At 40.0% G+C, this 72,089-nt stretch overlaps 1 protein-coding gene and 1 long non-coding RNA gene across 2 annotated transcripts; one reads left to right on the top strand and one right to left on the bottom strand.

The window, feature by feature from the left end:
• Nucleotides 1-21,692: 21,692 nt before the first annotated feature.
• On the bottom strand, nt 21,693-61,492 carry LOC114262166 (uncharacterized). The gene is made up of 6 exons (XR_014350242.1): nt 61,136-61,492; nt 59,750-60,419; nt 59,540-59,647; nt 22,700-22,776; nt 21,900-22,177; nt 21,693-21,806 (listed from the first exon to the last, which is right to left on the bottom strand). It is a non-coding gene; the product is annotated as an uncharacterized LOC114262166 (long non-coding RNA).
• Nucleotides 42,556-44,449, top strand: LOC145806755 (uncharacterized). The gene has a single exon (XM_082904548.1). It carries the CDS (start codon nt 42,572-42,574, stop codon nt 44,447-44,449), a length of 1,878 nt encoding a protein of 625 aa, XP_082760674.1. The 5' UTR covers nt 42,556-42,571.
• Nucleotides 61,493-72,089: the final 10,597 nt, after the last annotated feature.

Genomic DNA, 72,089 nt, shown 5'->3' with positions numbered 1-72,089 from the left:
AAGGGGTTGAGTCTCGAGGCTGAGAGCGATCCTAGGCTGCACAATCTCAGGAGCGATTCCACACAGGTCTTCGCAGGACCGCGCAAAACATTTTGTTTTTGAAAGTTTTTAAGAAAGTGACAAATCACTCGTGCTGAAGATAGTGTGAAACTAGTCTGGATCAAGCCAGGGTCCTTCTCAGTACTCACGCTAACAAGCATGATTCCATTCATTAAGGGCTTAGCACGCATCTCTTTCTCTCAAATGATCAAAGTTTTGCAAAACCCGAGGAATTCCTTCCTCTTCGTTTTCACTGCAGTGTTCAAAAAGTTTTGAAAAACTTAGGTCAATGCAATGATTCTGGGGCACAAGAGAGCAGGTGGAATGCACTGCTATTTCATTCAAACTTTCTGGCACAATTGGCGCACGGCCGAGGCAAACACAGAAGCGCAAAAATTACTGCTGTTTCATTCAAATCTGTTGGTACAACTGGCTTCCTGGCAGAAACAGACTCAAAACAAAACGAAAAGACAAACATAAAACAAAATGGTGACGCCCGAGGTAACATCCCCCGGAATCACCCGACTTCTATACAACAGGACTGACTCGGTACAACAAGACAGACCCAAAACAAAAGAGATTGACTCAAAACAAAAAGACAGACTCAAAACAAAACAACAAGACTGACCCAATACCCAAGTCAGAAACTGGCATTCGCAAATGCTCAGAATAGTGCCTGTCCTTTCCACATCTGGAGTAAATCGAGTTCCACCCGCAGCTGGTTCATCCCTCGATCACATCACATTATCCTCCCCATAAGTTCACTGATCAAGTGCTGATGGACTTTGCTGGACTGGCGCGAGGATGACCCCGTTGTCAAACAGATCTTGTACATCATGGCGCAGACGAAAGCAACTGTCGGTGTCATGACCGGTTTGTTGATGGTAGGCGCAGTACTTAGTCTGATCATGTTTTGCAGGGATAGGATCGGGTAGGGGCCGTTGTTCCAACGGTTTCAGATGCCCTTTTCGGATTAAGGCCTCTAGAGCTTTTGACAAAGGCATATAAAGCGGGGTGAAAACCCTCTTGAATCGAGGTGGGTACTTGGTTCCTTGTGAGCTACTTCCGGACGCACCGGTGAATGGGGTAGCTGTTTTTGATACGGTGGTAGCCACCATGCCCACATCAGAAGATCTTGCAGCTGCATCACCACTGGTAGTCGCATTCGAACTGCGGGAAAACACCCTCCTGGGCTGCTCCTTCTCCTGGTCAAAAAGGCCCTGCTTCATAGCGTCCTCGATTTGTACCCCCATATCGTGTAAATCTGAGAAAGTGGGAAAGGGGATTACAATCATTCTCTGCATTAGCTTGGGCTGGAGATTGCGCACAATCATCCGAATTTCATCTTTGTCCGTAGGCCTCAGGGTCATCATTGAGGCCTTCGCCCTCCACCGGGTTACGAATTCTGAGAAGTTCTCCTTGGGTTCTTGCCTTGTCGTTTCAAGATCACGAGTTGTAATCTCGATCTGAGTGTTGTACGAGTATTGCGCGACAAAGGCCTCAGCCATTTCATCCCAATTCTTCTTCACTTCATCCTCTAACTTTGCATACCAGTTGGCGGCCACACCCGACAGGGTTCGGCCGAATAGTGAAAGCTTCTGTGGTCGCGTTAGGCCCATTGGCCGCAAGATGTCTAAGAACAGTCGGAGATGGACCATGGGGTCCCCGGATCCGTCAAAGCGGTCAATTTGAGGCATTTTGAACCTATCGGGCAATGTTATGGCCACGTCGGTATATCCATCTCCGATATCCGGGATAGCCTTGACCCCCTGGGACTTCTTGAAAAGTTTCTCAAGTTTGCTCAATTTCAGAGCTGTATGATCAACCTCGAACTCAAAGGGAGAGCTCGGTAGATTGGTAGGTGCTTTGGATAGTTGAGGTAAAATTGGGGGCGGAGCCGGCCCGCCTGGAATGTCCGTATCATCCTGGACATTCGGCGTCTCCCCAAGTGCTGGAGCTCCTGTTGGGGGAGGAACTTGTTGTGAAGTGGACGCGTCGCTTTGCTGTTGCAGCTTGATGATGAGCTCGGCCTGCTGAGCCATGATCGCAGCCTGCTGTTTGGCAAATTCCTCCTGACGGGCAGCATCCTGCAGCATGAGTTTCATACTTTCTTGCATCTGGCGCATCATTGCCTCCATCCCTGACGTGTTCTGCTGATCCATCTGACTGACTGGTATCTATCCCTGCAGTAGAAACTGAGACCTCAGCCTGACTGTTCACTGGTGGGGTGGATAAGGGCCACTGATCTGGTAACTGCTGAACTGGTGATTTGTGCCCGACTAGCCCTTTTACCCTGTCTCTGACAAAGGAACACTGATTGCCCTTGAACTGAATCTCTGACCTGACAAAGTCTATCAGCACAAGTTCGATGAACCTCAGGGGATATCGGAGCCTTCTGAAGCTATGGTTCCAAGACTACCTTGCAAAAGAGAAAACAGACAACACCTCAGCCTGATTCTATCTGAACAGATATGAGCATAGTTGAATGAGTATGCCCTCTACTGAATTCTGCCCCAAAATTCGGCCTCAAAATCTGAGTCTGATACCCACAGGTAAAGCTGACTCCCAAATACTGATAGTAATGCCCGCAGGCCTGATGCCCAAACTCATACACTGATACATGCATTCCTGTAGAGACGCACTCTAAAGCACATAACAGATAAGTGAGAGCCAAAACACCCCTATGTTGGGGTAGGGTTTCCCTGTCCTATTTTGTCAGGAGCTAGGGTTTCACTACGCACGCAGCGGTTTCAAACAACCTATAAACGGGTAAGCAACCTGTCCTAGTTTGGAATGGTCACTATGGATCCGAATATGCACTAGGTCGAATGGTTAAAAGGGGTGCCCCGGTAAAACCGGGGTTTGTGTTCCCATACTGGCAGAGCCCACAACCGGTCAGCCTTATGGTCATGCCTTGACAAGACAAGCCTCCGGCAAACCGTTCAGGAATAGCAGATGGCAAACACGGTGTCCTAGGCGCACCAATGCAAATGCAATGCAAAGAAACACACAAGTGTAGTCAAAAACAGATATCATGAGTTCGAGTCAAGTTCTCTAAATCCCCAGCAGAGTCGCCAGAAACTGTAGACGTCCCCGAACGCCCCGGGAGGAACGAGCTCCCGTTCTGTTCATCTTGGGGGCACTACAGCTCGGACTCGACTTGTAGTCACGGTTCTAAGTCTGAACCAAAGAGTCCAAATTCGGCAAATCGTTTTGAGAAAACAAATTTTTGAAAGAAGTGCCAAACATGGACTGCTTTGCCAGATACAGAGTCGCCACCTAAATATTTTATTTTGGGAAATTTAGGAAACCCTGACTCGGTGCCGGAAGGCCACGTGTCCGTCATCACCAAAGTTGCCTCGGCTCGGGAACTTGGGTACGATTGGGGAAGGTCACTTCGTGAGCACCCCCGCTCGCCCGGTCATAGACCGGCCTCTACTAACCATGACATCTATTTTTGAAAACATTGTATGTTCTTATTCCGGTTATTAGCCTAGGTTACTAGGTGATGCGCACAGCATACAAGTATAGACTGGATCGCCTGAATTGGAACAAAACATTTCATGTTCGCTTTTTGAAAATGGTTTGCTACCCGCAGGTAGGCTTGACACATTTGATGATTTATTCCAATTTAAGTAACCCAACCTTCACCCACAAGCATTCAGGCAGTTATATCATATAAGCAATTAGCCTCATGGTAAGCATGCTATTCATGGCATTCGCTCACACGCATGAAAGGATGCTAAAACATAAAACTCACCGAGTACTCCAAACCAAAACAGAAACTCATTAGAAATCATGCATGAATCCTAAGTATACAGAAATGCCTAATGCAACACATGCAAAAATGCAAACTATAGCAGGCTCGGCTATTCTAAACATGCCATATGGAATGCTACAGCTAACGTGTATTCAATTTGGATTTGAAATACAAATGCAGTTAGTATGATGCGCCGAGCCCGGTGCATGCAAAACAGATGAATGAATGCAAACATGCTATCATACTGTATGCTAATTGAAATATGCCCTAATCTAACCATCATAAGCGGATAAATAAAAGGGAGAAAGACGTGGGGTTGGAAGACATACAACATACACACGCACACTTATTACAGTTGTGCCCTCGCGCAGAGGGTCCGAATAAATAGTACAGTTCCGAATAAAAGAATATTACAGTCCAAATATTACAGTCCAAATAATATACAAATTCCTAATTAATTAATCAAATTAACTAAGAAAGCTGTAAAACTGGCGTGCAAGCCAGGGACTGCCTTGCTTCTGATGAATGATGTATGTTTGGGCTGCCTCGCGCGGAAATCCACCGGGATGCCCTAATTAGCCTCTGTTTAGCAGTTATTCTTGGAAAGCGTGCCGAGCTCCGAAAAGTTGCTGATTCTTTATTTTGCTGCAACAGAGAGCAGGAAAGGGGCATAGCAATGTATTTTCACAAATATATGCATGCCTCGATCCTCGTGCCACCAATCACGCATACCGAGGCATGATGGCCGAGGAGTCGAATTGCACAATTCAATGTAGGATGAATGCACATGAAAACACAACAAAACCTAACTCCATCATGGATGATCCGGAGTGTCGGCGACTGGGGAATTGAGACACATTCCGTCATACGGAGTACGAAATGCACCTCGTTTCCCGTGCCCGGGCTAACTCCTATCCCGAACACGATGCAATATGCATGATATGCATGAATGCAACTAAGATACAGCCTAGTATGCACAATGCTATGAAAATGAGATGTCTCGAAATGCGTGCACATGGGCACTCAAACTGAGGAAATGCATAAATGCGATCTAAGATACAACCTAGTATGCACTATGCTGTGAAAATGAGATGCCTCGAAATGCGTGCACACGGGCACGCAAACCGAGGAAATGACACACGCAATGCAAATGACATGGAAATATGATATGGGCTTACACTAACATGAGAGAGCCTCAGCCACACTCACATAAGAGGCCGATGGATGAAAATGAAGTGCCTCGAAATGCGTGCACACGGGCACGCAAACCGAGACAATGGCATATGCAATGCAATGGCTAAAATGGCATATAGAATGCAACATGGAATTATACCAACATGAGAGAGCCTCAGCCACACTCACATAAGAGGCTGATGGATGAAAATGAAATGCCTCGAAATGCGTGCACACGGGCACGCAAACCGAGGTAATGGCATATGCAATGCAATAGCATGAAAAATGACATGCAAACATGCTAATGGAATTTCAGCACTGAAATGTGGGGGAAAACAGCCCCGAAATGAGGCGAAAGTACACCCGATGCATGGAATCTCTCCCGAAATGCAAAATTAGGCACATAGAATGAACTACAGCTATACAAAGCATGAATAATTGGTACATGGAATGAAAAGACAGAAGCAAGGCAGCCCCAAGATAAGCATTTTTACAGTTCAAAGCATGGCCAAACAGCAAACATAAATAGGGCAAAACTAGCATGCAAAAATGGCCCTAAACATGAGGTTATGAAGCAACTCACGGCTGCTAATTCTGAACAGGTTAGGGCCCTTCAACAACATTAAAGAGGGGCCCAAAATAAGCCACTTTACAGAACTGTAAAAACCCAAAAAAAACAATCATAGACAAGGCTAAGTTCTTATGCAAGAAAAAAGGGCCAAAAGGTGGCCAAAGAGGCAAGTGGTATATGCAATGCCCAAACTGAAAAATTTCCTTCTACAACATTGAAGAGGGACCAAAAATAAGCACATTTACAGAACTGTAAAAACCCAAAAACAGTATACAAACATGCTAGAAATGCAATGCAAAATGAGGCTCAAAAGGAGGCTCTAACACAAAGTGTGCAAAATATTCAACAAACAGCCAAAGACCCTTAATAAAACATATAGAATGGGCCAAAATAATACTATTTTCAGAACTGTAAAAAGGCCAAAAACAGAAGCATGATAGGCTGCCAAAGCATGCAAGAATGGGGACCAAAAGAGGGATATAACATGAAGTGTATAAAATATACCTCAAACAGTGATGAGCCCTTCTTCAATGTTGAAGAGGGGCTCAAAATAAGCCTATTTTTAGTTCTGTAAAACGCCCAAAAATGGAAGCATAATGGGTTTCCAAAGCATGCAAGAAAATTGACATACAAGGGGATATTGAAGCAAGTGCAATATGGGGGCCTCAAACAGGGTTGAGTCCTTAATGAAACAAGAAAATGAGCTTAAAAGAAGGCCACTTTCAGTTTTGGTCGGAGCTCAAATCAGCAAGCATGTATGGCTTAGAGATGGTGCAAAAATGAGCTAGAAAAGAGGGCAATTGGACTTACCTTTGAAGACCAACACTTTTGTTGCTTCTTGGACCAGATTTGGTGACTCTAAGCTGCTGGAATCCCCTCCTTTGCTGCTGGAATGGAGTGGTGATGGTAGAGCTTGAAGATGATGAAGAAATGGAGCCCAAAACTTGAAGGAAATGGGGTGATATGTATCTATCTCCTCCAAGCAACTCTTGTAACCCCTTTTCTAGAGTTGGGAGGCCAGCAATATGCAAGAGAGGGAGAGAAGACTCTAGGCAAAAGTGGAGCCAAAATCAAGCTCCTTGTTCCCCCACAAAATATCCCCCGTATATAGATATTTTTTGGGGGAAACAGCTGTACAGCTGTAAAGTGGAAGGAGAGAGGAACATGGTCGGCCAGGTAATTTTGCTGCAGGTGGCCGGACGGCCACCTCCCCTAGCCGGCCGGCCAAGGGTCAAAAAGGCCAAGAACAATTAATGGCCGGCCACCACAAAAAGGTGGCCTCCCAGGTCTCCTTATCACAACCCTGTGGTTCGAATTTGGAAACTGCAAAATAGGAGAGAGAACAAGCCATTTTCAAGAGGGGTTCAAAAGGGTCAATTGGAATTAGTGGCCGACCATGAAATTTTAGGGTCCTCCCATGTGTGTACAACACAAATATGTGGTTGAAAGTTCAAGAAAGTGGCCCCAAGGTGTTCAACATTGGCTCGGAAGGAGGGGTTCAAAAGGGCAATTGGAATTAGTGGCCGGCCATGGACTTTTAGGGTCCTCCCATGTGTGTACAACACAAATATGTGGCTTGGTTTGAAGAAAGTGGCCCCAAGGTGTTCAACATTGGCTCGGAAGCGAGAAAAACGGGTGTCGGAGGGCGAAAATGGAATATAACTGGTTGCCAAGATAATTGCTGGCCTCCCACCCTCCAGTGACCTTCCTAGTGATAAAACAGAGGCACCTGCCAAAAATGAACGAAAACCGATGCAAAACGAATGCCCGGGGGCCAAAACACGCAGTTCGGGGTCCCGAAAATGGGTTGCTAAGCACCGAAAGTGGCGTTCGGCCACGAAGTGGGTTTCTCTGACCCCAGTGTCCCTCCAAAGGGAGCAAAAAGGAAGTATGCCAAAAATCAGAGCAAATGGAGATGGTTAAGCGGTCCCGAACCGAGGCACACGGCCAACGGTCCTGAAAAACCGGAAACCGGGCTCCGAAATGGGCAAAATGGCCTACGACCATAAAATATAGCCTACGGCCACTGAGAGATGGTCTACAGGACCTCTCCCTCCCCTTAGGAAAAGAAACAGAGAAAATCGAGTCTGGTTCGCAAACCGAGGCAAGGCACAGAAGAGGGTTCGGAAGTCCGGAGGCGGGGCTCACGGCCGCGACTCTGAAACTTCTGAATGAGCACATTATGCAATATCACCAAGCGCTCAACTGGTGACGTCTAAGTCTTAAGGTCGGTCAAAAATGGGGTGTCTACAATCCCTCCCTCAAGTTTAGAAGAGAAGATGAGCAAAACAAGGTTAAAACTCCAAAGTTGTCAAAACCAACTTCTACTTGGATCAAAACGAAGCTCTAGACAAGATTTACACTTAATCTCAAAGAACCATGGTGAAAAGATCACTCTAGGCGAGTAGATCTAGAGATCTAGGTGCGAAAATTCAAGTTTTAGAGAGAGAAGAGAGAAATCACGGTTTGAGAGGAAAAAAGAAGGAAAAGTAATGAGAGGAAAATGGTTTGGGTCTATTTATAGTAGTAGATAATTGCCCTAAAGTTAAATAAAAAGGACAAGTCAAAAACCCCCAAGAAATAGGGCCCAAACCAACCCAAAAAGCTGAAAATTATACGCAGGTGTCGACCCTTCAGATAGAAAAGCAAAGACTGCAATAGGCAAGGTGTCGACCCTTCCCAGACTGGTGTCGACACCAAAAAACAGCAAGCAACTTCCAGATTTAGCAACACACAAGGGTCGACCCTTCCAGACTGGTGTCGATCCTTGAGGCCAAAGACAAAAGGAAGGTGTCGACACCACCAAGACCGATGTCGATCCCAGAACAAGATTTTTAAGTTACCAAGCAACTTTTCAACGTAAACAAGCGTGAACGAACAATCCCAACAAGTTTAAATTGATTTGTACTCCTCCAAAACTAAGATACAACAACACTAAAATTCTCAAAATAAAATAAGGGATTCAAATGCACTTCCCAAAAGCTTTGAAGGGCACAAGTGCTTTAGAGATCGTGGATCTGTTTTCTATAAATATGTGGTTCTATCAGATTTTAGGGTTACAGCTTCTAGATCTTGTTTTTGGGTATTAGGGTTTTCATTTGGAGCGTCTTTGCTTGTTTCCTTTGGTATCTGTGAGAGTTTAATCATGAATTGAGTAGATTATATAAAGGGTTTGTTTAGTTTGGTTTATTAAAAAAATAGAGAGTTGTTCTTCAGTAGATTCCATGGAATTTAGGCCTGAAGTTTTGGTGAATTCTGGAGTAGCTCATCGTCATGGATTCGACGACGTTGTGGATTCAACGTTGGGCAAGACAATTCCAAGGTAAAGACGGGGTTAGAAGAGGCACATAGGGGTCAGTTTGATTCGGGCGTGATTCGCTAGGTAATTGAGAGTACACTTGTGTAATTCATTTTGTCTTCTTAGTGGATTGTTTTATGGTTTTGGCCCATGGTTTTTTTTATCACAATTGGAGGCGCTCCAATTGTGGTTTTCTCACGTTAAAATCCTTATGTTGATTTGTCTTGATTATTTGATTGAGATTGTTATTTACTGCTTAAAATTGATACATAATCACAAATCAATATCTAAGAAATTTCTAGATTTTTCAAGAGTACACAATTTTTTTTTTAATTTTTGAAAGAAATTCTTTTTATGAGTATTTTACATAGGATCACACACACAATGATAAAAAATTTCATCAGCTATTAGTAAATTTATTTGTAATTAACTTTCAATTGTTCAAATTTTCTACGCATGAAATATTAAAACTCAAAGTCTATTTTTTATTTTAAAAATAAATTCTCATGCATCTCATAGTTACCTATTAATATTTTACTATTGGTAAAGAATTAGGACTATGGTTTTTGTTTTTAAATAAATTTTTGTCTATTAATCTTATAATTGTGAGTTGAGGAGGGTGATTTAAACCCTAAAATATAATCACAAGATTATTCCAATTGCAAGATTAAGAATTTAAATCAGTCTTAAACCATTTTTGAGAATTTTTCTTTCTTTCTTTTTTTTTTTTTTGATTTATTCGTATAAAAAAGAAGAGAGGTAATGCTACTTAAATAAACCAATTATTTTTTATTTTTTAGCAAAAAATCCTAGCATTGAGGTAGTTTTAATTATGAATTATTCTGAAAGTAAGGCTGATAAATTTTTAAATTAAAAGATGTACGTCTCATTATAATATTCAGTTTATTGTGCGCATAAAATTTTATTATAGATATATACCTCTCAATGAGACCAACAAATTTAATAGATCTCACCAAATATGAAAAATTATATACGATTAAGTGATCAGATTATGTGTACTTAATACTTTCTATGCTATTTGTTTATAAATTATTGATTTTGAGTTTGATTTGTGCGTGTAACCTTGTGTTTTGAACTATAAGAGCATTTTCACATGAATTTTGTAGTAATGTATTTATGTATGTAATCATTTTCAATCAATTAAGTGCAATATGATAACGTTATTAGATTCTTATTTATTTACCAAAAAAAAAAAAAAATTTATGAACATATATATTAAAAAATATATATTTGGTGAGTTGCAAAGGAGGTGGTCAGAAGTGGCCTATTAGGGTTGGTGGCCAAAGTATTGTTGGAGGTAGGCAATTGGACTTGAGTCCGGATCTTCTGCCGTGGTCTCCTGCGGCGGTCCCCTGCGGTGCCCCAAAACGACGTCGTTTTGGGACAAGTTTTCACAAAAAAAAAAAAAAGAAAAAAAGAAAAAAAAAGTGGAGGCCAGAACCAGAGGAAGAACCAAATCTAAGAGGATGAACACCTCTGGATATTATCATGTAATCTCCAAAAAGTGCGATTCAAACACCCATTCAAACAACCAAATCTAAGGGTGTGTTTGATTAGACGGACTGGAAAAGGAGGGATTAGAATCCATCGGACTTGAGTCCTGGGACTGTGAATCCCCCGGACTATTTGGTCGGATTGGATATGTATCATGTGTTTGTTTTTTCATGGGATTAGATGTCTGGATAGGACTATTTTCAGTGAATCTAACGTTTGGTTGGACGGACTGGATAGGATAAATGAACAAAAGACTATTTTACCCTTTTTCAATTGTTTACTAAGTAATAGCAATATTAAACATATCTTTAATATTTTAATTATTTTTAATTAAATAAATTCATTTTTTTTAAAATAAATAAATAAATAAAATATCAATAAAATTTGTTTTAAATCATTATTGTATAACAAATCATTATTTTTTTTACATGTAAAACTTTACTGTGTTTGTTTATTTACACAATTAAATAAATTTATTTTTTTACACAATTAAATAAATAAATAACCACTAAATTTGATTTAATAAAATACTGTATAACCTGTATAAAAAATTTATATTATTTTTTTAATTAAAATTTTAAATAAATTTTAAATAAAACACATATTAAAATTTAAATAATGAAATTAAATAAATTATAAACAAAATTTTAAAATAAAACATCAATAAAATATCTGTAAAAAATTATTTTAAAAATTTAAATAAATAAAACATCAATAAAAAGTTAAATAAAATTATTTTATTTTTAAATTGAGAAATTTAAATTTTATTGAATTTTATTAAATATAATACATAATTAAATAGTAGAGGGTCAAAATGGTCATTTTCGCATCTAATCCCAACAGTGAATAGTCCCCCACATTCTATCCCACCCCCCTCCCTAGGACACAATAGTCCCCCATATGGGGGACATGGAGTCCGGCCGGACTCCATGTCCGTCGGACTAAAAAAAAATCAAACGGCGGATAAGGAACACTATTTGGATTGTAATCCAAATAGTGGATAGTCCCCCCCTCCAATCCCCCCAATCAAACACGCCCTAAGAGGAAGAACACCTCTGTTTTTTTCTCTCTCTCTCTCTCTCTTCCTTTTCCTTTTGAACCTGTTTTCTTCTCTCATTTGAAAAGGCCAAGTGTAAAACAGAACAAAACCAACCCACCCTTCAAACCCAATCATCTATATATATATATATATACACACACGTATGTATACATATGTATATGTATAGGATCATTTTGACCAAGTGTAAAACAGAACAAAACAAACCCACCCTTCAAACCCAATCATCTATATATATCTATCTATACTATTATAAAGTGAACACCTCTTATGGTGTCCTGAAGCTTTACTCTCCTTTTTTATTTTTTTAAAAAAAGTTAAACAAAGAGATGGGAAGGTTTGAACCCATGACCATGGGTTTAAGTATGAGGACTCATACCACTTAAGCTAAGTACACATTATAATATTAATTTCATTATTATTTTCTTTTATTTCTATTTATTTAAGAACACATTATAATATTAATTTTAATTTTATTTTCTTTTATTTCTATTTATTTAAATTGCACGCGCATCGCGCGTGAGCGCCGCTAGTATATATATATGCACACACGTATGTATACATATGTATATATATAGGATCATTTTTGTTTTTTTTTGTTTTCCCCTGACCTCTCAAAGGTTTGTGAGCTCTCATGAGCAAAATATAAAACAAACCCAGTAACAAAAACTAAAACAAATTAAGAAAAATTAAACCAAAACCTCACTAAATTGAACAAAATCAAAGAGAACCCATGAAAAACAGAGTTATTTGAAGGGCGGAGAGAATCTTATAGCACTAGACATTTGTTCATGTATATTGTTGTATGTGTGTGTATATATATATACTCTTCGATTTTTGAAGAACAATAGTGAATTTCTGCAGATCATCAACATCAACAAAAAAAAAAAAAAAAAAAATTCTGCAGATCCAGATCATCAACATCAACAAAAAAAAAAATTTTTTTGTTCATCAACAAGGTTTGCCCTTCATCTTCAGTTTTGAACATCATCATCACCTTCAACATCATCATCATCTTCATCAACAATCAAATCCAGATCTACTGGAAAGGGCGACCGATCACCGACATCACCGACCCCGATCACCAAATCGAAGATGAAGAGAGAGAAGATCAAGAGAGATTTTTGTGATTTCAGACCCCAAGAGCCCTAAGGCGGCACCTTAGTCACTCGATCTTCAACATCATGACTTTCTCTCTCGCCATACATCGAATCGGCACCGTCGTTCTTGTCTTCTTTCTTCGTCCCCTTCTCTTCTCTGGTTCTGTTTTGTTTTTTTTTCGTTTTTTTTTGAAATTTTGCCCCAAAACGACGTCGTTTTGGGGCATGGCAAGAAAGTATGGCAGAGGATCCGGACTCATTGGACTTGGTCGGCAGTGGTTAATAGCAGTGATGGATGCTGAGGGAAGAGAGAGTAAAAAATTATTTTGAAAATAAGTGAAAATATAATTTTTAAAAATTTAAAGTTTTAATTTTCAAAAACTTATTTCAATTTTTTTAATATTTAAAATTAATATGTTGAAATAAATAAAAAAATAAAAAAATACTTACTATTTTTATATAATTTTATCTTTTGTCAAAAATAATTTTAAAAAATGTTAAAGTATATTTTTGATATTTATTTTTATCAAACTAGTTTTCAAATCTAAAAAAAAAATTCTGAATATTTTTTTCTAAAATACAAATCAAACGAGGCCAAAAAATTTTGAAATCAATTTCACTTTTTTAAAAATAAAAACAATATATCAAATAACTTGTTAATTTTCAAAATAAATAAAAATAAAAAATTTACCCAAATCATTGTCAGTTTCTTTTTTCTTTTTTTTTTTTGGCACGTGTGTGTAGGGACAATGTTTTAAAAATCAGACTGGTGAGCAAACCGAAAAAAAAATTGGGTGGACAGGTGGTTGAACCGGAATCAAACCGTTAGGTAATAAATATATTACAATTATATTTAAATAAAAATATAAGTAATAAAATTATAAATTAAAAAAAAATTAAATTATCGTAAGTATTTCTCCTAATATTTTTTTATTAAAAAATATAATAAAATATTTTAAAACATTATTAATTTTAATTTTAGAAGAGTAAATCAAATATTTAATATTCACTCCATATGATTTTAATTCAAATAATTTGATTGAAAGAAAAGCAAAATTTTTGAAAGGATATCAAAATTTCAAATCTCCCTCCAATAAATTTGATTAAATCCCATGTGAATTTCTTGAGTCTTTTTGGGAAAAAAAAATTTCTTATAAATATGTAGAGATTTTCACAATAATTTTAAACTCTTAATATGATTCCTTAAAAAAGAGACCTTTATAAGAGAGTTTCCAATTAAAATTTTCTTATATAATATATATATATATATAAAATAAGAAAGAAAGAAAAAAAAATATAAAAAAAAAATATATAGAAAATATTAAAAAAAAGTTCAAAATTTTCAAACTCATTGACCAAGTGAACCGTTTCCAATTTGGCGGTTCAACCGCCAGTTTTCCCAATTCTCTCTAAATAGGCTGATTTTTAATTTCGAACGGTTTAGAAAATTTATCCGAATCGAAATCCCGACTGATTGATGATTCAACCGGTCAAACCAGTCGGTCCGGTCCGGTTTTCAAAACCATGTGTAGGGGTAAAACTGGCAAATTGATCCCATACCAAAGACGGCCCACAACATCAACTTCTAGAAGCCTTTATTAAATAGGTAAGCCCAATAGTTTTGGACAAAGCTTGAGGGCTCTCACAACTTGAATCCTATTATTAACAGATATAAATTATGCAAAATAAACATAAAACCTACATTATTTCCTCACAATTAGATTAAATCATATTACAATGTTATTATATAACTCAGACTAATTCTCTTATTATGTCCTACGTAAAATTTTAAAAAATATATAAATTTTTTATTTTCAATACATTAATTTTGAACCAAAAACAATTTTCTATTTTTTTTAATTAATATTAAATTTGGATAATCCGAGCCTAATCCGAATTATCTAAAATAACTTTGGACTCATGCTAGGGCAAACAAATTCAAGCTAGAGATCAATCTTCTGGAGATTCCCTTAGGTATAAAACCAAGTTTGGACATACTTCTAGCCCAACCTAATTGGCTCGAATTGCAATCCTTTTTCCACACATAAAGAGTGCACACGACTTTCACTTGCATCATGGCTTAAGAGAATGTAAATCAAAACACAAAACATGCAGCGGAATAAAATCATCAGATCATACCTTTTGATGATAGAACCTCGTGGATAAATCACGTGCTTCCAGAATCAGATCAATCAATCCCAGCAGTGGGGTGATATTACAATGGTGAATATCACCCACACAAACCACAGTGCAACTGACTTGATCGTTGTTTCTTGGGGGAGAGTCAGTATATGGGTAGAAAACAGACTCAACGTTGTTTCTCTTGGATTACCCATAACCATATAACAAATATTTAATATATTATAATATCTATCCATATCAGTTAAGATACAGATAATATCTAATATATATTATATCTATCTATATCAGTTCAAACAGATAACGTCTGTTTCAAGAGTGGTTATCCTAAATAGGTTTGATTTCAAAATCAAAACCTATTTGGATAAGGATTCAAAATCAAATTTAATGGTCATGCCACATGGGCGCCCATTACTAACATCTCCCACTCGCACATGAGTTGGCATGACACTGCCACATCTCTATCTCAATCTCCCCAAAAACGAACAATCTCATACTAGCCACTGCACCGTGCGACTGCTGAGAACACCTGCATGTGGGAGCTCTATACTAGAAACTCAAAATGAGCCAGCATAGAGACATCAACCCAAAAAGAAAAGAAATAGTGTCTCATATACCCCAGACCCATCTAATTACACCGGTCCAAAAAACATCTCTAATCCCTCAAAAAGAGCATGTTTGACCCTCTCAATTCTTGCAATATATTCACACTCAATTCGCCTCTCATACAGAGCGATGTGAGTTGCCGGCAGTGAATATACAACAGTGGTGTAATACTAGATGATCTTCCCTTTGCACTCATGCCATTTAGTTTAGGATTGACCGCTTTCCCAGTGATGTCCCTTAAGGCCGAATCATGCATGACCGCAGGCAACATACCAAAGTAGCAGAACATCAACCCCTTACCTTATGACATAGTCAAAAGTCACAAAAGGGTACATAAATGAAAGTCATATCAATAATGACTCGTAAGACTCACACGGTGAGGAAGCAGGGATCCATTCTCTCACCTCATTACTCGGTCGCTAAGCACATATAGTATGAATATATGTTACGGTGGAGTAACTCTTCCATAAAGAGTGACGTCATACTCGATACACCGTACAGATATTAGTCTAGTCGCTTTCTAGCGCCTAACCCGAATTCTCTATTTGCTCGCCTTCTAGGCGTCAAATGAGATCTCGAATCTGGCTAATCATAACAGGCACAACATGGAAAGTGGGTACTAACATCCATGTTTGGTCCTTAACACGACCTCATCTTGGTTATAACCAAGGCGACATACATAGTGGATGATTTAAGCCTCTCTTGGCTCCGAATAAAAATAAACCACCAGTCTCATCCTTGTTCGCTCCCAAGCGCCAAGGGCGATTGCTCGTGTGAGTGAGCCAATCTTGCCTGCTGACATCATCATTTGCTAATCATTATGACACAAACCATAATAGTGTCAACATCCCATCATCTCAAAATAAGTGATCGATTTAAAAAAAATTGACCACAGCTTGCGCAATTATAGATTCCAAACATAAGCCTTATCAGCACCTCTTGCGATAAGTATATACAACGGAATCCACCATGTGCGCCTCACATGAAATGATTTAAGATCACTACCTCTTGCGCAATAACCTCTCTAAAGATATTTTTGGTGACCAATTTGCGTTCATTCTTAATGCGCCCAACTAGCGCAGATGCGCCCAACTAGCGCATTGAATTTTACAAGGAGCAAATTAATATGCTTCTAATAAAGCATTTTATCCACAGTCTAATGAGCAAGGTCAATGTCTGAACAACTCAGTTAACCATTTATCAAAGATAACACTTATCATGCCGAATACGCCCACATAGCGTACTTTAGGCTCCCACAACAAAGAAAAGATCAAGGAATATAGGTCATCTGTTTCTCCCAAAGACAATCTGAGGATTCACTCAATAGCTAAGGCTCTGGCTTTTACCGATAGGTAAGTCAATGGGTTTGCAATTTTGCATCTAGAATCGTTCTAGGATATTCCTTATGTAAGTCATCGAAGACAAACCGAGAATTTTCCTAAAACAATCCCTAAGGATCGTACATCCGAGCATATGAATTACATCACCCATGTCCATCATATCTAAAATGGAGGACTGCCCACCCTAGGTGGCGACAACCTTATAAATTCCTGGCTCATAACGACTAAGTAAGGAAAAACTTCTTTTGGACCATTGATCATGCCTCAGTGGTCTTCATCGATCATCGTTGCCCTATCATGGCTTGACGAAATCTAAGAACCACTGTTTGGATAACTGCTTTAGGCTGTAAAAGATTTATTGGAACCAGCAACCTTTTTTGCGCTCCTAACTTTTCACTATAAAAGCAGAAGGTAAATCCTTACGGATCTACTTATCCAATTCTCTAATGAGAAATCAGGTCACAATGTCCACAAATCAATGTTCCGAACTTATGTCAATTATAGCCTAAGTCAAAATAACCTCACTCCCCAGGAGGAAGTCTTCTCATGGTCTACACTTTCCTCAATGGTGCGACCATTCGGTATCTAGCGAGCCTTATGCCTCAACAATGACTATCCAAATTACGCATAACTTTATAACAGTTTTGCGTCATAATGGAAAGTCAACCAAATTATAAAAATGGTTAATCCTCAAAGACTTTGTCTTAAACTGCGCAACATTGATCCACTTTCTAAAAACAGGAGACTAGAGCCTTTGGCATTATCCTAGGCTCTTTATCATCTTGCGGAGCAATCATGAATGTTTCCCTCTCAATCACCCAGTGATGACGTGTAAAATTTTCACATTTGCTACCACGCAACTAAGAATGTAGAGTATTCTGTTCTAATGGAGTAATCCATTAGTAGACACATCGCTCCCACTGTCCCTAGGATATTGGAAATTTCTTTCCATTCTCAACTAGGCTACATAGAGCGCTATGCTTGGAATTCTCCATCTTATAGAGTTCCGAAAACTCTATTCACGTCACCTTTACTAATAAAACTTTATGTGACTTAGTTACACTACCACAAAGCTGCTTACCTATATGCACATGACCCGGAGGGTTTGCATGACCGCATACAATAATGCGCCACACGACCCTTTGTGTTTACAAGACAGCATACAATAATGCGCTATAGAACCCTAGGTCTTAACTTCGCAATCTTATGAGAAGTAGAATAAAGATAAGCTGCTTAATGGTTACAGATCGCCCATAGATGGCTCTCTGCTAACCCATTACTCAAAATGGAGTGTAAAAACTGATATGGAGGGCACTTAGTTAGGGATATAGGCAACAAACTAGTGCAATTCCCAATTGGGAAACATTTTGCGCCATTATCTACCTAACATTAACAATATTTAATTCCTTATCTCTACTACACCAGTGTGTTGTTGAGTACTAGGAATAATCAATGTTCTAAGCATCCATCTCTCTTCACAGAGTTTTTCTGAAAAATAACTCAAATAGATACTCGCCACCTTGGTCAAAACTAAAAGCACAAAAAACTCTTATCTAATTGATCTCGACCTCATATGTGCAATGTCAAAAATCATCTCAAAACTTTTGACGTATGGGAGATCAAATAGTCTTGACTCAGATGCGTATCGTAATCTATAAATGTGTCGAGATTGAGGCTTAGCTATCATACCCTCACACATATCTAGTCACAAAATATCATAGTGGACTAAATGCGCCAAAACAAATGACCTTCTGCGGCTTTCCTACTTACTTGTGCGCACCCATTGCGAACAAAGTTACACATTCACATGAGAGCAGGATGTCATAAGCGAGTGGGCCCGAGAAGGCCTACTCAAACCATCGTGTCATCATCTCATTAATGTGATTAAGTATAATAAGCCACTGGTTCATGACCAATGTCATAAACTAATTCCAATCATCTTAATGTGTGAGTTCTCGAAGACAAGTTTTAAAGGTTTAGGCCCAACTAGGTAATGACTCACGACTAAGTCATATTCACTAGATCATAAAAAGGATGTCATGGAGATATCAACTGCGCCTAAGTCGCAAATTTAACTAGTAAGTGCTAATTCCCTGCATCTTCAAGTCAATTTTATTCTCCATACACTTTAATACATCTAGTTGAAAGATGACGATACTCCTGTTGCCATCTCTATTTCTCGCTTCATAGTTACTTGCAATTAATTCTACTATCCACAAGAATGAGAGAATAAGCTATCAACTATGATAGCTCCTGAAGTAACTTAAGCGCGAATTAGGCTAAAGAGTCTAATTCAACACAATGCTCTTACAAGCGATGCGTTAAATTCTTAGAGTCATAACAACCTTGTCAGCCTTAACCTTTTCATTACTATGCTGCAACGTTTGCGCTTAGTGGTAAATGTTATTCAAAACGTTAGCCTAGTAAAGGAATCACACAAAGAAGCACCTCATCCATGTTTCACACTCAAGTGTGGAAACAGTAAGTGTCCACACTTAGACAAGTTGGCAATGCTAATAGATTTTGCAGCCACTAAGCGCTAATCTTTTCACTCAGTGTTAATAGATTTTGCAGCTTCTAAGCGCTAATCTTTTAACTTCACGTGATATTTCAACGCACACTATTATAGTGCATGAAATTTCGCTCAATCCACTCCCAATAATTGGATAGAGAGCAAAACACTGCTCGTACTGGCTACTCGTCTTACACTTAATGACTAATTTATTTAAGCTCGCATTTCTTGGATGACGTGACTCTTGAATGTTATTTCATCCAATGATGTAACATTATTTACAAGTCAAATTACAAAGTCAATCCTCGCAGCTCATTAGTCAAGATCATATACAGATCTATTGAGGGCTTACTAATTTCATAACTCCAAAACTCGCCAACCAAAACTATGTAGCGTGCCGCTAACTATAGCGCACACATTAGTTTTTATTGTGCCAAACAAGGCAACAAAAACACGGCGACTTTGAGTCATGTTTCCTTACTTTGGCTCAATTAAGGTTTGACCTAAAGTCTCCAAGACTTTTGCTCATCTAAAGAATGGGATTAGTGTGTTCACATTTGAACATCTCTACTAAGTCTAGGTCAACCAAATTAACTTCCATAAACTAAATCAATTTAGAGAGAAATTCGCATTGGGATTAATTTGATTAGCATAATATAATTTTGCCGCAAAAATCTAAATTAAATAGTGACAATATTACACAAGTCGCAAGATCGAAAATCCGCTATGCTCGTAATCATCTCTTGCGCCACAAGTGACAATTATCCAAAATTTAGTTTAATTTATGCGCAAAATATTGGTTTTCGGGAGTTAATCTACAAAGATTTCTCTCAACCGAATAACCTCCCACTGACTATGGCATATACAAAGCATGATAAATTCCATACAATAGCATTTTAATGTAAATCTACAAATAACTCATGCTATATCTATTTAATAATGGAATTCTAATAAATAAATAAATAATCATGCTCTTCTAATTACAACATATTACAAACCCAAAAAAAATATGCTGTATTCAATATTTAAATTATGCCATAACAGAAAGTACATCATCCTGAAATTTTCTGGTATTTTCTGGAATTTTAAATAACTAATTAAACACACATAAAATTAGAAATAAAAAATCCAGAAACTAGTAAACAGAAACAATATTCAGATTAAAATGTACATTGTTCTGAAATCTTCTGAATTTTTTTTGAAATATTCTGGAATTTTAAATGACTAATAAATACACATAAAATTAGAAATAAAAAATCCAGAAACTGATAAAATGAGACAATATTACCAGTAGATATTAAAACATTTCAGAAGTCCACAATAAAAATTTCAACCCCATAAAATTATTTATGCAATACCAGCATCATTTTAAAGCATAAAAAATGAATTATTAACACAGAAAAAATATTTTTTATTTTCGTAAAATTTTCAAAATTTTATAGAATGTAGAAAAATTAATTCTGAGTCTAAGGGTACCAACCATGCTTAAAACAAAGCTATAACGAATAAATTATGGCCCATTAACGCAATTCAGAATTAAAAAACAAACAAACAAAGCCTTAGAGCCAAGCCAGCGCGGAAAAACGGCTCGGCTCGGCTCGGCGCCGCTCAGCGCAAGTCGGCTCAAGGATCGGCTCGGCGCGCGGCTCAGCCTCGGCTCGGCGCGCGGCTCCAGCACGCGGCGCGCGTGCGGGCGCGGACGGCGCGCGTGCGTGGACAGCACCGCCGACGCGCGCGTGATGGCGCGTGCAGGCGCGTCAGCATGGCATCCGGCGCGTGTAGGCGCGTGGGAGCGCGTGGGCGCGCGTGGCTTCGGCGTGGTGGCGCGTGAATGCCACGCGCCGCCTTCCAGGGTACTGACAGTTCCGATTTTTGTACTGCCGGACTCCTTTTTCCAAAATAAAATCATTTATGCTCTTAAAAATGACATTAATGATCATAAAAATAAAATATTTTGGATCTCCACATCTTTTATAAATATACACATGATAAAAGAAAGCACGAAAATATCCATCATTGGCTCTGATACCAATGTAAATCAAAACACAAAACATGCAGCGGAATAAAATCATCAGATCATACCTTTTGATGATAGAACCTCGTGGATAAATCACGTGCTTCCAGAATCAGATCAATCAATCCCAGCAGTGGGGTGATATTACAATGGTGAATATCACCCACACAAACCGCAGTGCAACTGACTTGATCGTTGTTTCTTGGGGGAGAGTCAGTATATGGGTAGAAAACAGACTCAACGTTGTTTCTCTTGGATTACCCATAACCATATAACAAATATTTAATATATTATAATATCTATCCATATCAGTTAAGATACAGATAATATCTAATATATATTATATCTATCTATATCAGTTCAAACTGATAACGTCTGTTTCAAGAGTGGTTATCCTAAATAGGTTTGATTTCAAAATCAAAACCTATTTGGATAAGGATTCAAAATCAAATTTAATGGTCATGCCACATGGGCTCCCATTACTAACAAGTAGGTAAACAGTCATATAACTTACCAAACAATGTCACATAAAAAACCTTCAACAAACTATGCAGGTTCTGATAAATATATATATATATATATTGAGAAAACCAGACCACTTCTGAGATCTTTGACAAACTGCAGGAATTTCGTTCTCATTCTTCATTGCACCACTCCCAGCAACCATGTTATGTGGAATAACCTATATATGTATATAATATTAAAATAACATCACATAGGCTAATACTTTTCAGAAACATAAAAAAGCAAAAGCAAAATCAATTAAGAAACCAACCTAGTGGTGCAATTTATGACAACTAGAACCAGTAGTAATCATCCTTCTTCAGCTCTTTGTACAATGGAGCAGCAGTACTGGTATTGGGTTTCTTAGACGAGGCACAAGTTTTAATGCCATCCTCTTGTTCATTGTATGAGCGGTTGGTCCGGCGCCGCGGAAGTGGCGCATTGTCAGCCCTCATTCTTAGATATGTTGTTGGCCTTTTCGGTTCATGGTGTCTTCTTTTCTAGGAAGAGGAGGGCTTAGATGCAGCTGGTCTAGCAGAATTCCCACGCCTGCTGGGCATGGAGATGGAAGTGCAAAATGAACTACCAATACGTGTCATGAGACATTATATCTATATTATTATATAAAGCACACAACTCAGAAGGTTTTGAAGGTTTGTAACCCCTTTTTTCTCAAAAATACTTGTATAGTTAACTGCATCAGAAAATACTAACAGTTAATCAGTCATCAAATTCAACCCACCATCTCATTAATCAAATCACCAAAAAATACATTTAAAATTGCAAACACATCGCATTTTCACCTACTGCTAGGGCCATATAATGGCAGCAATAGTATGCAGAAAATTAGAATATGTGTCACGGGTCATTATACACTGTTATAATTTTGGAGGTTTTTAAGTTAAAATACCATGTTAAATCATCAATTATTCAATGGCATGAAGATAGTCAGCTACAAGAAGCAGAATAAAAAGTGTGAAACATTAAATTGGGCTAAATCTGTTCAACGCTTAGTACTCAAGATAGACAGGAAAACCAACCAGATAGGTATAACAATGTAGTTCATCTAACCTTGGTGCTTCACCACTTCGATGGAGCTGAACAGGTTCAAAGCATCTTAAAGTTCTGTCCATCTCTTCATTAGCAATCTGCAAAAGAAAAGTTTTTGACACTAATTATTTTGATGATCAGCCTGCAAATTTATCACTGTTACTTCATAAAAAGAAAAAATCGAAAGAAAAGAAAAAACATGTTTATCCTTCATAATAGTAAAGAGACCTTCCTAATTAATTTAGGTTGCTAAAGCAATGCATTATTATCATAAATATTGAGTTAGCAAAAAGGAAAAACACTTTACTAACTTCGCTCTCACAACTAGCAGGCATTTCAACTAGTTCACTTTCAACGCCAAAGCCTTCATTTGATGCAGTGCTAGATATGGAAGTATATTCTGTTCATCAAAGAATAGATTGAAATTAAAAAATTATAGTATATTGAAGTTACTTAAAGAAATATAATAATAACATTTGATAATTTATGTAAATAATTAATGGCATACATCTTACAAGTTTCAGATTTAATTAAGTAATAATCTTGCAAGTACGGTGGCTATTCATGCCAATTAGATTTACAAGTGTGAATAGCAATTTTGCTGGTATGTTGCGCTAGTCATTATGACAACGACAACGACAACAGCAACAATAGCAATGACAGTTGATTCAAAGCATTGAACGTTAGAACAAAATTTATTTTTGTTTCCCATATTTACAAGTAAACAAAGTTCAAAACATAGTTCATATAAAGGAAACATAAGCAGAAAATTGTTCCAAGAGTCAGATTAGGAATGGGTTCAATACATGGATAATGAGACACCATTGCTGGCTAAGCACAAAGAGGCTTCAAATTAAGCATTTAAAGCAACCGGTTCGCATAGCATATTGTCATCATTGGTGTTAAGGTGGTCTGAAACATTTTTCTGTTTAGTTGAGAAATGGAAATGATAATTTGCATTTGTATTAAGGCCATATATATCCTTCATTTGTTCGAATTCGTGCCCATATCAGGCAACAACAATAGGAAATAACTTACAATGTTCAATTCTTTTCAAAACAGCAATTTTAGCACTTGAATCTATGTAATCATAAACAAACTTTAATGTATTATCACATTTATCAACTACTAGTGACAATACTTACATTTTTTTGTGAGGTTGTACAACAAATATCAGATTTTTCTATACCAGGATTAACGGGGTGACTATTAACAATGGCAAGAAGAATCTGGAAAATAGTTGATACCAAAAACATTTTTACACTGGTTGTCTCTAAAAACAAACAAACACACATAACCATAACAGACACAATAATTTGAAGATTTTATGATATTGGATTTTTTCCCCATTTTTCCTTCTTTGTTTCCCTTTTTCAGTATCTTGTGCGAAGTAAGAAATGACGGCTTTGATATATACATACATACATACATACATATATATATAAGTGGAAACACTTACCAATGACATTTTAGCATGCTTATGGCCACTGAATTGGTGGATATTGTTTCTCCACCGAATATGCACATCTAGGTTTTGCAAGTTTAGTCGCGAGAAAAGGATTTCAGATAAGTCCATATGGAAACTTACACAGTGAATGTATTGCTTGGGTACTATCAGTTCAGAGTCAAAACTCAAGTAATACACAACAAAAAAAGAAATCATGCAACCGCCACCAATCCTCATCATTTAGTAGAGCCCTAATGAAGTCCTAACCCTACTTCAGAGCTCCTAAAAATAATGGTTAAAATTAGGACGTTTTTACAGAAATATTCACTATACAAACCTTTTAGAAGCATAAGTCTAAAGTCATAATGGTTTTAGAGCTTTATTGCATGCTCTCTCTCCACAATGCTTAACTTCTAAAGGTAAAACCTTACAAAAAGAGCTAAGCTTTAGTTATACCGATAGGATTCTCTTTTAACAAAACAATAATGATTCATCCCACTAAAAATATCACCACTAATAGCACTAATGCATTAAAAAAGTAAAAAAAAATAAAAAAAAATACAACTCCAAGACCAAAACATCACATCATTAATGGCGGGACCCACTACCACATAATTAGTGGGAGCACTAATTAGTGCTCCCAAGCATTTTTCTTAACAAAATTGTATTAGAAATTAGAAGCAGCATACATGACATGAATGTTGGAAAAAAAATGGTTTTATATAGGCATATTTTTTAACCCATTTTGGGTGAACCCCAAACGTCTTTTGGGGTGGGTTCGAAGAGGTGATGTGTTCCTTGCCGCGTGGCAAGTCACACGGTGAAGACGGAACGTTAAAACCATTTATGAGTGAATGGAAAGTTAACGTCGTTTTAGGGTCTAACATTAATTTTTTAGACAAAATTCTTTTGAATTTTTTCAATAAAAATTAGTGTGAGAATTTAATTTAAATATAAATTTAAATATAAATTTTAGTTTCCTGAATGTTTCCTAAAGTTTGTAATTTAAATTTAAATTTTGGTTTCCTAAAAATTTTTTACCTTTTCCTTTATTAGATTAAACTATTTAAATAGTTTAATAAACATATTCAAATTGTTTGAATTTGTTCCACAAACAGCTTCTTAGTTTAAACTATTCAAATAGTTTATATTCCATCAGTTTTAAATCTTTGTCCAAACGGTTATTTTGTTTTATTTGTATAAATAAAAAAAATATATATATATATATATATATATTGTTAAGCAAAGGTCCGTAACTGTTTGGAGTGTTAACAGGTGCAACCTGTTCGGGCTAAGTGCAGTGCCTATATATACCCTTGATTTCCAGCAGTTCTACAATCCGAAGATTAGTGAGAATTGGTTCCTTTTTGTTTGTCCAGATTTTATCTTACATTTTGATCTTCATTCTAGTTTAGGAAAAATTTAAAGAGAGTATTAGAACACAAGGTTTGGTTCGCCGAACAAATTTATTTGAAGTGCTTCTATAAATTTGTGAAGATCATTGTATCCTGGGAGATAGACGCCATTCAACCGTAAGCACCGTAGCGGGGCGAATCTGTCTTAAGGACAGAGTGTCACACACTCGACTTGGTCTTAATTTTATTTGGGTTCAATAAATAAATCTGGTATGTTATTTATTTGTTTTGTTTGAATTTATTTCAGTTTATTTTATTTACACAGAAGATTGTTCCAACAATCTAACAATCTTAAGACAGATTCGAATTATTCTGTTTACAGAATTTTTCGTTTGTTTTCCTTTTTCCATTCTTCGTAAATAATTTCGGAAGAAAATTATTTTCTGTGAATTTACAAAATAATATTCTGGTTGGAAAAACAAATAGTGATTATATGCTATTTGACAGATAGTAGTAATATACTGTCTCTTTTCTTTGACAACAACTAGTAGTACGATACTGGTGTCATTAACAATTCAGAATATATTTTTGTGGAATTTTTTCAGAAATTAATTTTGGGTTTTAGAAATTATTTTCTGGGTTTTCATTAATTAAAATTCTGTTTCAGTATTTTAATTATTGAAGTGTTCTGAAATTTATTTTCTTGTGTGGAATTAATTTGGTTGAATAAAATTTTATTTTATTTCCAAATTAATTGAAAAATAAAAGTTATAGTTTTTATTTATTTTGTTTTACAGAATTTAATATTCTGTGGAATTAATTTGTTTAAATAAAATTTTATTTTATTTTCAAATTAATTGGAAAATAAAAGTTACATTCTTGTTTCTTTTATTTTTACGGAATTTAATTCTGTGAATTTGGTTTAATTTTCTGTGTAGTGTAAATTCTAATTATAATTTTGTTTTATATATTAGAATTGATGGCTACTGAAACAAATGCCTAAACAAGTACTACTGTGGTGGCTGCAATGACGCCAACCCCCTCTCCTGTTGTAACAGTACCGGTAAATCACGGTGAAAAGCCAGAGAAGTTCTTAGGAACTGACTTTAAAAGATGGCAACAGAAAATGTTGTTCTATCTTACAACTCTGAACCTGGCTCGTTTTCTCCGTGAAGATGCTCCTATCCTGAAAGAGGATGAAACCGACCGGCAAGTGGTTGCTGCGGTTGATGCTTGGAAACATGCCGATTTCCTTTGCCGGAATTACGTCTTGAACGGACTTGACAACACATTATACAATGTCTACAGTCCAATCAAAACTGCAAAGGAACTTTGGGAATCGTTGGAGAAAAAGTACAAAACGGAAGATGCCGGCTCAAAGAAATTTGTGGTTGTCAGATTCTTGGATTTTGTAATGGTTGATTCAAAAACTGTGATCAGCCAAGCTCAAGATTTCCAACTCATTCTGCATGACATTCACGCAGAAGGTATGGTTCTCAGTGAATCCTTTCAAGTTGCAGCCTTAATTGAAAAATTACCAAAAGGCTGGAAGGAATTCAAGAACTACCTCAAACACAAGCGCAAAGAAATTTCTATGGACGAATTAATTGTGCGTTTGAGAATTGAGGAGGACAACCGTAATTCTGATAAGCGGGCTGGTAAGCATCCTATGGAGTCTAAGGCAAATGTGGTGGAACATACTTCAAAAACCAAGAAACGAAAGTCTTCTGGAGAAAGTTCATCACAAGGCTCTAAAGGGGGGGATAATAAAAAGTACAAGTTTAATGGCAAATGTTACATCTGTGACAAAGAGGGACATCGGGCCAAAGATTGCCGTAGCAAAGGCAAAAACAAAATAAGAACAAGTAAGAAGCCTGCTCAAGCCCACATGACCGAAGTGGATAATATTTCCAATGGTGTCGATGACATCAATCTTTCTGCAGTTGTTTCCGAGGCAAATCTTGTCGGAAATCCTAAAGAATGGTGGGTGGACACTGGTGCTACTCGCCATATCTGTGCCGACAAAAAGATGTTCACATCTTATTCTACAGTGGATAATGGTGAACAACTTTTTATGGGCAACTCCTCAACTTCCAAAGTTGAAGGACAAGGAAAGATTGTACTCAAGATGACATCTGGAAAGGAACTCACTCTCAACAATGTGCTGCATGTACCGGACATTCGCAAGAATCTTGTTTCCGGATCTTTGTTGAGTAAGAATGGGTTTAGGCTAGTATTTGAGAGTGGTAAATTTGTACTTACTAAGAATGGGATGCATGTAGGAAAAGGTTACATGTCTGATGGCCTTTTCAAGTTAAATGTAATGACCGTTGTACCCTCAGTTATTAATAATACTACATCTTCTTCTTACTTGCTTGAGTCTTCAAATTTATGGCATGGTAGACTAGGACATGTTAATTATGGATCTTTGCGTAGATTAATTAATATGGAATGTTTACCTAAATTTGACATTGATTCAAATCATAAATGTGAAATTTGTGTTGAGGCAAAATTATCTAAAACTCCTTTTCATTCAATTGAAAGAAGTTCGGAACCACTTGAATTAATTCATAGTGACATTTGTGATTTTAAATCAATTCAAACCAGAGGTGGAAAAAAGTATGTAATCACTTTTATAGATGACTATACTAGATATAGTTATATTTATTTAATTCGAACCAAGGATGAAGCTTTGGAAACTTTCATTCAATATAAGAATGAAATAGAAAATCAACTTGGTAAGAAAATCAAGAAACTTAGAAGTGATAGAGGTGGTGAATATGAATCACCTTTTAGTGAGTTTTGTAAAGAACATGGAATAATTCATCAAACCACTGCTCCTTACTCACCTCAGCAAAATGGAATTGTTGAAAGGAAAAATAGGACTTTAAAAGAAATGATGAATGCCATGTTAATTAGTTCTGGATTACCTCAGAACTTGTGGGGGGAAGCAATACTTTCTGCTAATTATATTTTAAATAAAGTACCCCGAAAGAAAATAAATCAAACACCTTATGAATTGTGGCATGGAAGAGTACCATCCTACAAATACTTAAAAGTGTGGGGGTGTTTGGCTAAAGTGGCTATTCCTAGTCCTAAAAAGACTAAGATAGGTCCTAAGACCATTGATTGCATTTTCATTGGTTATGCCAAGAATAGTAGTGCATATCGGTTTTTGATTCATAAATCAGAACATTCCGAAATGCATGTAAATACTATTATTGAATCTCGGAATGCATCGTTCTTTGAACATGTATTTCCGAATAAGATTGGACAAGAGACTAGTAATAAGAAAAGATCTTTTGATGCTATTACTAGTAATGATCAAGAACATGATCAAGAACAAGAGTTAGATCAAAATGAGGAAGAAGAACCTAGGCGTAGTAAACGTGCTAGAACCTCAAAATCTTTTGGTCCAGATTTTCTAACATATATGGTAGAAAATGAGCCTTTAACTTTTAAAGAGACTATGTCCAGTCCTGAAGCTCCTTTATGGAAAGAAGCTGTCAACAGTGAAGTTGAATCCATCTTACAAAATCACACTTGGGAATTAGTGGATTTACCACCAGGTTATAAACCTCTTGGATATAAATGGATTTTCAAAAGGAAAATGAAAGCGGATGGATCAATTGACAAATACAAGGCAAGACTTGTAGTCAAAGGATTTAGACAAAAAGAAGGTCTTGATTACTTTGACACGTACTCACCGGTTACTAGAATAACATCCATTAGAATGCTAATTGCCATTGCATCTCTATACAATCTAGAAATTCATCAAATGGATGTTAAAACCGCTTTCTTAAATGGTGAGTTAAATGAAGAAATTTACATGGAACAACCAGAAGGGTTTTCTGTTCCAGGGAAAGAAAAGAAAGTGTGTAAATTGGTTAAATCATTATATGGTTTAAAACAAGCGCCAAAGCAATGGCATGAGAAATTTGACAAGGCAATGATGTCAAATGGATTTAAAATTAATGAGTGTGACAAATGTGTTTATATTAAAAACACAGATAAAGGTTATGTCATTGTATGTCTTTATGTAGATGATATGCTCATCATTGGTAGTAATAATGACATGATTAAAACTACCAAGAAAATGTTGAATAAACATTTTGACATGAAGGACATGGGCATTGCTGATGTAATTCTTGGTATGAAAATTACCAAAACATCAGAAGGATATACTTTGTCACAATCTCATTACATTGAGAAAATACTTGACAAATTCAGCAAAGATGATGATCATCTTGCTAGAACTCCTGTAGATGTTAATTTGTATCTTTCTAAAAATGTACAGGAAAGTATTTCTCAATTAGAGTATGCCCAAATTATTGGAAGCTTAATGTACTTGATGAACTACACTCGCCCAGATATAGCTTATGCAGTAAGTAAATTAAGTAGATATACGAGTAATCCGGGAGTAGAACACTGGAAAGCAATTATAAGGGTTCTAAGATATCTCCGATTTACTCGTAACATTGGGCTGAATTATACTAGATATCCTGCAGTACTTGAAGGATACTGTGATGCAAATTGGATATCGGATACAAGAGACTCGAAGTCCACCAGTGGGTATGTCTTTACTCTTGGTGGGGCGGCTGTATCTTGGAAATCTTCCAAACAGACTTGTATTGCTAGGTCTACTATGGAATCTGAATTCATAGCTTTAGACAAAGCTGGGGAAGAGGCAGAATGGCTTCGCCACTTCCTTGAAGATATTCCAATATGGCCAAAACCGGTGCCTGCTATATGCATACATTGTGATAGTCAATCAGCAATTGGTAGAGCACAGAGTCATATGTATAACGGTAAGTCACGACACATTCGTCGTCGACATAACACCGTAAGACAACTACTCTCTAATGGAATTATTTCCATAGAATATGTTAAGTCTAAAGACAACATAGCGGATCCACTAACCAAAGGGTTAGCAAGAGAGTTAGTTGAGAATTCATCGAGGGGAATGGGACTAAAGCCTATTAAATAAGAGTTACCACAACGGCAACCCAACCTAGTTGACTGGAGATCCCAAGATCTAGGTTCAAAGGGACAACCGAGTTGTGATTGACTCAGAAGGATCACTGTGGAGTCCAACTCCTACCCATTTCTATGATGAAATAAGTGATGTCTGCAGCGATTTAGGTTAAGTAATACTTTTAATGATTCTTATATCTAGGTAAACCTAGTGGAGTATGGCAAGATACTTTTCATAAGAATCACCTATGTGAGTGTGAACTGGGCCGGTTCTATAAGATTTGTGAAAGGCTACAAGTCTTTAGAGCACTCATGAAAGACCAGGTTGTTCAGGGCCAAAATGAACACAATAGTGAGAACTAAACTGTGTCTGGGGATAATCTGTGTGAGTTCTATTGTCTTGGTTTACACAAACGGCTGAACAGTTCAAGACATCGTGCTCACTGGTTAGCTAGTAAATCCGATAGTGTCTCACAAGGGAAGGTTCAAAGCCAAAAGCTACCTATCCTTTGCAGGATATTTCCAATTTCTGTACTCTCTGACATTAGATCATGTTGTTGCATTTTCTCTCCGTCAACTTCCATTCATGTGGGGGATTGTTGGAAAAAAAATGGTTTTATATAGGCATATTTTTTAACCCATTTTGGGTGAACCCCAAACGTCTTTTGGGGTGGGTTCGAAGAGGTGATGTGTTCCTTGCCGCGTGGCAAGTCACACGGTGAAGACGGAACGTTAAAACCATTTATGAGTGAATGGAAAGTTAACGTCATTTTAGGGTCTAACATTAAAAAAAATGGTTTTATATAGGCATATTTTTTAACCCATTTTGGGTGAATCCCAAACGTCTTTTGGGGTGGGTTCGAAGAGGTGATGTGTTCCTTGCCGCGTGGCAAGTCACACGGTGAAGACGGAACGTTAAAACCATTTATGAGTGAATGGAAAGTTAACGTCGTTTTAGGGTCTAACATTAATTTTTTAGACAAAATTCTTTTGAATTTTTTCAATAAAAATTAGTGTGAGAATTTAATTTAAATATAAATTTAAATATAAATTTTAGTTTCCTGAATGTTTCCTAAAGTTTGTAATTTAAATTTAAATTTTGGTTTCCTAAAATTTTTTTACCTTTTCCTTTATTAGATTAAACTATTTAAATAGTTTAATAAACATATTCAAATTGTTTGAATTTGTTCCACAAACAGCTTCTTAGTTTAAACTATTCAAATAGTTTATATTCCATCAGTTTTAAATCTTTGTCCAAACGGTTATTTTGTTTTATTTGTATAAATAAAAAAAAAATATATATATATATATTGTTAAGCAAAGGTCCGTAACTGTTTGGAGTGTTAACAGGTGCAACCTGTTCGGGCTAAGTGCAGTGCCTATATATACCCTTGATTTCCAGCAGTTCTACAATCCGAAGATTAGTGAGAATTGGTTCCTTTTTGTTTGTCCAGATTGTATCTTACATTTTGATCTTCATTCTAGTTTAGGAAAAATTTAAAGAGAGTATTAGAACACAAGGTTTGGTTCGCCGAACAAATTTATTTGAAGTGCTTCTATAAATTTGTGAAGATCATTGTATCCTGGGAGATAGACGCCATTCAACCGTAAGCACCGTAGCGGGGCGAATCTGTCTTAAGGACAGAGTGTCACACACTCGACTTGGTCTTAATTTTATTTGGGTTCAATAAATAAATCTGGTATGTTATTTATTTGTTTTGTTTGAATTTATTTCAGTTTATTTTATTTACACAGAAGATTGTTCCAACAATCTTTTTTTTTTTTTGATCAGCAAAAGAGAACTTTATTGATGACGAAAACATACAAATACATATGAGTTGAACATCAATAAAGAGGTGGAAGAGCAGAAGCGCATCAAAGCTAACAACCCAATCCCAACTACGTTGGCACCGAGAAGAGAGCCCAATCATCTGCGAGCTCAACCACAAAGGGATGGTGAGAGACCATGCCCAGAAAAAAAAATAAAAATAAAGACCCCAAAAACTCAACCCCCAAATCAGCATGCAACACCCAAATAATTCCCCCAAATCATCTATAATCATCACCTGGCATCATCTAACCAATATTGCAACCTACACAACAAATCAACTGCACATCCTATAACACCAGCAGCTAGACACCCAGCAGCTACAAACGGGCCAACTTGAAATCCAAACCCAGCAGATTCTGCAACTTTGACAGTCTGTTTGGCTGCAAATCAAACCTTGAACACAATGGCAAAAAACATTCATGCTAATCAAAAGCTTAAGATTTGGGTGGTAAAGCTTCTCTATCGCTGCATCGTCATCATTTCCAGTCAAGAATGTGATTTCATCCTCACTTACCTCACAAACCAGCAGAGCAAACAGAGTAGAATAAAATCTGCAGAAGTAGACAACAACCAGAAAGCTCCAGCAGCACAACAGAAGAAGAAAATCTGTAGAAGTAGTAGAAAGAAATCTGCAAATGTAACAAACAAACCAGTAGCTTGGGAGGAGGAGTAGCTCAACACCAAGATGCATACCCATACCAAAATAGATACCCAGCAAGCTTAACATCAGAGCAGACAACAGTTTTTCTGAGATAAATACCCATAACAAAAACACACTCAACCACCACATCTCAGACAGAACTTGACCTGCTGCAAGTTGTACACCAAATCATTTACAGAAGCTGCCACCTGTAATGGCGATGCCTTAGTCCACAAAGCTACTCGAACTTTCACAATGTCACATAGAGCTTCAAAATCGGGTTGTAGTCTATTGAAAACACACTCGTTCCTATGCCTCCAAAGGGACCAAAGAGTTGCCATAGGAATGACCATCCAGATTTTTTTCTCCAATTTTGACATACTACACCCATACCACCATTGCAGCAGTCCATCTACAGAACCTGGCATGACCCATTGAAAGCCCCACCATCGCACAATGTTTGACCAAAGCCTCCAAACAAAAGGACATACAAGAAGAATATGCTCCACAGTTTCAACATCATTATGGCAAAACACACATTCAAACAATCTAATAATGAACATGGGCAAACTAAACCATTATTGAATTAAACTAGCAGCAACAGCCTGTCCCACATACAAACATGGCCTTATAGGCTCAGTTTCACTCCTAATGTTTCTTAAAAAAGAGCCTAGTCCACTAAAAGTTGCTCAACTTGCAATTCAGTTTATGACCAAAAAAGGTAAGATTTTTTTGACATAAACACCAGAGAGTCTAGCTAATTAGAAAATCGCCATTGACAGTTGGTAAGTGACATAACAGCGTGAAATGCAGAACCTACAAAATCAGTTTTTGTATGAACCTAGAGGTTAAAGCTGGCTTATTTTGTTTTACTACGGGTGCTTATATAATTGAAATGCTTTATGAGTCAATATGCCAACCAATAAAAGCATTCCAAAATTTAGTGGCTTCTAGAAATAGATGTTAGTGGTTTAGCAAAAGAAAAACAACTAAATGACTAAATTAATATGTTAAGGTCAAGTCTAGACTAGACACGTTTCAAAATAATTTTGCAATTTTGACTCACTTTGATCTTCATAAAGATCATTAGTAATAGAGGGAAAATAGTTCTAATACTGTTCTAAACCTGTTAGTTTCTGAATATACTTATGCCTAAAGGGTTGTTCCAGCACAATATAAAGTTCACTAAAATTCCTTGGGTGGGGCGGAAGTTAAAGATTTGATAGATCGAAGTGACATTTGAACTCTTCAGCTAACTAGAAAATTGGAATTTTTGTTTCTACTCTTTAGCAGATTGATGTATTCAATCTATGTTATATGTTAAGATGATTGTAAAACTATATTAATCTACATTAGATTCAAGAAAAAACAGCCAAAACTACCATTTGGAACCAGTAATTAATGACTTAACGGAAGCCATAATTTAGGATGATTGTAACCATATTAATCTATATTAGATTCAAGAACAACAGCCGAAACTACCACTTGGAACAAGCAATTAATTACTTAACGGAAGTAATAATTTAGGATGATTATAAAATAATCCACATTAAATTCGAGACACAATGGCCAAAACTTCCATTTGGACTAATAATAATTAATGATTCAACAGAAGTAATAATTACTACTATAATCCATTTGTAAGACAATAATACAGTAAGCTTCAATGCTTGAAGTTAAATAGTTACCACTACAACCCATGAAAATGGCATACTAAAGTAATACATAATTGCATGCATATAACCCCATCTATATAACTTATAAAAGAAACACCCCTAGGAGTAAACACACCAAACAAAACAAAAAAAGTCGTTCATATATTAGATGTTTCTTTCTTCGTACAAAACTAGTCTATACATATACTTATCTTAGAGTCGTAAAACTTTACATATGACTTGATAATTCTCGTAGGTTGTGTTTGGATCATGGATTTGGGTAGAGATTTGGAAAAGGAAAGAGAACAGATGGGTGAAATGTGAATTAAATATAACCATGTTTCACCTATTTTTTCTCTTTCTCTTTTCAAATCCTACCCAAATCCATAATCCAAATATAGCCTCTAGATTTCTTAAGCTCTTGAAGAATTTCATTTCATATATATATATATATATATATATATATTTGGGGTTTAGTGTGGCAGAAATTCTAATATGGAAGACAAGTAGAACCATTTTGTTGAAAAAACAAGAACAAGACTAAGTACTGAAATTCCACTTTCATGTTCTAACTGTATCATTATCCCAAACGAAGAAGAAGAAGAAGAAAGAAAGAAAACCCTTGATCCACAGAAAAATTAAACTAGAAATCACAAAAGAAAGAAAGGTAAAAAATCAACCATAAAAGCAACAAGAAGAAATCACAAATAAGTAAACAAATAACAAAGCTTCCAAGCATTTTCATCATCTCACCTCTTGCCTTGCTTCCTGTCTCTTTGGAACTCATTTTCAAAGAAAGACTATGAACCTAAACAACCTATCAAAGCAAAACAAAATATTATTCAAATTCTAACTCTAACCAAAACAACTAAAACTAATGCACAATCAAGTGAATGACAGTTAATCAAAGATACAAAGAAAAATAATCAAGAACATCTACAAAAATTCCACCATTACAACCTAAAAACCTAAAAGTTGTGAAATTGCTGCCAGAACCCAACTCTGTTATATATAATGGGTTGGCTGGATTGATGATCTTTGCCAATTTATTATGACAATTAATGCTTTGCTTCCTATTATGAATATTGGCATTTAAGAATGAAGACTCATTAGGTAATTGATTACCCTCATAATTAGAGGAGATATTAAGTGAGATATTTTTTGAACAACAGTGAGAGATTTGCTAAGCATCGCCCTTTTTTGCTTAATTTTATTAATTGAGGGGGGGAAAAAAAAGTCATTCTGATATGCATTCAACTTTTGGTATTAAATTAAAAATACTGTATATGGTCCTTTAAAGTACTTTTTCATGTACTATTGTGGGTGAGAGGTGTGGTTAGAGGTAGTCCGGGAAGATGGCGGGCACTTCAATGGCCTGAGATCACCGGAGGTGGAGAGGAGGAGGTCAAGGCAAGCTTGGAGAAGGAGAGGTTGGCAGTGATAGACCTTTGAACACTAATGTAAAGTATGATAGGGTGTCTAAGCATGAGACTTGGTTGTATTGTTGTTGTTGTGTCTCGCTGCATATACGATACGTTATATAGGCCACAGGAGTATTGGAGCCCAAGCAAACTGTTGGACAGGTGGCTCGTTCTCCTCAACTCCGCCAGAAGTGATATAAGCCCTTCTGTCGTCTGTGGTTTGACGGCAGGCGGAGAGCAACGTTTCATGGCAGGCAGAAAATAACGTTTCGTATATACATCGGATGACATGAACGTAAGGTCATTATTGCCTCTTCTCCAAGCCTGGTCGAGATAGAGTTGTCTTAGCAAGAAGACAAACATCTCGACGATCCCATGACCTCAGCCGCCAGTCCAGTATCCTCTGATGATCCCGAGCAGTAGTGCCTGGGTCCTGCTCCCAACCTAGGCATCCAAGTAGATAAATGGGCCAGGGCCCACCTTAGTGTTTAAGAGAGCTAGGGGCTCACCTCTAGGCGACCAAGTAGGAGGTTGGGCCGCAGGCCTATCTCAATGTTTAGCAGAGCCATTGTTTATCAATCCAAGTCCAAGTGAGCCGGGAGCTGATTGTATTGTTGTTTGGCCTTGGAGCGAGGTATGAAGGACCATGGGCCCTGGGGCCATAGTGCTGCCTGTTGCAGGGCTCTTCATATCTAGATATATTTGGGCTTATATGTGTACTCCCGCTTAGGCTAAGCATATAGTCTTGGCTGCCTTGGCACACGACGCCCGTAGGGCTCGCCATGTAGCAAACATACGACATGCCCGACGTGGTGCCTTATTGGTCTGCCACGTGGGTGGGGTTTTGGTGATGTGGCACTTGTAGGGCTTACCACATATTGAGCCTGATACAAGTACCCACAATAATGCCCCCTGTACAGATGCTCTTATAGCTAATGAGAGTATTTGTACATGACTATGTTAAAAAGTTTTGAAAAATATTAACTCATGCAGACAAGTATTCAGATAGAGTCGTCTAAAATTAGGCTTTTGATACAATGGGGGCATTTGGATTGCTCATGGAGAGTTTACATTTTAAATTTCGTTCGGTGCGAGCCGGCCGGATAAAGATGTGGGCTTGTTGGGCGATGGATTGATTCCACGGGATCTCTATTACATCACATGAGATTTCAGCTTCATTCCATAGGCACCAAATTCCGCCCGTTACTCTTTCCATGCCGCTGGGAGGTGGGTTCATGGTCTTGGTGTTGGAGTAACCCATGATTTGGCTCATGAACTGGGCCTCGCTTTCCCTTTTTTTTGTGTTTGTGATGATGACGAGGTGGAAGCGTCCACTAGAATGTAGGTGCATGTAGTGTTGGAGAAAGTTAGGGCGAGCGACGCCCTCAGTGTTGAAGAAGAGAATGTTAAGTGGAATGTTGTAGGAGATGTTTGACTGAGCGTTGTGGGAAGCGCTCTCTTCTCCCATGTTGAGATCTGCAAAGTTCTCTATGTCCCACCCAAGTCCCAAATTTTCATTTGGATTTTCCAATGGTGCTGACATGATGGAGATGTGGTGGTCTAGATCTCTCTCTGTCGGTCTTTGTGAGAGGATATTGATGCGGATCTTCTCGAAATGTGGGATTAATACCTGATTTGCCTGGCAAGTGGATCCTTGGAGAGTGAGGTTGATTTCTTGGTTTCATAAAAACCAAGTGTAGGATAGTGGTATTGTGTAAAGTTCTGGAATGGTTAGTGCCTTGTACCATCCTCTTATTTTACCCTAGAATTCTTCCGGTACCTCTACGACTGTATGAGCAGATATTGGGTGTTGGATCCAAGGGGATTCGAATAGCAGATCTTGGAATTGCCATGGAGGCATAGAGAGCATCTTTCGAAAGAATTCACACACAGGGCGGTGACGGTGAGTAGGAGTGGAGCTTGAAGCTCTATAGTTTGAGCCTCTTTGGTTTGGAGCTTTGTTCACCGGCCGCCAAATGGTGTTATCTCGGTGCCCCTCTCCTCCGGAAGCCATTTAGAGAGAATGGGTTGTTAAAGTTAAGAGGAGAATGTTGGAGAGTGGATATGAATTTGCCTGTGTTTTTTTTTTTTTTTTTTTTTTGTTTTTGTTTTGTTGCTATCCCGTATTTGCTCTCTTATAAAGATGAGATTGCATTGGGAAAGAGGAGGTGAATTTACTAACTTTTGCAGCTTTACATTGGGAATGGGCGATCCATGAAGAAGACAACTCATACATTGAAGTTATAGGTTTAGAGCAGACCTACTAATTTTGGAGTTGCTCATAGTATGATGTGATAGCTTGTGTAGCTATTAGTAAAGTGACTTTTTGAAGACTTTAAGGTATTTGTAGTCTATAGCAAAGAGTTTGATTGGTTTAAGGATTCATCTTTGGAAAGGTGCAATCCTGAATATGTGTGTATATATGATTTAATTTATATATATATATATATGTATATATATTTACTTATTTATTTTATTTTATTTTTATTCGTATGAATTCAAAAAGTTTGAGTACACTCTGGGTATGATTTTAGCCTGTTCGAAACTGTTCGAATGGGGAGCTCACCTTTTTTGCAGAAATGTGTATTGTATTTTGAAATTGAGCAAAGTTGTCCAAATTCTGGTGATTTCGTCCACTTCTCCTTTTATCCATTGTGCAGAATTTTATTATTATTATTTTTTTTATTTTTTTTGAATCTGGATTAAAGAGGGGGTCTGTCTATCTAGCAGGTTGCTTCGTCTTCTTCTTTTATCCGTTGTACAGAAGGATGTTGTATAGCTTGGTTACCCGTGGCTGGGTGCCTTAGATTAGTGTACCATTAAAAAAAAAAATGGCAATTTTCGTGTCTGGATACACCTTTCATTCTCTTTCTAAGCAAAACCTAGAATACCACTTAGAACAAAAGACTAGAAAGTCCAAAGTCCAGCTAGGAGAGAAAGGTTGTCGGCCGTGAAAGAGGGGAGAAAGCTTGCTGCCGACGAGCTCTGAGGTTGGATCCGACAGCGTGTGTGCGGTGCGAAGGCGCCACAGTTTCTGTCACACTATTGTTGCTGAAACGGACTGGAAGGGGTGAGATTTTTGTATCTTCGTCGAACTCCGAAGGCACGAAGAAAAAAAGAAAAAGAAAGGCGAGCTAGTAGAGAGAAAGGAAGAGAGGTACCTGCGAAGCGCAGAGGTTGCCATCGGCGATCCGTAAGGGGGGGTTCTGGGTTTGCTGCTGGGGTTGGTCTCTTGTATTGTCGATGTTTGAAATCGATTTTTGAAAGATTCTGCGAACAAAGTGTTTTGCCGAAGGAAGTGGGTTTGGATCTTGATTGAAGATTCTGCACAAGTGAAGGTGTGTGAACCGACACTAGAGGAGGGCTAGGGTTCTGATTCCTTGGTTAAAGGATTTTGGGGGTTAGTTGCTGTCGTCGATTGAGGGGAAGAGGGAAAATTTCGGTGATTAATAGGTGACAGAGAAGGTGAGAAGCGAGAAGGGTGAGTTGGGAAATCGTGAGCCATAGTTGCGAGCTGAGCAAGAAGGACTTGGTGCTTTGGAAGCTCGACCACGATCTGGGGTCACCTATTTGGAGTCATCTGTCGCTGATTTAGAAATTAACGTGCAGAGGTATGCTTCCAATCTTCCACAGATTAGCTACTTATGTGTTTGAATTGACGTAGAGATATAAAAAGAAAAAGAAAAGGGGGCAGATTGTTGTAATAAATAAATAAATAAATAAGATAAATAACAATAAAAAAAAGACGAGGTAAATAAAAAAAAGGAGGGCTGCATTTTGGAGAGTTGTAAAATAATAAAATTGTTATTATTTTGGTAAAGAGGCAAGGGTTGGAGAACCCTTTTATATATATATATATATATATATATATATATATATATATATATATATATATATATATATATTATTTTTTATTATTATTTTGATACGAATTGAAGAAATAGTCAGGAAATAAAATATTAGAATAAGATATTAGAGAGTTATAAAAGTGGAGTTCTGCGCTTAGAATATTAGGGAGTTATAAGTTTTGAGATTTCGAATAATAAAATATTAGAATTGTGGGGAGCTATGCTATTGGTGAGCCATAAAAATATTAGGAGAGCCGTGATTTTTTAGAGTTTGAAAAATGTTGGAGAGTTGAAAAATGAAGAGTTCTAAAATTAATAATAAAATATTAGTGAGCTAAGAAATTGATGAGCTATGTCATGGAGAGCTAAGAAATTGGTGAGCTAAGAAAATAATAATAAAATATTAGTGAGCTATAAGAATGGCGAACTAACACATGGAGAGTTATGAAATTGGAGAATTCTAAAAAAAATTAATAAAATATTGGTGAGCCATGAAATTGGTGAGCTAAGCAAATAATAATAAAATATTAGTGATCTATGAGAATGGTGAGCTATCACATTTGGTGAGCTAAGAAAATAATAATAAAATATTAGTGATCTATGAGAATGGTGAGCTATCACATATGGAGAGTTATGAAATTGGAGAACTCTAACAAAAATTAATAAAATATTGGTGAGTCATGAAATTGGTAAGCTAAGAAAATAATAATAATAAAATATTAGTGATTTATGAGAATGGTGAGCTATCACATTTGGTGAGTTAAGAAAATAATAATAAAATATTAGTGATCTATGAGAATGGTGAGCTATCACATTTGGTGAGCTAAGAAAATAATAATAAAATATTAGTGATCTATGAGAATGGTGAGCTATCACATATGGAAAGTTATGAAATTGGAGAACTCTAACAAAAATAAATAAAATATTGGTGAACCATGAAATTGGTGAGCTAAGAAAATAATAATAAAATATTAGTGATCTATAAGAATGGCGAGCTATCACATTTGGTGAGTTAAGAAAATAATAATAAAATATTAGTGATCTATGAGAATGGTGAGCTATCATATATGGAGAGTTATGAAATTGAAAAACTCTAACAAAAATTAATAAAATATTGGTGAGCCATGAAATTGGTGAGCTAAGAAAATAATAATAAAATATTGGTGAGCTATAAGAATGGTGAGCTAACACATGGTGAGCTAAGAAAATAATAATAAAATATTAGTGATCTATGAGAATGGTGAGCTATCACATATGTCTCTAACTCTAACACTTAGGAAAATTCATAAGGATTGAGAACGGGCTCTGGTTATGAAATTGGAGAACTCTTAACAAAAATTAATAAAATATTGGTGACCCATGCAATTGGTGAGCTAAGAAAATAATAATAAAACATTGGTGATCTATGAGAATGGTGAGCTAACCCATAGAGAGTTATGAAATTAGAGAACTAACAAAAATTAATAAAATATTGGTGAGCCATGCAATTGGTGAGCTAAGAAAATAACAATAAAATATTGGTGATCTATGAGAATGGTGAGCTAATCCATGGAGAAATTAGAGAACTCTAACAAAAATTAATAAAATATTGATGAGCCATAAAATTGGTGAGCTAAGAAAATAATAATAAAATATTAGTGATCTATGAGAATGGTGAGCTAACCCGTGGAGAGTTATGGAATTGGAGAATTTTAACAAAAATTAATAAAATATTGGTGAGCCATTAAATTGGTGAGCTATGACATGGAGAGCTATGAAATTGGTGAGCTATATCGCATGTGGCTCTAACTCTAACACTTAGAAAAATTTATAAGGATTGGGAATGAGCTCTAAACATAATGGAGGAGCTATAAAATTGGTAAGCTAATGACATGGAGAGCTATGAAATTGGTGAGCTATCACATATGGCTCTAATTCTGACACTTAGGAAAATTCATGAAGATTGGGAACGAGCTCTAAACATAATAATAATAAAATATTGGTGAGCCATGAAATTGGTGAGTTAAGAAATTAAAAATAAAATATTGGTGAGCCATGAAATAATAATAAAATATTGGTGAGCCATAAAATTGGTGAGCTATGACATGGAGAGCTATGAAATTGGTGAGTTATCACATATGGCTCTAACTCTAACACTTAGGAAGATTCGTAAAGATTGGGAACGAGCTCTAAATATAATAGGAGAGCTACAAAATTATGAAGCTCAAAAAATTAATAAAATATTAGAGTTGTAAAATTGAGAGTCTAGTTAGCATCACATGGTGAGCCAAGAATTAAGAGAACGCATCCGACTTTGATCCCTCACATGTTGGGGGGGGGGAACTGAAATCTGGTCCACCCCTTGTTGGGAGCTAGGAACTAGGTGACTTGAGGAGGCCATTGAGGAGAGTAACTCTATTCATATTGGTGAGCTAATGAAATGTGAGCCAATAAGATCAGAGAGCTAGTTTGAGGGATTTGAGAGAACATGAAGTAAAGTGGAAGAGCTAAAAATTAGAAGAGTTGTTTTTACTTATTAATAAGCAAATAAATAATAATTATTTTTATTTATTTAGTTAGTTAATTAATTAATTAATTATTTATTTATTTTTATTTTATTTATTTTATTTATTTATTTGTTTATTTTTTTTATTTTTTTTATTTTTTTTAAGTATAAGTGTGATTCATGAGTGCAAAACTTGTTGCAATTTGGGGTGATGCAGGTAGGAATTGTTTGCTCAAAATGAAGCGGAAAGCCGTTGTATGTTCGTCGAAGAAAGTGGCCAAAAAGTTGCCAAGCAAAGCAAGTGGGGAAGAGGCTGTTGAGGTGCCTTCTGTGAAGCACTGGTTTCGTGCTCCTTATTTTGGAGTCGGGGACAGATTCTGGCAACAATTGGAGGATACAAGGACTGTTAATCGATCTCAAGTTTTGTTGGGGTTACCCGAGGCAGAAGAAGGAGCAGAGGGGATGATAGCTCCAGAATCTATTATGCGGTTACACATAGAGCGCGACCTCTACCCATATGCATTCCCCGCTCATGACAGCTATGCTTTTACCAAGAATGGTGGGGGTTTCGATACTGGGGCTGAGGAAGTGCTGACTAATCCTTCTTCTAAAGAGGTTTTAAAGAATGCAGGTGTGTATGGTGCTATAGTGGCAAGTGTGGGGTTGAATGTGAGAAGGGAGCCATCATGGTTGAGTGTGGCTTTTTCCCGTTGGAGTTCTAGTTCTCACACCTTTGTCACTCGGTGGGGGGAATTGACACCTACATTGGAGGATGTCTGTGCATTGACTGGTTTGCCTATACTTGGTGTTGCAGATCCACTTGCTAATACATCTGTTCCGAGTCATCTAAAGATTGTATCGATTTTGAAAGCCTCAATTTCAGAGGCAGGATTCTTATTGAGCGGCTACGATAAAGGAGGGGTGTATCTTGGGCCGCAGCGTCGGGAGCATTGTAAGAATACCTTTGGGGGATGGCTGCGATATTGGTATCGAGATTTGAATCCATCTCCGGCAGAAGGAACCGAAATAGAAGAAAATGGGGTAGATGGGCCTGGATATGAAAAGTATAAGCATAGTTCCACCTACTTTGCTGCTTTCCTTGCGTATTGGTTGAGTCGGTATATCTTGGAGGGAGCACCCAAGGATGGAGTAAACCTGTCCGTGTTTGATATTGCTGCTTATCTTGCGAGTGGTCTTTCGGTTGCACTTGGGCCACTGTTTTTGGGAACTCTATACAGAAGGCTTGATATGTATCAGGTTGGAGCAGAGAAGTCGAAGGGTCGGTATGATGTTATTAGTTTTGTATCGACTTTCTTCTTACAGATGTTCTTGTATGAACGGTTTCCCAGGCATGCTCCTAGGCCGACGGATTTTGAGCCTGGAGAGGGGCGAGAGCGCCGAGCTACAAGGTGGTACGGGACACGCATTCGGGGGCCGCTGATGGATATTTTTGATGATGAAAGTGAGTTTATAGCTCGTCCGTATGTTCCTCGTGTGGTTGGGGTGGTTCCGTTTCGGATGTATGACTCGAGAGATTCTGAGGTGGCTTTTGATGGTCGACTGAGTAATGCCGAGACAATGACGACTTGTAGCTTCTTGTCATGTTCCTTGCCTTATTTTATAGGAGGAGCTTATGGCTCTATATCCTATAATCCGGCGAGAGTGGCTCGCCAATTTGGATTTGATCAGGGGGTCTCTAGTCCTAGCGTAGTCCTTCCTGTGTCTGATACTTTTGAGCAGTTTTTCTGTCATACTCATCTTCCGAGACTCCAGAAGTATGGCAAGTTTATTCGGACGAGGGTTGATCGTGTAGGTGGGGTAACAGTTGGTTGGCAACATTATTGGAGGGAGACTTTTGCAGCCTTTCAAGAGTTTCTCGGGGGTGATATTGGGGACTTAGAGTTTATATGCATTCCATCGGATAACGAACTGTGTCAACCGCGCGTGAAAGGCCGGACTGAATTGGCTAGAGGCGAGTTGTCTCGATTTGCACGTTTAGAGTTACTCTCTGATGTGTTGACTCAGGCGAGGGTGGTTAAGAAGGAGCCTTCCCAGAGAATAAAGGTTAGCTTCTTTTTTTTTTTTTTTTTAGTGACTTCCTTTATGTGCTTCTAAGTTGGGCGCTTCGTTTCTTTAGGTACAAAGGTCAGCTATCCATCATGATGTTTCTGTGGCACTTAGGGTGGCGGGCGTGCCTTTTGAGGAGGAGAACTCTGCTGGTGATTTGCTTCCGCGTCGGCGGTTGCGGAAACAAAGTAATGCTAAAGGTTTTAGTGATTCCGAAAGTGAGGGTGACGATGGGGATAGCTCAGAGGCCAATTTGAATGCGAGAGATGATGATGTTGTTAAAGTTACATTCGAGCGGGCAGATGCTCCTCTTGATAGGATGAGATCTGAGGTTGTTGCGCCATGTGGTGAGAGTAGAGTGACTTTTGCACCTCCTCTATTGCAGTTAGGGCATCCGGTGGCACAGTCAGTTAGGCTTGGGGGGTCCGATGTTGATGACCCGACTGGTCAGTTGCCTTTGTCTGATGTTCAGTCTCGCCTGCCTCCTGGAGGAGTCCCTACCATATCTTTATTTGGTGGGAGTAGTGGTTTTTCATCAGTTGATGCTCGTCTTAGTGTGCCTTCAGTTGTGGCTTCAGTTGGTGCTCAGACTAGCCTTCATTTGGTGGATGTTCAGCCTGGTACTTTGCCTGCTTCCTTGGGAGTTGCTACTAGTCTGCCACTTGGTAAGAGTGGTAGTTATGTCCATGATGATACTATTGCTCCCGACGGTCAGACGAGTTTACCTTTCTTGGATGGCGAGTTTACCGTGACCCGTCTTGATGGTGGTTGCGTATCCTTGGCAGGGGCTGATGGCAAGGAGCAATTTCTCGATTCCAAGGTACTGTTTGCTGGCGTGCGAGATGCATGTTTGCCTAGAATGAGCTTTATTTTTTATCATAGACCCAGCACTTTCATGCGTTTGGAGGCTATGTTCTTACGACGCTATTTGTTAGAGGCGTTCTGTGATATGCTCAGCGGGTTTCATGGTCTTACTCCGGAGACTTCTATTGATACGTTTCAGTCATTTCAGACTGCTGTGGCTGAGTTTCAGCGACATGAGTTTGAGGTGAGCTGGCTGAGAGAGAGTTTGTCTCGTATGGAAGTGCAGGTAAAGAATCGCCATCTCAAGTTTGAGCCAGCGGAAATGGACAGGGCTTTGATGGAATTGGCGTCTTCTAGGGAGAAGGCTGTGGTGGAGTTAGAGCGGGCGACCAAGGCATTGGCGGATGTGGACTTGGCGATATCGAGTTTGAGAGAGAGGAGAGCCGTGGTAGAGGCTCAGCTTATTAGTGTGGAAGATAAGGCTTTTGACTTAGATAGCCAGATAGGTCTAAGTTAGACAAGTTGAGGAATTTCTTGTACTGGTTGAGCTAAAACCCCAAGTACTATATATATATTTTTTTTCTCTCTCAATCTTTTTTTTTCTTTTTGATTGATGATTTATTAATAGTTACACAAAACGTAATGAGAATGGAGATAGCAAATGATTGTTTATTTAACATAAGCATGAGCTGATGTTTTACATTGCCATTACATTAGTAAGAGTAAATTTCTCAGGGGTGATTCTTCACTCTTATCCTAAGGGAAATAGGCCTTTAGCCATTTGGCATTGATAGGGCTCAAGAGAGCTTGCGAGTTTGGTTCAGAAATTCTATAATAACCATTCTCGTTGGCCTCTCTTACTACGTAAGGTCCTTGCCACTTAGGAGTGAACTTGTGGGTAGAGGTTCCTCTCATGACATGAGGTGCAGCACGAAGTACCAAGTCACCTTCTTGGAATTGTCTGGGGCGCACCAAGGTATCATAGGCTCGAGCTATGTGACTTTGGTAAACTTGGAGGTTAGCTAGGGCCTTGTCCCTTCTTTCATCAAGGATCTCCAATTCATAGGATCTGGAGTCTGGAGTAACTTCACTTTGGAGGGCCATGCGAGTTGAGGGTATGGCAATTTCCACTGGAAGAACTGCTTTCGTGCCGTATACCAATGAGAATGGGGTCATTTGAGTCGGCCGTCTTTTGGATGTTCTGTAAGCCCAGAGCGCCACTGGGAGTACGTGCGCCCAATCCCTTTGATAATCCTTGAGAGTCCGTGAAAGGATTCTAAGGAGTGTTTTGTTGGTCGCTTCTGCTTACCCATTCCCTTGGGGATAGTAAGGAGTTGATTTATGGTGCGTGATGTCATAGGAGACAAGGAGTTGTCCGACTTGGCGGTTGACAAAAGGGGTCCCATTGTCTAAAAGAATTACTCCAGGTATGCCGAAACGACATATGATGAATTCTCGGAAGAAGTTGGAGACAGCATCTCCTGTTGCCTTTTTTAGAGGGATGGCTTCTACCCATTTAGTATAGGTCTCTGTAGCCGTTACAATCCATATGTGTCCCCTTGATGGCTGAGAGATGGGGCCAATGAGGTCCATAGCCCACGTGTGGAAAGGCCATGGTGGGCTCGAACTATGTAAATCAGTGGTGGGTGCATGAATGAGATTTCCATGGAGTTGGCAAGGCTTGCAGCGTTTGGCATACATTTTGGCATCTGCCTCCATGGTAGGCCAATAATACCCTAAATGTAGAAGATGTTGAAATATTTTCGCTCCGCCTTGGTGCTCTGATCCATGAGTAAGTTCCAAAACTTTATGGATTTCAGCTCCTGACAAGCAACGTAATGGCTTTCCATCGAAGCCATGCCTGAAAAGTTGCTCTCCTTGCAAAAAGAATTTCGGAGCTCGCTTCTTGATTGTTGCGGCTGCAGAGCGTTCTGGCAGCAATGATGCTTCTTTGAGGTAATCTATATACACCTGACGCCAGTCGAGGGTGATTTCTGCGAAATTGCATTAAGCTTTTGGAGGGAATTCCTGGCATTTGGTGCATTTTCCCTGAAGGTCGTTTGCTTCTTTGGCCATAGCAGGCCAATAATATCCCTGTCGTTGTAGCCTCCTGTAGAGGCTCACGTCTCCTGTTCCGCAAGAACGATTGTGAACCCCTTCTAGCTTAGACTTGGCTTTGGCAAAGTCGATACATCGTGCTAGCAGACCCCCAGGCCCTCTGTAGTAGAGGACTCCTTGGTAAATCGTGAAGTGTTTGATTTCGCACAAAGGTAGTTTACCTGAGGGGGCGCGGAGCTCATCGATGATTGGGGCTCTCCAGTCGGCGGGTTCTTTTTCAGGAAAAATAGTTGTTACTGAGCATGGCATGGAGCGCTTCAGTACTTCTATCTTAGTTGATTCTTTCGCAAATTCTACTTTAGAAGCCAAGGTAGCGAGGGCGTCTGGGTGTCGATTGCTGGAGCGAGGAGCGTGTTCTATCCTTACCATGTCGAATTTGTCTGTCAACCTTTGGACAATGGTTCTGTACGAGGCTAAAGGCGGCTCTTTGATAGCATAGTCTCCATTGGTCTGCTTGACCACCAAATTAGAGTCGCCTTTGATACATAGGAGACTTACTCCTAGGTCGAGTGCTGCCATAAGCCCTAGTATCAAGGCTTCGTATTCTGCCTCGTTGTTAGAGCATTTAAAATCCAGTTTATATGACAAATTGACTTCGGTTTGATTTGGGGAAATAAGGACTATTCCAGCTCCTCCCCCTTTAGAGGTGGACGATCCATTGAAACTCAAGCTCCATTCTCCTTCGGTGTTTACTTCGGCTGCTTGGAACTCATCTCCTGGCAATTCGTCCGAAGGCGGTTCATGTTTTTCGCTAGGGAAATGAGCCAAGAGGTCGGCAAGTGCTTGACTCTTGATGGCCTTGGGAGCTTTGCAAGTGATGTCATATTCTGCTAGTGATAGGAGCCAGCGAGCTGGCCTGCCGGAAAGTGCTGGTCTAGTGAGGAGAAAGCGGATGGGATCGCTTCTGGTCATGAGATAGATGGGGTAAGAAAGAAGGTAATGGCGGAGCTTTTTAGCGGCAAAGACTAGGGCGAGGCAGTGCCGCTCAATAGGGGAATATCGGATCTCAGCTCCTTGGACAACTCTACTTATGTAGTACACGGGTCGTTCGAGTCCGTCAATTTCCTGGGCGAGCAGAGCTCCGACTGATTTCGGCGTGGAAGTGACGTAGAGGAGTAAGGGCCTTGCCGGTTGAGGAGGAGTCATGGAGAGAGGGAAAATTAAAGCTGACTTCACTCCTTCGAATGCTTGTTTGTGCTCCTCATTCCAAATGAACTTGGCGTCCTTCTTTAGTAGTGAATTGAAGGGTTGTGTTATTTCGGCCATAGCTGGGATAAACCGTCTCCAGTAAGATGCCCGACCAAGGAAGGTTCTCAACTCGTCTAGATTGGTTGGTCGTGGCATATTTTTGATGGCGGCGACCTTTGCTGGGTCGGGATCTATCCCATGGCGATGAGCGATACAGCCAAGGAACTTGCCGGCAGTGACTCCGAATGCGCATTTAAGAGGGTTCATTCTGAGTCTGTATTTCTTACAGCGTTCAAAGACTCTTTGAAGGTCTCTAAGGTGACTGATCTCCTCCTTGGATTTCACTACCAAATCATCAATGTAACATTCCAAGGATTTGTGCAGCATGTCATGAAAGATGGCTGTCATAGCTCTCTGGTATGTTGCTCCGGCGTTTTTTAATCCAAATGGCATTACAGTATAGAAAAAGTTACCTATAGGAGTGCGAAACGCCGTCTTTGGGGCATCCTCTGGGGCCATCTTGATCTGGTTATAGCCGCAGAAGCCATCCATGAATGAGAACATATGGTGCCCCGCCGCTGAATCAATCAAGGTATCTATGTTTGGGAGTGGGAACTCATCTTTGGGGCAAGATTTGTTTAGATCTCTGAAATCGACGCACACTCGAATTTAACCATTCGTTTTGATAACTGGGACGATATTAGAAAGCCAGGTGGGATGTTGAATGGGTTTAATAAACCCTGCTCCAAGCAGTTTCACCACTTCGTCCTTGATGTTGAGCTCCACCTCGGGCTTATAAAATCTTACTCCTTGCTTGACTGGGCGAGCCAGGGGGATGACGTTCAGACGGTGCATGGTAACATCTTTGTCTAATCCTGGCATTTCTTCATATGTCCATGCGAAAACGTCCGAATATTTTCTGATCAACTCGATAAGGGCCCCCCTTTGTTTTGCTGGGAGATCCTTGCAAATGAAGATAGGACGCCTGGGTTCTCCTTTAGAGGCTATGTTGATTTCTTCCAATTCTTGTTTTTGGGGCCTAGGACCATCCTGTAAACACTCCGGAGCAGGTCGGACTTCTTGCAATCCATCTTGCTTGGCGGGGGACTTGGTTAGGAGATGAAATGGCTGCCTTGAGGGGTTTAACTTTTGAGCCTTCGGCTCCATCCAAATGAGTTACCGCAGGACAATAGGATTTGTCAGAGTGTTTATCTGTTGCTGGAAAAGCCACAGCTTTTTTTCTCCTTCTGCTTTTCTTGTCTCTACTTTTTTTATTCTTTGCCATTAGCGGGCGTTGGGCCAGCGCAGACAAGGTGTAGCAACAGTGATCTTCTCCACTTAGTTCACGATGGACAATTGCTACGTCGTCTAGCTGGGGGTCGGCATTGGTAACATTTGCCAACCCCTCGCACCGTCATAAACGGTATACCACTCTGCCATCTTTTGTTTGAAACCTGGTGACTTTAGGGAGCTTTCTTGAGGGCTCTGATTTGGTGAATATCTTTCTACGAGGTGGTGATGAACCTTCTTCAGAGAGGTCATCCTAGTCAGGTATAGGAGTTCCTCGAAGTGGCAGAGGAGGTTCATCTTCATTGACATGATTGTAAAATACTGCATCTGCCATGTGAGCTTCATCTACTCGAAAAGGCTTTTGAGAGCCAGCTATGGCTACTACCTCATTGTTGTAGATTGCTTTGACACATTGATGGTAAGTGGATGGGATCGCAGCATATCTGTGAAGCCAAGTTCTCCCTAGGAGAGCCTGATAGGTCATCTCTGCTTCTATAACATGGAACTTAGTAGTAGAGCGAATTGGTCCGACTGCTAAGTCTAACTGGACATGACCTATGGTTTTAATTTTTTGGCTTCCAAAACCGGTAATGGAGATGGGTTGTCTAACTAAGTGCTTTTGTGGGATCCCAGCTTCCTGGAAAGTAGAACAAGGCATCACATTGAGTGAAGCTCCTCCATCTATGAATCCTCTTTGAAACTCCATCCCATTGATGAATACTGGGACGTAGAGGGGGCGGTTATGTGGAAATGGTACTTGTTTGTCGGCCTCGGTAAAGGTTATTGCCAAGGAGTTATCCCGAAATACTTTCCTTACTGATCCGCTTACACTCATACACGTTTCACCATTCTGCTCTGCAAGTCTTAAAAAGGCCTTAGTGGCTTCAAAGCGTGTTGCTTCAGACAGGCCGAATTGGTCGAAGAACCACTTGAACTTTGTCGATTTCTTAAGCGCTATCACGCGTCTAGTTTCAAAGTCCGGACAAGTGGGAGCTGGGAGTTCAGAGAGCTCGCACACCATTGGCTCTTCTGTCTCGTCATAATGTGAAAGCATCATGACCGTCTTGCCATTATCCTTATGGCGCGGGAGAGGATCTTTCAAGACATCTTCTGTTTGGTGAGGTAGCTCCAAAGCGTCTTCAGACATCATTTTTCGAACTAGCGATCTGAGTGCCCAACATTCCGTAGTAGGATGTTTAACGGAACGATGGTATATGCAATAGTCTGCCCGCGCTTGATCCTTTTTGTTAACAGGTTGCCTTGGCTCGAGGAGGTGAACTTTTCCATCTTCTACCCAGGCATTGAGGAGTGCCTGTGCCTCATTCACTGAGATAGGTAATGGCGGGGGAATTTGATCGAGCTTTCTTTTTTTTGCCTGCGGGTCTTCTCTTTCCCAAGAGGAGCCCTTGGCTGCATACACAGCGTGGTTGCGTTGGTTAGGCCTCCATGGGGAAGGTTGAGGTGCTGTTGGTCGCCATGAATGGGGTTATGGTGCTGTCATTCGTGCCCCTGATCTTACTGTTTCACTTATGTTTCGGGCCGCAGCACATAAAGCGGAAAAGTCAGAGAAGTGGTGGTTAACCAGCTGGAGTTTATAAGTCGTGAGCATTCCTTCAATGCACAATGACACCAGTTGGTGCTCTTCCATCGGGTCTTGAATGTCTACTGCTTTTTTCCTGAAACGGCGGACGTAACCGAGGATGTCCTCCCCAAGTCGCTGTGTTTCCCTCATAAGATGAAGGGTGGTTAACCTTTCTTCAACGTAGAAGAACTTGATATAAAACTTTACTTAGAAAATATGAGGAAGAAGAACTCCGAAAATATGAGGAAGAAGGAATATATTTCTGTTATATTCAAAACTTCTTATCTTATAAGACCAAATGACACTCCTTATATAGGAGATATTACAAACATCATTATAACCCATTATATGCCACTTACATATTATATATTACCACTATCTACCACTATCATATTATATACATGCCACTATCTACCACCAACACCACTATCATATTCTAGACATGCCACTATCTACCACCAACACCACTATCATATTCTAGACATGCCACTATCTTATTATATACATTAACACAAATTTCCAACACTCCCCCTCAAGCTGGTTTGAAGATATCTTCCATAGCCAGCTTGCTAGTCAGCTTATCAAATTGCTTCTTTTGTAGTCCCTTCGTTAGCACATCAGCTAATTGTTCACCTGTTGGAAGGTAGGTCATACAGATTATGCCAGCATTGATTTTCTCCTTGATGAAATGTTTATCCACTTCTATATGTTTTGTGCGATCATGTAGAACTGGATTATGAGCTATAGATATAGCTGCTTTGTTGTCACAATAGACCTTCATAGGTGTCGGGTGAGAAAGCTTTAATTCTTCAAGAATTCTTTTAATCCACATTACTTCACAGATTCCATGGGCAACAGCTCTGAACTCTGCTTCTGCACTACTTCTAGCTACCACATTCTGTTTTTTACTCCGCCATGTAACTAGGTTCCCACCTACAAAGGAGTAGTATCCGGATGTTGATCTCCTGTCTGTAACACTTCCTGCCCAGTCTGCATCTGTGTATACTTCAACTTGAAGATGTCCATATTTCTTGAACAGTAAGCCTCTCCCTGGAGTTCCTTTCAAATATCTTAAGATCTTATAAACGGCCTCAAAGTGCTCTGCCCTTGGTGAGTGCATGAACTGACTTACCATACTGACTGCAAAGGCAATATCAGGCCGCGTATGAGACAAGTAAATCAATTTCCCTACAAGTCGCTGATATTGTTCCCTCTCTTTGACTTCTTCAGCCTTAGCAGCTTGTAACTTCAAGTTAGGCTCGATCGGAGTCTCCACCATCTTACAACCAAGCATACCTGTTTCTCCAAGGAGATCAAGAACATATTTTCTCTGATTAACGAATATACCTTCCTTGGATCTTGCAAATTCCATTCCGAGGAAATACTTGAGGGCTCCCAGATCCTTAATGTGAAATTCTTTTGCGAGTTTCTCTTTGAGGGCTGCTAACTCTGCTTCATCATTACCAGTTAAAATGATGTCATCAACATAAACAATCAAAATTGCAATTTTACTGTCTTTTGAATGTTTATAAAATATTGTGTGATCTGCTTGACTCTGCGAGAAGCCACAACTGATAACTGCCTTCCCAAAGCGTTCAAATCACGCTCTTGGTGATTGTTTGAGTCCGTATAATGACTTGTTCAATCTGCATACTCTGTCGCTTCCAAGTCTCTACTCAAATCCCGGCGGTAGGCTCATGAACACCTCCTCTTCAAGATCACCATTGAGAAATGCATTTTTAATATCAAGTTGATGTAGAGGCCAATCTGAATTTACTGCAAGAGATAACAGTACTCTGATGGAATTTATTTTAGCAACAGGAGTAAACGTCTCCTGATAGTCGATCCCATAAGTTTGAGTGAAGCCTTTAGCCACCAGTCTCGCCTTGTATCTCTCAATGCTTCCATCTGCGTTACATTTTATCGTAAACACCCATTTACACCCAACTGTTTTCTTGTCTTTGGGTAGATCAACTATCTTCCAAGTACCACTTCTCCTTAAAGCATTCATCTCCTCCATGACTGCTAATTTCCAATTCGGATCATCCAATGCTTCCTGTATATTCCTTGGAACAAACAAGTGTGAAATCCTAGATGTGAAAGCTCTATGGTTTTTAGACAGTCGTTGATAGGAGAGGTAATTTGCAATAGGATGTTTAATGCAATTTCGGACACCTTTCCTAATTGCTATAGGAACATCAAGGTCGGAAAAAGAAGGAATAGGATTACCTAAAATTTCGATGCCAGAACTCGGGTGGACATTCGGGTCATTAGGATGGACATTTGGGTCAATATTCCTCAGATGAAATCGCTTCCTAGTATAAACCTGAAGCTCAGGATTTAGATCATTTTGTAGTACTTCTCCCCCTAAACAAGAATCTTCTTGACTAGGCACCATAGAACTTGGTTCTCCTAAGTGATCATTATCAGACAGATGTGGTTTTTGTGTAGGATAAATGACATTGGGGAGCGGGATAGAAATATCCCAAAAACGGTCTTCTACTCCACTTGTCTCCCCCTGAAGAGAAGTGTTGGGGAAATAGGATTTTGTTTCCACAAATGACACATCCATACTCACATGAAATTTCTTGGTTTGAGGATCGAAACACTTATACCCCTTTTTGTTTGAGGAATAACCCAAAAAAACACATTTTATAGCACGGGGGTCAAGTTTTGAACGAAATTGACTGGGAACATGAACATAGGCAGTACATCCAAAAACTTTGGCGGGTAAATCAGAAAACAACCTCGTGTCAGGAAAAAAAGTTTTGAGACAATCAAAAGGTGTTTTGTATGTTAACACCTTTGTAGGCATCCTGTTTATCAAATAAGAGGCTGTTAAAATTGCTTCACCCCATAAATATTTAGGAACATGCATGTAAAACATTATAGCACGTGCTACTTCAAGTAGATGTTTATTTTTTCGTTCTGCAATGCCATTTTGTTGAGGGGTATCCCGACATGTAGATTGATGAAAAATCCCATTTTTTTCCAAAAACTCACCCAACTGCTCATTGAAATATTCTGTTCCATTATCAGAATGTAAAATACCAATTTTGGTTTGAAATTGGTTTTCAATCATATTGTAAAAATTTGTGAATAAATTTTTCACGTCAGATTTTTTATTCATCAAATAAATCCAACATAAGCGGGTATGGTCATCAATAAATGTAACAAACAATCTTTTACCAGAAGGAGTAGTGATTTTAGAAGGGCCCCAAACATCACTATGAATCAAATAAAAAGGTTTGGAAGCCTGGTAAGGTTTTGGCAAATAAGTAGAGCGATGAAATTTTTGCAAAAATGCAACTTTCACAATGAAAAGAAGAACAATCAATCCCTTTAAATAATTCTGGAAATAAATGTTTCAGATAAAGAAAACTAGGATGTCCTAGCCTATAGTGCCATAGCATTATTTTTTCTCGAACAGAGATTGAACTAGTACTATTAAAGCTCTGAGCTTTTTTATTACTAACAGGTACTTCATCAAAGTAGTAAAGACCTTCAAGCATCCTAGCACGCCCAATCATCATCCCCGAGTTCTGGTCCTGAAATTCACAATGGGATTCAAAAAATGTAATTCGACAATTAGAATCCTTAGATAGTTTACTGACAGATAAAAGGTTACAGGCTAAGTTGAGGACGTGAAGAACAGCATTGAGATTAATTTTCTCAGTTAGTTTAATAAATCCTTTTCCTGCAATAGGTAAAAAACTACCATCGACTATTCTGATTTTGTCATGACCAGAACAAGGGAAATAGGTACTAAATAAATGGGAAAAACTAGTCATGTGATCGGAGGCACCGGAATCTATGATCCACGGAGAGAAGGTTAGGCAAGAGAAGGCTTTAGGATTTCTACCTGTTTGTGCCAACAAAACACTAGGAGTACCGGATGAGGAGTTGGATTTTATCAGCTTTAAGAGTTGATCAATCTGCTCTTTGTTGAAGGGACCTGAATCGGCTTCATTAGCGGTAGGAAAGCCACGATTCTTCTCTCATTGTTTGCTGCTTTTCCAGTTGACAGGTTTGCCATGGATCTTCCAACACGTTTCGCGTGTATGGCGAGGCTTGTTGCAAAAATCACACCAGACCCGTGGCTTATCATCAAACCTGCGCTGGTAATTTGCAGCCTTGTTGGCCGCAGCATCGCTAATTAAAGTAGAAATTTCAATTGATTCACCAGTACCTTTTTTCTTAAGCATGACGCTTCTTCGGCTCTCTTCCCTTCTGACTTCGGCAAATACTTCGCCAATGGATGGGAGAGGAGGTCTGCCAATAATTCTTCCTCGCACATCATCGAACTCAATGTTGAGGCCGGCAAGAAACTTATAAATACGGCTGTCTTCCACAGTTTTCTTGTGGTGGTTGCAGTCGTCAACCGATTTTCATTCGTATGTGTTGAAGATGTCAAGATCCTGCCGCAACCTTTTCAACGAATTGAAATATTTGGTGACGGAATCATCTCCTTGACGAATCTCTCCCAACTTCAAAGTTAATTCAAAAACTTGAGATTGATTTCCTAGGTCAGAATACATCTGACTAACATTATCCCACAATTCTTGCGCAGTAGTATAGCACATGTAATTAGAGCTTATATCCTCCTCCATGGAATTGACCAACCATGTCATAACCATGGAGTTTTCAGCGTCCCAACTGTCGAACAGCGGATCATTAACAGCAGGAGCCTGCTTGTCACCAGTGATGTAACCGATCTTTCCTTGCCCACGGATATACATCCGGACAGATTGTGACCAGCGGAGAAAATTATCACCATTTAGGCGGATGGTGGTGATTTGGACAGAGTGAGAGTTGGGCGTTTTCACCGGAATGGCGGCGGCAGGGGTTGAAGTGGTTTCGGACGTGACTTCCGACATGGCTATGACGGTTTTAGGGCTGCTGTGTTTTTTGTTGCTCTGATACCAACTTAGAAAATATGAGGAAGAAGAACTCCGAAAATATGAGGAAAAAGGAATATATTTCTGTTATATTCAAAACTTCTTATCTTACAAGACCAAATGACACTCCTTATATAGGAGATATTACAAACATCATTATAACCCATTATATGCCACTTACATATTATATATTACCACTATCTACCACTATCATATTATATACATGCCACTATCTACCACCAACACCACTATCATATTCTAGACATGCCACTATCTACCACCAACACCACTATCATATTCTAGACATGCCACTATCTTATTATATACATTAACACAAATTTCCAGCAACTTTTTTACCAAGTCTTCCCATGAAGAAATAGAGCCAGCACCGAGGTTAGCATACCACGAGAATGCTTGATCTGTGAGGGATTTGGAGAATTCCCTCATGCAGAGGTTTCGGTCCTCTCGGTGGGCTCCAAGGGCGTCAAGAAAGCGTGAAACATGCTCCATGGCGTTCCCTTTTCGTCCGTCGAAGCGAACAAACTTGGGTATTGTATATCCCGCCGGATATGGAAGACTCGCGATGTGAATAGGGTAAAGGGGACGGAGGTCCAATTCTGGGGAGGCAGGGATGTGGCCTTTGTTTGTCTGAAGTAGACTGTGTATGTGTTCTTTTACTACTTCCAATGTTAATGGCTGGGAAGGGTTCTGATCCACCGGGAGAGCAAGAGAGCTAGTGGAAGTCATTGCGGCAGGAGCTCCGCTAACGAATCCAATTTGCGGTGGGGGTATTTGGCTGGGGGCTGACGGAGGGAGCGGGGTGACCGTTTGTCGTCCCGTTTGGGTTTGCAAGTTGTTTTGCGTAGCGAGGTTGGCCTCCGAGCCATTCTGGGCTAATGGCGGAGCACCATTTTGTGATGCTGAAAGAGGGTTGGACGACGATGGAACTGTAGGTGCCCTTTGTAAGTCTAGTAGGGCATCCATTAAGAGTTGTTGGTTCTGTTGAAGAGAAGTAGCGAGGTTGGCCTCCGAGCTATTCTGGGCTAATAGCGGAGCACCATTTTGTGATGCTGAAAGAGGGTTGGACGACGATGGAATTGTAGGTGCCCTTTGTAAGGCTAGTAGGGCATCCATTAAGAGTTGTTGGTTCTGTTGAAGAGAAGTGACGCTCTCAGTCAACGCACGTAGTTGGTCTGCTATGACCGGTTAGGAGGATTGTTCTTCTGGAGAGCCGCCGGAATTGTGTTCCGAGGTCTCTGCCAGAGTCTCCCTACCGCCACCTTGGGATGTCGCTATTCCCGTTCCAGTGTTCTTTTTGGGCGCCATGTGAAGCGAGCACCACTCTTCCCCAGCAGAGTATAATGTGGGTGAGAGGTGTGGTTAGAGGTAGTCCGAGAAGATGACAGGCACTTCAATGGCCTGAGATCACCGGAGGTGGAGAGGAGGAGGTCAAGGCAAGCTTGGAGAGGGAGAGGTTGGCAGTGATAGACCTTTGAACACTAATGTAAAGTATGATAGGGTGTCTAAGCATGAGACTTGGTTGTATTGTTGTTGTTGTGTCTCGCTGCATATACGATACGTTATATAGGCCATAGGAGTATTGGAGCCTAAGCAAACTGTTGGACAGGTGGCTCGTTCTCCTCAACTCTGCCAGAAGTGATATAAGCCCTTCTGTCGTCTGTGGTTTGACGGCAGGCAGAGAGCAATGTTTCATGGCAGGCAGAAAGTAACGTTTCGTATATACATCGGATGACATGAACGTAAGGTCATTATTGCCTCTTCTCCAAGCCTGGTCGAGATGGAGTTGTCTTAGCAAGAAGACAAACATCTCAACGATCCCATGACCTCAGCCGCCAGTCCAGTATCCTCTGATGATCCCGAGCAGTAGTGCCTGGGTCCTGCTCCCAACCTAGGCATCCAAGTAGATAAATGGGCCAGGGCCCACCTTAGTGTTTAAGAGAGCCAGGGGCTCGCCTCTAGGCGACCAAGTAGGAGGTTGGGCCGCAGGCCTATCTCAATGTTTAGCAGAGCCATTGTTTATCAATCCAAGTCCAAGTGAGCTGAGAGCTGATTGTATTGTTGTTTGGCCTTGGAGCGAGGTATGAAGGACCATGGGCCCTGGGGCCATGGTGCTGCCTGTTGCAGGGCTCTTCATATCTAGATATATTTGGGCTTATATGTATGCTCCCGCTTAGGCTAAGCATATAGTCTTGGCTGCCTTGGCATACGACGCCCGTAGGGCTCGCCATGTAGCAAACATACGACATGCCCGACGTGGTGCCTTATTGGTCTACCACGTGGGTGGGGTTTTGGTGATGTGGCACCTGTAGGACTTACCACATATCGAGCTTGATACAAGTACCCACAACTATCAAGTGAATGACGGTTAATCAAAGATACTAAGAAAAATAATGAAGAACTAGTACGAAAATTTCATCAGTACAACCTGCTTATTTCTTCAGATTTCATTTCAACGTATTTTTGTACACTTTTACAGCCTTCTACCTATTACACGAAACTCATTCGATAAGAAGTAAAGCTGACCCCACATGCTGGATACACAAAAAGAATCAAATCCTTGAGAATCTCCAGAGTTATTTCAAAAAAAGAACCCTAAACTTTTTTTTTTTGATAATTAAAAATTGTTGCTACAAGGAGTTGAACTCAAGACCCCAAACTCTAAAAAGCATGAATTTTAACCTTAAACTTAATTCCAGCACAATAAGAACTCAGTAGATTGAATACTACATTCAGTTCCTTAATCCAGGGTGTTCCATACCCAAAGTAGCTCCTATCCTTAAGTTTGATAAAAACCCATAGTCAATGATAATATATTTCATAGTTTGTTTCTGTTTTACCAAAACTTTCTTCACTATACTAAAATTCCAAGTTTTGGCAGTCCATGTTATGTGCTCCAAATAAAGAGAGAATCAGAGAGAGAGCGAGAGAGCGAGAGAGAGAGTTACAGGCAGGGTAACAACTGTCTCAGGCAGGTTATAGATAAGCACAGAACTCAATACTGTTGCCAGAGCGAAAATGCTGCAAGGCAGCCATCAGAAAGGAGAACCAACAAATACCTACAGCCATCAGAGGCAGATTAAATACCAACTAGTTAGATCACTGGTCATCATATATTTGACTTCCCAATACTTTCAAATCCCTCAGTATCAAGGTATAAAACAGAATTTTTTACTCCATCAATATCCAATTCTAGCAGGGTTCCCCGTTCTCATATCCCTGTAAAAAATAACAAAATACCTGTAAGTAATATCTGTAAATGGATGGTTGCTTAAATCCACCTCATTACGGTCTGCATCTAGCTTTTTTTTTTTTTTTTTGTGTCACGCATGTGCCCAACACCAAATCCTGCTAAGACATCAAACTACAAAGCTTAATAATTGTTAGAAAAATCAACTTATGCAAAGATGTTGGTGGCAATAACTAAACCAATGGTAGCACAGGCTGCACCTTCATAACAAGAAAGGGAGAGAAGTTGATCAAGCAGAAATGATTTTAAACAAAGGTAAGGACCAATCACCTAATAAAACAGCCATAAAAATGGAGTTAAAAGAAAATAAGAGCAGGACTGGAAAAATTAAAATTTTATAAGGTAAAAAAGGTTGTTTCACTGAGGGCTTGACATGCACAAATAATTATAGAGATGAATAATTGCAAGACATGCCCAACGAATCAATGACATTCAATACTCCAATACACAAGAACAAGATAGTATAAAACGTCTCTGAATAAGAATTTCAATTTCCAATGTGGTTATCACACAATACTAAAAGACTGATTTTCATTCATTAGGCCAGTGTGAAACTAAGAAAGAGAGATGTGGCTAAGGAGGCGTGCGCGCAAACTGTGCACACTAAGAGAAGAGGAGAGATGTTCGCAATTGCTTCCACAAGAAAGCCACCTCCTCTCTAAAAGGACGCATCACTTACTATCCTAAATTTTAAATATCTTTCTGAATTCGTCAAGTGGCAGATAAATTGAAACTAACAAATATTTAGAAATCAATCTCAAGCATACAAAAACAGCAGCAATAGGGTTGTTTATTCTCTTAATTGCCCCCAAACCTTCCCTTGTAGTGTGAAGTTTTGTATGATCAGGATCAGTTTCTACAATAGGAAACCTGCAAGATAAAATAAAAAGGGTAAACAAGCATCAATGATCGCAAGGCTGCAAATCTCCACGGTGGCATAATGATACATGACAAATCATAAGAGTAGAGAAGCATCCAATGGTTAATGCCCTGATTCTTGCAAGGCGAGATACTGCTGTCTACTTGCTATACACTCAAAACAATCTAAAAATAGAATACATATTTTACAAGTTGCGACATATGTAAAGCTATAGGTAAACAATTTAACGTGGTATTAATGGAATCCTGCTAAAAATAAAAAATAAAAAAATCAACTGGGTGCATTAAACCATAAATATCCATTCATATTAAAAAGGTTAATACAGTACAAAAATGTAATCACCATTGTCTCGTATCATCCATAGCATAAATATCTCATCAAAGTTTGAAGTAGTCCAGTTCTAAGAGTAAAGCTAAATCCTAAATAAATGGAACTCATCACCACTTACCAATTACCAATATTGCTTAACTAAACAAATCAAAATCACAAATCTAACAGAGAAGCAGCAATAAATACTCTACTCTTATACAACTTCTAACAACACCACACAATGCATCATCAAGATCGTCACGAAACATAATGAACCCAAGTCAAGGATTTCAAAGCAAACCCAATTGATTCTAAAGCGACATGAACGCATACATGAATTGAAATTCAAAACGCGCGCACACTTCTACATTTACTTATGTATCAAGAAATCGCTTACCCTTTACGAGAAACATCAAATGAGAACGACCCACATGTGAATAAGCAGAGAAAGATCGAAAAGACCACGACCCAACAAGTTATCTTCATTGTGATCGCTGCAGAAGGCGTTATCTTACAAATAGAGAGCAGAAAACAACGAAATCGAGAGGTTTTGAAGACATGGGGCAATAGAGGAAAGGATGTCAAGAACTTGGAAGCCATGGCCGAGGGTGCAGGTCAAGAATCGTGGACCACTTGGATTGAAGAGAAAGAGAAGGGTGATCATTGGTTATTCCAGAAACACGCCCATAATCTTATGAAGTTATGACTAATAGAGAATGTAAAATATTATAATTTCACATTAAGTGATTAAAAAATATAACACTACGTTTGGAACCTATGAAAGAAAAGAAAAGAAAAGATTACTTAAGTAATAAGAGAAAAAAAAAATAATAATTGTAATTTCTCTCCTTTTTGTTTGGATAAAGAAGAAATAAAAGAAAAGAAATGATTGCGATTTCTCTCATTTTTGTTTGATTAGATTTCATTAAAAGAAAATAAAAGAAATTATTTTATGTTATATTACCAAAATAATCTTTTTATATTTTCAATCATTTTATTTCTTTTATTTTTATAGGGACAAAATTGGTATTATGAAAATAGTGGTTTCTTTTCTCTCCCAATCTCTTCACTTTTGCGAAAATTGAAAATGAGGCTTATCAGAGAAATGAATTTCTCTCCATTTCTCTCAATTTTTTCTCATTTTTCTCTACTTAGGTTATCTAAACAAATAAGAGAAATACATATCACTCAATTTCTTTTCTTTTCTCTCCAAATCACTCAATCCAAATATAGAGTAAAAGAATATGTGATTTTGTTTTACATTAAGATGGTAAATGATGATTGGTAAAAAAATATGACGTGTGTTACTCGAGAACTATTTAATACTTTTTTGAGATGGAGAGAGATCAAAAATGGAATGAGACAGTAGGGAGGCGGGAGCAATATCGTTTTGTTGTAGTTGGAAGATTACACAATTTTGAGTAGGACTGTGCAACATACCGCCCAATCCGCTAAAACTGCACCGACCCGCATCAATCCGCACCGCTCTAACCGCTAACCGCGGTTTAGACTTTAAAATTTCTAATCCGTTAACCGAACCGCTCCGCTCCGCTATAGTTAATACATATATATTTTTTAACTTCTAATGAAATATCAATACAAAAAAAGAGTGTGAGAGAGATTTAAGATATGAAATTTATTACAAATTAGTGGTTATATATATAGAACATATTATGTAAAATTACTTTGTGTTATATATCTAAAAAATATTATACAAATTAGTGTTATATATTATGCAAATGTATGATAATTAGTTAGAATATTCTTCAATCTGCTAATCTGCTAAAAATCGCCCAAACCGCAATTTTTCAATCCGCTAACCCGCCATTCGGTTTGCAATTTTCCTCTCAAACCGCCCGAATCGCACCGCGCACACCCCTAATTTTGAGACCCAACTACTAGGGCTAGGGGCATTATTGTCAATTCATATGATAAATTCATAAATTTTGTGAGAGGGTATGAGCGTTACAGAGCCTCTATTTGTACACCACAAAAACTCTCATCCCAAACCAATTTTTAATTTTTTTAATTACGAATTTGCCATTCAAGAAAATTATCAAAGAGGACAAATATTCATCCATTCAAACCCTAGTAGGTGCCTGCGTCGACTATGCCATCTCCAACCCTTGCAACACCTCCCTAATGCAGTCCTTACCTCTCGCCACAGCCAACCTCTAACCACCGCCGCAACCCCCTTCTCTAGCCACTGATGACTCCAAACAACCTTACCCTCTCTTCGCCACTGCTAACAGCCTCGCCTCTACCCTAGCCGTCGCAGTCAACCCCGTCGCCCAGATCCGCCATCACGATCAATTTCTACCTCCATCTCAAGCCTTTATCCATCATAGAGAGAGACAAAGACAGATCGCGAGAGGGCGAGAGAGATCACGATTAAGAGGTGGCAGTGGTGGCAGTAGACACTAGGGTTTTGAGATGAGGAGATGGGAGTTGGGGAGGGAGGGTTCTGCGACTAAATGGGAGGAGTGGCGACGAAAGGATGAGTCGATGACGAAAGGGCTGCAACGCAAAGGAAATGAGGCTGCGAAAGAAGAAGTGGCGGGGGAAAGGGAAGAGCGGTTAGGGAAATGATGGCGACAGGAGAAGGGGGTAATTGACGCTGGTTAGAGTTAAGGTTAGAACTTCGGTGTCGGAGCAGGCAATGGAAGCGGCGGCAGTGACAATGATTTGGGGTAAGGGTTGATGAGGGTATTTTAGGAATTTGGTGGTGTGAATTGAGAGAAAAATATTTTAAAAAAATGTGTGTGGTGTGAACTAAGTAATGGTGTGGGATAAGAGTTTTGGTGGTGTGCAAATAGAGGCTCCCAAGTGTTACACATGATGTGTTCAATGGCTACTGGTGAGACTCCTCCAAAAGCTGAACTAATGATTAGCTAGATTGACCAAAAAAACTACCTTCTTTCAAATTTTACTACCGAAAACTCGGCCAACTCGCCAAATTCACTTTGATATTTTTAAAATTTAGAGAAAATATTTAATTTTTGAGTTAGACTTTGGATAAATATTTTGATCCATCTAGTCATTTATAAAATATTCGTTTTAATTTTTAACTATAAAATAAATTTTAAAAAATAATAATAAATAAATAATATATTAATATATATTTCTTTTTAGAACTTAAATTAAAATACTTTTTAAAATATTATATTTATTTATTTCGCAATTTAATTTTATTAATGTTTAAATTCAAATAATTATCAAAAAGGTCTAAATAATTTAATAGTATTTCAATTTAAATTCAAATAATTATCAAAAAGGTCTAAATAATTTAATAGTATTTGAAGATGAAAATAAAATAAAATTAATAGCTCATATCTATTGGGTTAAATGATTGAGCATAGGATTTAGACATTCCTTTAAAGTCGGACTTGAAATAACTAGGTTAGGTCCTATGACAAGTTGGATCGTGTTCGTAATGACATATATATACTTTTATTTTATAGTGTCAGTCGGCCCAACTGGTCTTTGTCTACCCTTACCAAAAACCTAACGCAACCGATAGTCACTGTACGGGGAGCAAATATTTCAGCAAGCCCGTACTCCTTTCTTCCAAGCTCCGTTTCTGTTCGATCACCTGAGAGCACAATGAGGGTGAGCTACCCGGCGGTGTGTGGCCGGAAAACCCCTCCGATAATCAAATTAGACACACATAGGGATAGAGAGAGAGAGTGTTTGAGTGTAGGAGTTCCTTACAAAGTGTTCGTCTCACCAAATGTTCATCTGTCCACGTATGGAGGGCGCAGTCATGCTTATATACCTTCTGCACCCCAAATCTACTCCCAGTGATCTCTCAACATGTGGCACTGCTATCCCATCTGTCAGCATAAACCTTGCTGAGCACCACCTAACCCAACTGCCTGCCCATGCTCCTGGGAGCTCGGTAACCGGGCAGTATCATCTCGGCCATCGTCTTCCATGCTGCGTTTCATGCCCAAGTACTCCAACAGCTAAGCTCAGATGAGGACTGGACTCGGTGACATCTCGACAAAGCCGAGCTCGGGACTACTCACACTTGTCTGCGGTCGACCTACCTGCCGAGCAAACAGGTGCCTCGGTCTAACCTTGCCTTTCCTGGCGATGGACTTTTTACCTGACCGGCTTCGCAAGCACGGATCCTTGCAGCTCGGTCAATCCATGCGCTGCCTTAACCGAGCAGCTTCCTCCAAGGCCGGGCAATACAGCTCGGCCCAAAACCCGTTCGGCCCAAATCTGCACGGCGCAACTCAGTCTGACCCAAATCTGTTCGGCCCTTACCATGGCCCAATCCAGATCATAAATCTCCCTCTCAATTGCCCCTTAATTCCGTCCGGGAAAGCGTGACTGGGATTACTCACTTCGACCGGGATAACATTTCTTCGGTCTTCAGAATGCTAAATGGTGATCGGGTTAGTGAACATTACTGTCTGCAAACTTGCCCGGTTATACTCCTCGGCTGACGTCCTCTTCTTTGAAAGTAGCCCGGTTGGCTCCTCAACTTTTTAACCTGTCTCTTCAGTTCTGACGTCGCCATAAATGGGGACACGTGGCGGGCTGCCATTGGTTCTCGAGCAGCCAACCCGCCGTTTTGCCAGAATTTGAATTTGGGCGGTCTCGTTTCCTCTATAAACATCCCCCCCTCATCTTCCTTGAGGATCTCATTGACTCACTACCATTCCAAGTAACCCAAAGCTCTTGCATTTCCTTTGCCATTCCCGAACTCGCGCTCGAAGAAGAAGCAGCCACTGCTCCATATTGGTAAGCTCTCCAACCCTTGTTATTTGTTATTTTCATTGATACTTCAGACAATAGGGCAGTAGAACGTAGTTCTTAGGACATAGGACATAGAAGTCAACCCAAACCTCCCACTACTCATGGTGTTCTTCATTTTTGCTGATGAACTTCGAAGAATTGAGGCGGTCCGGGCTCCAGGACTTCGTTTGATCCAAAAAACAACCCCGACCGAGCTAATAAAACGTTTGCCCCAACCTTAGTGAAAACCGGGGTAGGCAAAGGGTTTGGTCGATCGACCGGGCTAATATCTGGTCCGGTTTAAGGCCGGGCTCCTTGGCTATCCTTCAAAACCGAGGTGGTTTGGCACAATCTATGACCGAGCTAAAGTCAAGCTCATTCCGCGCGACCGCGCTTCCTCTTACACTTGACAACCTTTTCCTGCAGAGTCCAAGTGGACCCCTGACCACTTCCGAGGCTCTCAAAGACCGAGCAGCCAACAGTTCACAAGTCAGTGCCAAACCTCCTCAACCGAGAAAATTTGGCCGGTCCTACATGGGGAAATTTCGATTTCTCGTAGATACTCCAGTTGCAATGGCTGCGTTCAGGGAGGAGTACGGCATCCCGGCCGATGTCCACCTTGAACTTGCAGAAATTGAAACAACGCCTTGGGGCAGGGAGGAATGCCCCTTCACCGTGCTATCCATCGTCGAAGGGGGCCTTCGTTTCCCACTTAACCCATTGATCACCGAGTTCCTCCGCCGCACCGGGCTTGCATCCACTCAAGTGTCCACCAACACCTACCGAATAATAAACGGTGTGCACGAACTTAACAACCGGTTAGGCACAAACTTAGGCTTAGTCGAGATATTGCGTCAATATACTCTCGGTCACACCGGCGATGGTCTCGCTTACTATCTTTAGATCAGGCAGGGCAAAGAGAAAATTGTGACCGGCACACCGGACAAGGATTTGCACGACGACGATTTCTTCTGGGTGTTTGGTAATTACAAAACACCCGAGGTACCGGGCTGGTTCGTAAGCAAGAACTTCGGTTCCACATGTAAGCCGCGCAAACTTGCTCGGTTAGCTTACTATCTCCATTATTCTGTACTTAACCATTTTCCTCATTTATTTCGTAGCAATTCAAGCCTTACAAGCCAACTATCAATATCCAAACGTTAAGGCCATCCGAACCGTGCTCCGCTACAGCCACCGAGATTGCAACGATTTGCTCGGTTACACCCCAACCTACAGGTATTCTGCTCCGCGCTGGAGTAAAGTAACAGACTTCCTCCGTGCTCCATCGCCACCTCCAGACCCTATCCTTCCTGACGTCCCCTTAATCCGGTTGACAGACGAACAAGAAATGGCCAAAAGAAGCCGAATCAAAAACCTTCTCACCGCAACCTCGGTTGAGATACCAAGCGTCGTCGCCCGCTCCCCGGCTGCCTGTCAATCAAGTGCCGCCGTGGTCGCCTTAGCTTCTCCAGCCGCCGGGCAGTCTAGCAAAGAAACACGCCGGGTTGGCAAAAGACCACGGGTAGATCCCTCTACCGAGCTCGTCGCCGAACTAACAACCGAGCAACCTGCCGTCACGGTCAGCCCCATCCCAATATGGCGGCCGTAGCTGAAGCACCGGGGCAAAGAGATCCCGGCAAATCCTTCGGTCAAAGGCGACAAGGGGCACTTGCTTGCCTTCGACCTCTCAAAGGCTCTGCTGCTGCCCAGTGATGTGGTTGGCAGCGACCATGTTCCTGACACCCGGCTGGTCAAATCCACCGTGAAGTTCATGACCAGGGTAAGAATTTCAATCTTCTGCTTCAATTTTCACAAGTGTTTGCATGGTTTCTTCTCTGATCAAATTCTCATTTTGCAGGCCATCCAAAAGCAGCACTTGGTCATGGAGCGCATCCACAGACTTCGGCAGAAGCGAGTGATACTGCCAGCCAAGTCGAAAGCCTCCAAACCGAGCTTGGCCGAGCAAAGTCCTCGCTCGAAGCCGCCAATTCTGACAATAACAGGCTGCTCGGCCAACTTGAAGCATCCGAGAAAGAGAAAGACGGGCTCCAGGCCGAGCTTGACGCGCTTAAGAAGTCCAGGAAAAAAGACTGCGAGGACGCCAATAACGCCGGCTTCAACGAAGCCGAGGAAAACTACAAGAAACAAGTCTTCGCCACCCAGGACATTTACTTCAAGGCTGGATGGAAGGCTGCCTGTCAACAGCTCGGTCAGGGTCCTGACACTGACGTGTTTGCCTCTCCACCAGCTGTCTTCTTACCGACCTACCTCATTCCATATGCCAATGACGTCTTCAGCGCGCTGCAAGCTGAGGCCGAGGAAGGACTTGAAGAAGAGGGCGAGGCCGACGCTGAAGGAGAGGACCAAACCGAACAGGAGCAGGCCGGCCAGACTGGGACCAGTGTCCAGGACCCAACTGCCACGGTTAACCTGGAGGCTGATGAGGAATTCCTTGATCTCTTTCCCCTAGCTTAGGTTTCTTTTTTTTGTTTCTGTAAATGTAACCGAGCTAAGTTCCCCACCTTTTGTATTAACTTTTTATCAATGAAAAGCTTTGATTTCATCAAGTATTTGGACGGTCGTCATCAATTCCTTTTTCAGCAAAACATCTCGGTATAAATTGTAAAATTGAACATAACACCCAAGTTGAACTCACCAACTTTTTCAACTGGAATAAATCAACTCGGTTGGGAATCCTAAGTTGGGAAAAACACCAACTCTTTCAACCGGAGTAAGTCATCTCGGTTGGGAATCCGAAGTTGGACAAAACACCAACTCTTCCAACCGGAGTAAATCATCTCGGTTGGGAATCCGAAGTTGGACAAAACACCAACTCTTCCAACCGGAGTAAATCATCTCGGTTGGGAACCCTAAGTTGAGCAAAACACCAACTTTTCCAACCGGAGTAAATCATCTCGGTTGGGTTAACTACGTCGAACAAAAGAGCAACGCCTTTCAGCCGGAGGAGATCATCTCGGCTAGAAATAATTAACTTGAACAAAACACCAACTTCTTCAACTGGAGTAAACCATTTCGGTCGGGAATAACTAATTTTGAACAAATCACCAACTTTTCCAACCGGAGTAAATCATCTCGGTTGGGGTGGCCTAAGTTGGACAAAACACCAACTCTTCAAGCCGGAGTAAAACATCTCGGTTTTTAGATTAAAACAACAGTCCAAGTGCTAAAGAAAAATTACTTCTATATATTCACAAAAAGAGTTACATTCTGAAGTGCAAGCCAAAAAATTCCTTTGCACAAGAAAAGAAAGCAAAAGCTTAGAAATAATACAGTTTTAGGTTGGCCGCATTCCATGGCGGGGGTATTGCTCTTCCCTCTAGATCCTCCAAGTGGTAAGCCCCCTTGCCTGCCAGACCGGTGATCTTGTAGGGTCCTTCCCAATTTGCCCCTAGTTTGCCTTCACCTGGTATCAGGGTGTTACCCATAACTTTCCTCAAGACCCAATCACCCACCTTGAACGGTCTGGGGTGCACCGTCTTGTTGTACTTCCTGGAGAGCTCTTACTGGTAGGCGGCCACATGGATAAGAGCCTTTTCTTGGCGTTCTTCCACTAGATCCAACTCTAGAGCAATGGCCTCGGCATTCAGCTCGGGGTCAAAACTTTCACTTCTGAGAGTGGGCATTCAAACTTCCAATGGAATGACCGCCTCCATGCCAAAAGCCAAAGCAAACGGTGTTTTTCTAATCGACCTTCGAGGGGTTGTTCGGTATGCCCAGAGGACGCTGGGGAGTTCCTCAGCCCACTTCCCCTTCGCCTTCTCCAGCCATTTCTTCAGTCCGTCAAGAATGGTCTTATTCGACGCCTCGACTTGACCGTTGGACTGTGGGTAAGCCGGGGTGGAGTTGTAGAATTCGATCTTCAAATCTTCACAAAACCCTCTGAATAGGCGACCGTCAAACTGAATGTCGTTGTCAGAAATTAAAATTTTAGGGACGCCGAACCGTGTAACTACATTCTGCCAGACGAACCGCTTCATGTCTTTCTCCTTGATTGTTGCCAAAGGCTCGGCTTCAACCCACTTGGTGAAGTAGTCGGTTGCCGCGATGAAGAACTTTTGGTTGCCTGGAGCTGTCAGGAGCAGCCCCATTATGTCTAATCCCCACATTGCAAAAGGCCAAGGGCTGGTTAGGGGAAGAAGTTCTCTGGCCGACTGGTGAATCTGGTGCGCAAACGTTTGGCACTTCTCGCACTTGCGAACATATTTCTAGGCGTCGGCTTGCATGCATGGCCCCCAATAGCCTTGCGAAATAGCGCGGTAGGCCAAGGACCTGCCCCCTATGTGACTGCCACATATGCCTTCGTGAATTTCATACAAGAAGGCTTCCACGCTACTCGGGTGCACACACCTCAGGTATGGACCGGTGAAAGACTTTTTATACAAAACGCCCGAAGGAGAGAGCCAAAACCGCTCTGAATTTACACGCACTTTGTGTGCTTCCTTCCTGTTGGGCGGAAGAGTCCGTTCTCTGAGAAAAACGACGATAGGGTCCATCCAGGAAAGACCTAGCTCGGCGCAGAGTACTTCTGTCTGCCCGGTTTCTTCAATACTCGGACGGGGAAGATATTCAATTAACAGGGGGTTAAGAGATACGCAATCAACCATTGAGGCGAGGCCGGCCAACTCATCAGCTCGGTTGTTCTCTTCTCGGCCAATCTGTTGAACTCTGATTGCCTGAAAATGCTTGATATGTTCCTTGACCAAAGCTTGGTACTTTGCCATTCTGTCATCCTTTGCTTCATAAATCCCAGCGACTTGGTTAACCACGAGCTGGGAATCACTGTACACCATTAGCTCGGAAGCTTTTATCTGAAGCGCGCTTTTGAGACCGGCCAAAAGCGCCTCGTACTCAGCCTCGTTGTTGGATGCTGGAAAGCCAAGGGTGATAGAGTGTTCAATTGTCAATTCGTCTAGGGATATCAAAACTATACCTAGCCCGGCGCCGTGACGGTTCGAGGCTTTATCAACAAAAAGTTTCCACATCTCCCCCACAAAGAGCTTCCAGCATTCTGTGGGGTCTTGAGAAGCTTGAAGGTCGATGGGATCACGACTGCTCGGTTGTGCAGTTTCAAGTTCTGTGTTGATTGGTTCCAATTCGGCCACCCTTGATGATTCGGCACCGGACTCAACAAGTTGATCTGCAATGCTCAAGTTCGTAGGCGAATCACCAGGTTGCGGTATTATGCCGGCCGCAGGCTCTGAGCTGTGTGGTTTCATTTTTTCCCCCCTTGGTGATGCGAGACCGGACAGAGCTGGTTGGTCGGTGATATTCAACTCCTTCATCGCATTACTGGGTGATAAAACTGTACAAACTGAGGGTGCTTCAGTGGTGCACGCAAACTCCGCGTCGCTACCTCCACCAACTGGTTGTATCTCAGATGGTCTTGCTTGCACCTCATCATCTGCCGCGGTAATATCGACCGGGCATACCGGATGGGTTCCAGGTGAGAATTCGGCGACGAAGTCGGCCAAAGTCTGGGCTTTGATGGCAGTGCGCGGCTGGAACTTCACATCAAACTGTCCCAACTTGACCGCCCACTTAAGAATCCGACCGGAGAAGTCTGCCCGCTCGAATAAAGCTTTGAGGGGGAACTCGGTCAAAACGATGACGGTATATGCATGGAAATAGTGCGCCAACTTTCTTGAAGCCATCATTAATGCCAAAGCAAGCTTCTCCAACGGCAAGTATCTCGACTCTGCCGGTAGCAAAGTTTTGCTGACATAGAAGATAGGGAGGTACTTGATTCCTTCAGCCCGGACAAGCACCGCACTGACTGCATGCTGTGATACAGCCAAATAAAGATAAAGTTCTTCTCCAGGCTCCGGTGTGACCAACAGTGGCGTTGAAGAAAGATACTCCTTGAGCTCGGCCAAAGCTCGGTCACACTCTTCATCCCAGGAGAACTTTGATTTTAAGGACTGAAAGAAAGGACGGCAGCGATCTGATGACCGGCTTATAAATCGATTAAGCGCGGCGGCCATTCCGGCCAAATGCTGCACATCTTTTGCCAAGCTAGGCTATTTTAACTTTTGCATGGCTTGAATTTGTGTAGGGTCTGCTTCGATACCTCGGTTCATGACTAAGAATCCCAAAAAATTTCCGGATCCCACGCCGAAGGCACACTTAGACGCATTCAGGCGTAGCTTGTGCTTTTTGAGAATGGCGAACATCTCGGCCAAGTCGGACAAATGATCTGCCTGATGCCGGCTTTTAACCACCATATCATCAATGTAGGCCTCCATTGTCCGGCCCAGAAAAGGAGCAAACATCTTGGTCACCATCCTCTGAAAAGTTGCCCCGGCGTTCTTCAAACCGAAAGGCATGACTCGGTAGCAAAAGAGTCCCCTTGGTGTAGTAAACGAGGTGATTTCTCGGTCGGGGCCATGCATGGCAATCTGATGATAGCCGCGGTAGGCATCTAAGAAACTTAGCCTGTTATGTCCAGCCGTCAAATCCACAAGCTGGTCGATTCTAGGCAAAGGAAAGCTATCTTTCGGACAAGCTCGGTTGACGGTCTTGTAATCAACGGAAACCTGCCACTTCCCATTCTTCTTCGGTACCACCACTGTATTTGAGATCCACCG

Source organism: Camellia sinensis, chromosome 14, assembly GCF_055761805.1.
Source record: "Camellia sinensis isolate YWXY chromosome 14, ASM5576180v1, whole genome shotgun sequence".
Classification (NCBI taxonomy): domain Eukaryota; kingdom Viridiplantae; phylum Streptophyta; class Magnoliopsida; order Ericales; family Theaceae; genus Camellia; species Camellia sinensis.
This window is presented reverse-complemented; position numbering and strand designations above follow the sequence as displayed.

What these genes read in the sequence shown, in the direction of transcription:
- LOC145806755 (XM_082904548.1), top strand. Translation starts at nt 42,572, where the DNA reads ATGAAGCGGAAAGCCGTTGTATGTTCGTCGAAGAAAGTGGCCAAAAAG.